Source organism: Panthera leo, chromosome C2 (genome assembly GCF_018350215.1).
Source record: "Panthera leo isolate Ple1 chromosome C2, P.leo_Ple1_pat1.1, whole genome shotgun sequence".
In the NCBI taxonomy this organism is placed as follows: Eukaryota; Metazoa; Chordata; class Mammalia; order Carnivora; family Felidae; genus Panthera; species Panthera leo.
Window position 1 is genome coordinate 14,320,812 of NC_056687.1, and position 72,089 is coordinate 14,392,900.

The 72,089-nt window shown below is 37.7% G+C and overlaps 5 protein-coding genes and 1 long non-coding RNA gene across 6 annotated transcripts; 2 read left to right on the top strand and 4 right to left on the bottom strand.

The window, feature by feature from the left end:
- Positions 1-308: 308 nt before the first annotated feature.
- Positions 309-7,410, top strand: LOC122229216 (keratin-associated protein 21-1-like). The gene is made up of 2 exons (XM_042954325.1): positions 309-403; positions 7,071-7,410. The coding sequence occupies exons 1-2, from the start codon at positions 309-311 to the stop codon at positions 7,408-7,410; spliced, it is 435 nt and encodes a 144-aa protein (XP_042810259.1).
- A 6,836-nt stretch (positions 7,411-14,246) lies between these two features.
- LOC122229696 (keratin-associated protein 20-2-like) lies at positions 14,247-14,393 on the bottom strand. Its single transcript, XM_042955093.1, has one exon. It carries the CDS (start codon positions 14,391-14,393, stop codon positions 14,247-14,249), a length of 147 nt encoding a protein of 48 aa, XP_042811027.1.
- Positions 14,394-19,876: 5,483 nt separating this feature from the next.
- Positions 19,877-20,125, top strand: LOC122229217 (keratin-associated protein 6-1-like). Its single transcript, XM_042954326.1, has one exon. It carries the CDS (start codon positions 19,877-19,879, stop codon positions 20,123-20,125), a length of 249 nt encoding a protein of 82 aa, XP_042810260.1.
- A 5,396-nt stretch (positions 20,126-25,521) lies between these two features.
- LOC122229381 lies at positions 25,522-30,058 on the bottom strand. The gene is made up of 3 exons (XR_006206971.1): positions 29,915-30,058; positions 26,533-26,653; positions 25,522-25,650 (listed from the first exon to the last, which is right to left on the bottom strand). It is a non-coding gene; the product is annotated as an uncharacterized LOC122229381 (long non-coding RNA).
- A 6,482-nt stretch (positions 30,059-36,540) lies between these two features.
- Positions 36,541-39,349, bottom strand: LOC122229219 (keratin-associated protein 21-1-like). Its single transcript, XM_042954327.1, has 2 exons — positions 39,306-39,349; positions 36,541-36,805 (listed from the first exon to the last, which is right to left on the bottom strand). The coding sequence occupies exons 1-2, from the start codon at positions 39,347-39,349 to the stop codon at positions 36,541-36,543; spliced, it is 309 nt and encodes a 102-aa protein (XP_042810261.1).
- Positions 39,350-48,305: 8,956 nt separating this feature from the next.
- Positions 48,306-57,088, bottom strand: LOC122229220 (keratin-associated protein 6-3-like). Its single transcript, XM_042954328.1, has 2 exons — positions 56,993-57,088; positions 48,306-48,867 (listed from the first exon to the last, which is right to left on the bottom strand). The coding sequence occupies exons 1-2, from the start codon at positions 57,086-57,088 to the stop codon at positions 48,568-48,570; spliced, it is 396 nt and encodes a 131-aa protein (XP_042810262.1). The 3' UTR covers positions 48,306-48,567.
- Between the last annotated feature and the right edge of the window lie 15,001 nt (positions 57,089-72,089).

Sequence of the window (72,089 nt, forward strand, 5' to 3'; positions counted from 1 at the left end):
CCGAAGCAGGATCTAGGCTCTGAGCTGTCCACACAGAGCCCGACGTGGAGTTCAAACCCACCAACTGTGAGATCATGACCTGAGCCAAAGTTGGACACTTAACTAACTAAGCCACCCAGGCACCCCAGAGCTCTTTGTTTTTATGGCTTGCCTCCTGCTCTGTGCAAAATATCTGAGCAACTACTCCAGAACTGGAGATAGAAACAGTTGTTTGCTTATTCTCTCATAGAGACACATCTGCATTACTAGTAGTCACTGGGCTTGGGCAGTAGCCTCTAGGTTTTTAGGTTTGATGTACACGTCCTGTCATGAAACCTCCTTCCTATGAATGGTGTGATGGAAAGCAAGATAGGGACTTACGGCTGTTAGCTTTTTGGGTGATGGGTAAAGCTTGGCACTACAGGTAGGAATGGGTAGATGAAGGGAACCACCTACCGCTTGGCCAAGTTCACTTGCAACTTAGTCATTGCAACACAGAACAAGAGATCATGAGATATACTAATGGCCTGCCTACACAGGAGAGATACTGTAGCCTTTGAAAACAAAGAGGGGGTACTATTTTTATGGCCTCCTTTTCCCAGTGTTGACCTTCTGCCATATTAACCTGGAGGAGAAGAAACAGAAGGAGCAGATTATAGCTTAAGTAGATCAAGACTCTCACTAAACCTAGATTATGTTGATTTTTTTGAATGAATGTTTCTTCATCTGTTTTGTGTCCTTGGGACCATTTCAGAAAGACTTGAATTTTTTTAAGCGTGTAATATATCTGAAGAGGGCCTGATATCTGATGGCCACTTTTTAAGTGTGTGGGATTGAGTCAAAAGCCATAGCTTCCACATGGCTTCCACTCTGACCTTTTCGACTGCTTTAAGACAGGGACCTCTGTTGACCTGCCTTTTAAGACTTCTGCCCACTATGGCAGGACCAAAGCCAAACTTATTAGAAAGGGACTTACCTTAGTGTTTCTCCCTCTAGTTTCACTGCCTGTCAATGTTTGTAGATGTCAGAGTGGTACAATTATGTGTTGTCTGTTTTCAATTGATGGAGGATAAACAGACATCCTCTGGATGCCTTCAGGAAACATGCATTTTGTTGCTGGTTAAGAGTTTTTCCAGCTTCATACTTTAATAGCCATTCAGGAAGTAATTTTGTATGAATCTTAAATTAGTTGTAAAGGCCCCAAATTCTAACATAGTCATTAAATGTTTAGAAGATATTGTTGTGTTATACTTTACCATTATTGACATCATCATTAACATTAATAATAAATGGGGTAAATGAAGAAGTGTTATTATGAACATCTTTGCTGAACACGAACCAAACTAGAAGGCTCAAGGCTGCACTTTCCAGCCTATAGTTGGGTCAAAGTTGCATTTCGTGAATTTGGTCTACCCGAATTACTGCTTTGTTATGAATAATAAAAGGTCATTGGCTTGAAGGCAGGCAAATATCAACCTCTGTGAAAAATTTAGGGAAGCAGACTTAAATTCTGTGTTCACTCTATGCCCATGTTGGAATCGCAGGCAGAATAGCTACCTGTGTAACCACCATGCATAGATTGAGTTTGAGAATATATTTTGTCGGTGAGTGACAAGAAACAGGCATCCTATATAATTTAGAGGAAAACAGTTACAGTTGCCCAGAACCACAAATTCAACTGCTGAGTATCAAGAAACAATGAAATTGAATGAAGCATTAAGTCAGGGGGCACTGTTTTTACCAATGATTTTAGCCAAACACTGGAGATACTGAAGATGAGGCTTTGATAAGACCAAGGTATATTACAGTAGCCTTTGGATCTGCCCATGAAAACACATTTTGCCAAAGTGCTGGTTGAATACAGCGATCAGGGCTAACACATCCATATTATCAACTATACATTGCCAAAGGGTGAGCAAACTGTCTCTCTTTCTTTCACACATACAGCTATATATATATATATATATATATATATATATATATATATAAACACACATGTATAGTGTATACTGTGCATTTGTAAAATAAGATTACTTTCAGTGAAAAATGAATTTGGATATTTTTTCAAATGGAATTGTTAAGGTTGCTTATATTTAATCATGTATGAATAACACAACATTGAGGTTCTTTGTTTTTGTTTTAAATTGTTAGAAACTCTAGATAATAGATCAAAGAAGCCCTGATGTGGTTCTTATAGGCCAAGATTTGGTTGTCATTGTTTGAATAGCCCATAATACTGTTATTATAAATAATGGAGGGGATACACATAGTGCCTCACAGGGTAATGATCTATAACGATCAACAATCTAGATTTCTGAGAAGAATCCAGAAGACCAGAATCTTCCATAGCAGCATGGACGATAAGAGGCATATCCATAGCCACTGTAGTAGCCATATCCCAGGCCTCCATGGCCATAGCTCAGGCCATCATAGTAGTTGCTGTAGAAGCTCATGTGTGAGAAGAAGGCTCAGAAGAACAGAGTCAGTTTCTAGAGCTTTAAGTTTATAATATACCCAGAACCTTACAAACAAACTGAGTGGTATGTGGGGCAAACCACAGGCACTGTTGGATTCATGTTTCAAACTAGTTGGTATTAAAACCATCTCAAGAATTTCTCATGACCAATATATTTAAGACAACTTTACTGTGTGTCAGGATGCCTATAATGAAATCATGTGCCTTTGATGAGAGATTCTTCTACTTTGGTGACTTGTTTATTCCAGATTCCAAATTTAGACTATGTTATTGCTACCATGCCATCATATAACATATGCAGATTCTACCTGTGTAAAACCCTAGTTTTATTTAATAATATTCTCCTTACACCTGAATATTTTCTGTCTTGGGAACAAAAGGGTAGTTTCAAAGGGGGAGAGAAAGATGGAAAAATTGTGGGAGAGGAGACATAGTGCCAGGATTGTAAACATTGTAAACATTGGATGACTAAGTGTTTTATCTTTTTTGGGGGGAGTAATATTATTAGCTTTGGTTTTTACTTCACATGTACACGTAATCTATAATTTTATACATGACCCCAAACCAGACAGTGACCTTGAAGTTTGACCCAATTACCCCTAAATATATAGAAAAGAAGGGACTTATTTTATTAGAAATTTGAGTTTTAAAGGATGCCAGAAACTCTCAAGTGGTTTATTGATGTCATGCACTGTTGGGGATGTTGCCCCGAAAAGACACATCTCTTCTGGTTTCCTTGCTCAAAATGTATGCCCTCAATCTAGGTATGATAAAAATTCGGACAAACCCAAATTGGAAACTCTTCTACAAAACACCCAAATCTTTCAAGCTGTCAAGGCCAGGAAGGCCAAGGGAAGACAGAGAACTGTGACTAATTGGAAGAGACTAAAAAGATCCTGCAACTAAATGCAGTGTGAATTGGATTCTGAAACATAAAAAGGACACTAATGGAAAAAAATGGTGAAACAAAATCTATAGTTTATTGTACTTTATTTTATTTTTAATTTTTTTAACGTTTATTTCTTTTTGAGAGACAGAGAGAGGCAGAGCATGAGCAGGGGAGGGGCAGAGAGAGAGGGAGACACAGAATCGGAAGCAGGTCCCAGGCCCTGAGCTGTCAGCACAGAGCCCGACGCAGGGGTTCAACCCATGAACCGTGAGATCATGACCTGAGCTGAAATCAGATGCTTAACACAGGCACCCGTAAAATCTACAGTTTAAAGTATTGTTCAAAGTTAATTTCTTTGGTTTGATAAATATACCATGGTTATGAAAGATGTTAGCATTATAGAGCATTGAGTGTTGGGCATATAAGAGTTTTCTGTACTATTTTGGCAACTTTCTATAGGTCTAAAGTTATTCCAAAATATGAAGTTAAAAAGAAAAGTAAAAATAATCTTTCATTTTATTGACTTGGTCTTTTACTAATTCACTTGTCAAATTTTATTAAGAACGAACTATATACTAGGCACTATTATGAGCACTGGGATGGGGCAATGAACAGGACAGACAAGGATGCTATTGTTGCAGAACTTATGTTCTAGACTAAGTAGGGGCAGAAAATTCAAGACGGACAAAGATTAAGGGAGTGAATGAGATAACTTCTGATAGTGATGAGTCTATGTAAATAATAAATCAAGATGAGCTAAAGAAAACTTCAAGAGTTATTGGTGAAGGATTACTTCAGACTGACCGGTCATGGAAAGCTTCACTGAAAGAAGAAGAGAAAGATAAGCCATTCTCGATGTTACTTCAAGAGATCAAAGGCAGAGACTTTTAAGGTGGAAACAAGCTAGGGCCATTTGAAGAGCTGAGAAACCACTGTGATCTATATATTATAATGGAGAGGAATCATATGAGCTCATAGATGTAGTCAAGGCTCTGAGATGCAGGGTCATGTCGGCTGTATTTGCTAAGCTTCGGGGTTGCTAGGTGTAGCAAATAAATATTGAAATTCAAATTTAACTGCATGCCTGGTAGGTACTCAAGCCATCCTAATGTGGGTAAGTAGACACTGAGGGATTACCGTCAAGGAGGGCCATGATCTGATCTGTGCCACGCATGCTTTGAGACATAAAAGGAAAGAATGAAAAAGTCTGGGTAGTATAAATAATCATCAACTTAATTTTGTCATGTTAAATTTCTAATGATTAATCTATGAAGATATATACATTTATATATTAAGATTAGAAGTATATGAAATATTATATATAATACACCTGCAATGAGATTGGAAATATAAATAGAGACAGATTGGAGAAGAGAATGTATACAAAGTGATCCATCTAACAAGAGTTTGGGTAGAGACCAGAGACCATAAGTGGGGCAAATACCTAGCAAGACATTCTCACATTTGAGGGTAAAATCTGAGACCTAAAAAGACAGGACACTTAGAAGAAGCAGTTACTGAGGTTGGGATTAAACCAAGTGTGCCTGGTAGGTTGAAGGTGAAGATTGGAGAGCCTTTCAGGAATGAAGACAGAAGTTGGTGAATCTGAACGCTGCTCAGAGGCTGAGTAAAATAAAGACTTGACCTCTAGATTTGGCAGGACTGCGGTCTTGATGACCTCAGGAAGAGCAGTCTCAGAAGCATATTGGAGATGAAATATCGAAACACAGGACCAGAGCGATAAAGGTTCTCAGAACACTGCCATGGAAATACACTTGTGAAGTTTTGTTATGAGGCAGGATATAGAAATGGGGATTATTCGGAAGAGTACTAATTTATGATAATAGAATATATTGAGAATGGAGTATATTTAGGACAACACACCAGAAAAGATAGAAAAAAAGAAAAAGGCAAGTGCGAAGCTTTCATTGCTATTATCAGAGAGAATAACTTAATTTTTCAGGAGAACCACATTAATTTTAGGAAGTAAATTCTAGAGAGATAAATGTCTAGCAAATGTTATTACAGATATCATTTGCACAGAATATAATGTATTCGATATCCTTTTAAATCAAATACAAAAACCTTAATTATAGTTTTTTTTAAGTAACTGATGCAATTCATGTTTACCAAATTTAGGCAATGTTTTAAGAGCGTAAGTATCTTTGAAGAACAATAAAAATCATGCTATTTCCACTATTTTTTCTTAAAAACTAATTGTTTGCTAAGGCTCTGAACTCTGAGAATTGAGTTTATTGCTATTTACTCCGTGGGAAATTTGAATGTCATGTGGTGAAGATGTCCTACACCTATATGTTGGTCCAGCCGATAGTGACTAAACTGTCACAATAATGTGTCACTTTACAAAAAATGCACCTACCAAGAAATGCACCTGGAAAGTACATTCAAAAACATGATCACTGAATGTGATGAATGTGTTGCTGTGATCATTAGTATGAAACAACTTTTTGTTTAAGAGGCTATTTTTTTTTTTTTGACTCATTTGAAATAGTTACCACGTAAGACAAATTGAATAATTTGGGAAACTCTGTGTCGTTATTCTGATGATCTCCAGAGAGAGTTGATTAAAATGCAGAAGGTGTCTAACTTCTTGAACCATCTTCATGGTGATATAAAGCAGCCCCAATTCCATTCTACAAACCCTGCCTAACATTACTTGAGAGAATAGATAAAATGGTATTTTGCCTAAGAACTATAACCGAATATCAGAAATCAATGTGACTAGATAGATAATACTGCCTTCCCACATGCATTTTTCTCAAATACACAGCAGTACATTTTTTAACTCTAACATAAAACTCCCCCCCACTTTTCTTTGGCATCACTTTAAGATGAGCTATCACACTATTTGAATGAAGATAGTTATAATTCAAGGGTTATACAAGAGGGCTCAGCATGTCGGGTCACAAAGCATACTGTTTTGAGAAAGAAACAGTTCTCTGTCTAAATTTATTAACAAAAATGCATGATGCTAAGCTTATTGGACAGTTACTTAGAATAGTAACTAATGATAGCATATGTAATTAGGACAAAAAAAAAAGAAATGTAAAAATTGGATTCCGCCAGAATAACTTGCATTGTCTTGTCCTTCAATAGAAGTTGGACATAAACGAGAATAAAACTCATTGGTATAAGTGCAAAAGTAGAAGATATTTTGTTCAGACCTGTTTCCCTTGAAATTTTAATGAGTTAAATTATTATCAACATTATGAGCATGAAAGATGCATTATGTTTTCAATATAGAAAAAACCACTAAATCCCTGAAGAAATTAATTATTTGGATCAAAAGAGAAGAGAAACTCATGAATGAAAAGAAATGCTATTCTCTGTGAAATGTTTTACAATAATATAATTATTTGGGGGCCAAGACCTTAGCAAATGTGTTCTTTCTTGAAATAAAGGATGATTATAGGAGGTTAAAGTGAAGGTCTAATTTGGGGTAGGACTGTGTAGATGTGACTGAGTGCCTCCCCTCATTCAAGTTCTAGACTGGATACATGAAGTCCAGACAAAGCAAATCACCGTAATACCTCTGAAGCTTTATCTTATGTTTGAAGAACAACAAACTAACCCAATTAGTCATAAAATTAGCCAATGACATGACACGTGTAGTGGGTGACACCCACATCGAGAGCATATAAAAGGTCTCTGCAGGAAGAAATGTTCACAGTGAAGTGACACTTCTCCTCACCTTCTCTACCCAAGCACAACCTCAACAGCCAACACCATGTGTGGAAGCTACTACGGAAACTCTTATGGAGGCTGCGGCTATGGAGGCTGCGGCTATGGAGGCTGCGGCTATGGAGGCTGCGGCTACGGAGGCTGCGGCTACGGAGGCTGTGGCTACGGAGGCTGCGGCTACGGAGGCTGTGGCTATGGAGGCTGCGGCTACGGAGGCTGCGGCTATGGAGGCTGTGGCTATGGAAGCTCTGGCTACAAAGGCTGCGGCTACAGAGGCTGTGGCTATGGAGGCTGTGGCTACAGAGGCCTGGGCTGTGGCTATGGCTCCTGCTATGGCTGTGGCTCTGGCTGTGGCTACTGGTAACGAGGGCACCGTGGGGGACTCTCACCCTCTACACCTGGACGTGGGATTCACCAATTCTGAGCCTCACACTGTTGGGTGCTGATTATCCTACATCACAGGTTTTAGACACCACTTTTCTGAAGAGTTGAACTCTGGTGCTCTCTACGTCTGAACGACAAGTCCTTGCTTTCTTGAATATAACCCGTGAAAAGTAGAAGAATGTGAAAATTATCCTCTGAGCTCCTGTGTGGTGTTTCATCCGGATGAGGCTGTCATAGTTCCTGTCTTTTGATTTCCATACTGAATATTTTTCTCCATTTCTCTAATAAACTTCTTCAATTTGGCATAACAATCCTGGTTTTCTTATTTAATATTAATAGTTATCTTTTTGGCTTGTGAAAAATTATTTGTATTAAAGGAACCAATAGCCTTCTTTAGGGGATATTTTCTTTTTATATTTCTAATTCCGTTGCCATACCAAGTCCTTGATTTGTGATACGAAGAAAGTAACAGTCTTTGTAATGGTCAGTTTTCTTCTCTGGTTAAGCAGTAATAATGTGTGACACTGGGCTATTGTTAAGATAAACAAGACAGTATTTGCCAATTTAGTTAAGCAGTACTATATATTCCATGTACTTTTACATCAAAATTTTCATCTATGTGAAATTCCTTACAAGATATGAGTTCTGATGCATGATTCCAATATCTAGTCTTTGGTTGGGGCATATTTAAGCAACAAGTGTTTCTTATGCTTGTTCCACTCAAGAGTAAAGTGGTTCAAATCCACCCCAGCCTGTTTCCAGCTAACAAGTCTTGTTATGGTTTAAAAAATAATTCTTAAAAGATTATGCCATTTCTAAAACCCATTATGTATTTATGTTTAAAGCTGTTTCATGGCATCCCCCATGAAAACAGGGTACTTGTTTATCCTGAGTTGTTCCTTTCCCATCATTTGTGTGGTTTCACAGTTGTAGTTGTAGTTATTTGCCTTTCCCACGTGTGTGTGTGTGTGTGTGTGTGTGTGTGTGTGTGTGTGACTCATATGTCTGTAAACTTGTCAATTATTTTTTCTTGAAATGTAATTTCTAAATCTTGGACATGAATGAGTTTAAGTGTTGTGCTTAGTTTAAGGTCATGGATATGCCCCAGTTCACAGGTTGATAGCTTCACACTTTGAAATTATTGACCTCGCAAAAAGGAATTAAGATAACTGGAAATATCAAATCCCCAAAGAGACCATATTTTCCCCAAAGTATACCTATGTGAGGACTTGTCTTTCCTATTTATTCTTAAAGCTTAGAATTTTTGTTTAGTATTGAGTAAAAATTAGCCAATCTATGCTTACACATCGAAAGAAATAGTAGATTTTACAACTATTTTAACTTGCTTGGTAAGTCAAAACAGTTGGAGACAAGCAATGCCTTTGATGTAGCTCACGAGCAAAGATTGTTGGTTATGATTTTCCAAGATCTCTGCCCAACATATGTTTTAATGTCACCTAGAATTAATTAACATTCTTAGTAGCTCTAACATATTGAATCTGATGTTAAATGTTACCATTATCATCCCCAAAGAAACATCCATTTTTGTGCTCATATTGGTTGGTTTGTGTCTTCAAAGTCTTCAAATTATGAATATCTCTAATTGAAACTGAATTATATAGGCATCTTTTACACATTACCCTATTCCTTATCCGTGTCTCTCTTTCTCTAGAGTGACAAACCTCCACCCCAACAATGCTGTGTTTACCCTATCCAACGATATACACAAAATATTTCCTAAATTACCACCCTAAAATGTAAAACATAGGTCTCATGACATTTGAAAAATTATGGAACCCCTTGGAAATTGGTGTTCTTACCTAAATGTGAGGTATAACGGTAGAACCAGTCTTCTCAGATTGCTATGAAATGTTAGTATCTAGTAAATGTAACTTTTTGCTATCTCATGCATGGTTTATTTTCTGAATCCTTTGCATATAAAAGAGTAATTTTCTGTCAAGCTTATTCTGCGCTGCTTCTGTAATTCATATGCCAAAGCTCTGTATATATTTATATTTATAATATATATTTATAATCTAAATAATAATAATAATAATGTAGCATTTTTTAGCTGTTTACCATAGGACAATCACTTGCCAAGTCCTTTATGCATATCATCCCACAGAAGCGCCAGAACAACTCTACAATGTGTTAAAATTACCCTGCTTTACAGCTGAATAAAAGAGCAATGAGTTAACTCACTTTCTCACAGGCAGTTTTAATGTGGCAAAGGAATGTTTTATAACTACTTGTTTGTTTTCTCTGTGCGTGTGAATATAAATTTCTATTGGTTTGTCCTGCTTACATAATTGCCAGGATTTTTTTTCCCCCCACTAAATGCAAAAGAAAGATAAGTTGAGTTACTAGTAGCATTTATTATTAACTAATATTAAATTAGTGTATAATGTGATGACCAAGTTTGTTTTCTAACGCTTCTTCCCCATTAAAAAGTCTTCCATTACATTCTTCCTTCCTCCTTTATTCTCTTCCTGCCACTTTGGTTATGAAATTCCAAGTCTCCTTTGCTAGTCATCTAGAATCTTTGACGTATATGTCTTACTCTACTTGACACAATTGTTGTCTTTTTCTGCTTTTGCTCCAAATTTTAGGAGAGTCTTTCAGTCCTTCCCCCCATCTCAGCTTATGTTGAATTTTCTACCTCCAGTAAATTTAGTACATTTTTCATGACAAATATATGTTTCTTCCCTTTATATTTTGCTGTTTGCTTGTATACTTGTAATAGCATCATCTATGCCATGTGTCCTAAACATTATGAATTTTAGAATTAAAAAAAATATGTTAAAGGGTTCTCCCTTATTTTGCAATAGCACTTTGATAGATGGGCTTATTCCAAGCCCTTAGATAGATTCTATGATTTTTGCAACTTTTTTTTTTTTTTTTTAGAGAGAGAGAGAGAGAAAGAGAGAGAGAGAGAGAAAGAGAGAGAATGTGAGCAGGGGAGAGGGGCAGAGGGTGAGAGGCAAAGAACCTCAATCAGGCTCCACACTGAGCATGGAGCCTGATGCAGGGCTCACTCTCACCACCCTGAGATCACAACTTGAACTGAAATCAAGACTTGGATATTTAACCAACTAAGCCACCCAAGCATCCCCCAACTAATTTCTTTCTCAATGGATATATATCCAATATCTCTTTTTTAAAAATGTTTTTTATTTATTTTTGAGAGAGAGAGAGAGAGAGAGAGAGAGAGAAGGGCAGGGCAGGAGCAAAGAGAGAGGGAGACACAGAATCTGAAGCAGGCTCCAGGCTCTGAACTGTCAACATAGAGCCCGACATGGGTCTCAAACTCACGAACAGTGAGATCATGACCTGAGCCAAAGTCGGACACTCAACTGACTGAGCCACCCCAGATGCCCTGATATCCAATCTCTTTTTTAGGGAACTTTGGAATTTACCAGGGCAACTGAAGTCCAGGAAAAGAGAATATCTAAATTTTTAGAATGCTATTGTCATAGGGTCTGAGCTCACGTTTATATAGGGACACTAAATACAAGAATTGTCTCTATTAAGCTGGAGGCACACAAAGACCAGATGTCAGTCAGAGTTCTGATCCAAATCTGTCTCACCATGGGATTAATGGTTCCGTAAACCCATTTCACAGTAATTTCGGCAGTCTTGTGGGCATAAATAGCATGGATATACATAGAAGCTATGTTCCCTCACCAGTATAGTGGGAATGTTCGAATGGAAGACCCTGAAAAAATATATATAAAGAGAGAAAGGAGGATTTATGATAGGCATTGTCTCACAGAATTATGGAGGCTGAAAAGTCTCACAATTTGCTATCTACAAGCTGGGGAACCGGGAAAGCCAGTGGAATGTGAGTCCAAAGGCCTTGAGAACCAGAAGCACCAATGTCTGAAGGCAGACGATGGGCATCCTGGGTCAGGCAGAGAGCAAATTCACCCTTTCTCTCCCTTTTTGTTCTATTTATGCCCTCAGCAGATTGGATGATGCCCACTCACCTTGGTGAGGGTGACTGACCTTCCCTATTTAGTTTATGAACTCAAATGCTAATCTCATCTAGGAACATCCTCACAGACACATCCAGAAATAATGTTGTATCAACTATCTGGGCATCCATTAGCCCAGTCAAGTTAACACATAAAATTAACCATCACAGCATAGAATGACAGGGATTATTGCCACCATTAAAGACTTATAGGATGTAGGAATAGTGATACCCATCACATACACACTTGATTCATTATTGTTCTTCCTGCAAAATTCAGTTTTTGGCAAACCCCCATGTGCGAGTTGTAGCACAGATGGCTAGGTTTCTGGAGCAAGGCCATATTGTGGCAGAATATATTCACAGCGCAAAAAGAAGCTCCTGGCATACTAATGGACCCAAGCAGAGACTGAACATCTGTCACTATGCAACATCAAATGACGATGTGTGCTGACCTTCATGACTGGGTACTCTCAGACCCACCAAGTCATAAATTTTGGCAGACTTAGCGGCAGGAGTCTGATGTTAAGTGGTAATATAGATTCAGAGTCAGTTAGAGCAGGTGCAAAGGGCATGAATGAGTTGCACGTGTTCCCTGCCTAAAGACTTAGGGGGCCTAAAGCCTACCTGTAGCACTGAAGTCTTTCTATCAGTTCACTGCTATAGCCCTACGGGGGTGTTCAGATGACTAAATGGCAGAGCGAGAATACATTCAGGCCTGGTTCATGGATGGGTCTTCTCAATACGTTGGAATTAGCCTGAAAATGGACTGCTGTTGCATTCGGAATTGCTCTGAGAAAGAATAGTAAGGGAAAATATTCCCAGGAGACAGAGCTTTCTAGAACTATACCCAATCATGAAATTTACGTGGAGAGAGATGTGGTCTGAGGTAAGAACATACAAGGACATTTGGACAGTTTTTAATAGTTTGGTTAGTTGTTCAGGGGTCAGAAAGAGTATGATTAAACAAAGAGATCTGGGGAGGAATTGTACAGATGGACATATTGGAGTGGATACGAATTAAGTAGATATTTGAGCTTGGTGTCAGTTTTCACCATAGTGCATCCACAGCAGAGAACGTACGAAACAATCAGGTGGACAGTGACTCAGCCAGGAAATGTCTAACAGCTTCTGTCATCTGTAATAACAGCATATGTGCAATGGGCCCAAGAATAGAATAGCCATAGTGGTGGAACTATTTCTTCTTTTACAAAGCTGATCTAGCTGATATTGGAATTGAATATCCAATCCGAAAGCATCAAAGGGTTTTTCTGAGCCCTTAATGTGGTACCATACTTAGAGGATTCCAACCAGCTCTTTCTGGCAAGTTGATTTTATCAGGCGCCTTCCATATAGATGGAAGTTGCTATTTAATAAGAATGATAGATATTCTGGGTATGGGTTTGTCTCGGCTGCCCACAGTGACATGATCATCACCAGTATCTGAGACATGTGGTGGCTTATTTATCATCACAGAATTCTGCACAACATTGCTTTGGACTGAGACAGTCTCTGAGAAGAAAGTGAAATAATGCACCCATTGCTAGGAGATCTATTCATCTTAGCACATACCACATCAGCCCGCTGAAATGGCTTCTTAAAATGCTGCGAATGAATGTGCTAAGGATTATAGTTTGTGAGATTTGGTATTGTCTTTACAATGGAGAAATATATTTTTAACCGATGCTACCCTGTCCCCAATATCTAGAATATATTGGTCTGAAAAAAACACCTGTTAGGTAAAATTGCTCTCTTTCACCATGACTCCCTGGGACCCACTAGTTAATGAATTAATATAGAGTTTTTGCCTACCTGGTAATCGTGGGCTCCACCTACCAGTAGACAGAGAAATTAATTACAGTGTTGATTATTATGAAGAGATATAGTTCTGCTCTATAGTGGGAGTTTGAATGTCCATGGCAGAAACTCACAGGATCTACTGGGGTTGCTTCTATTCCCAAAGGACTGCTGTACACGGGCACAAGACCTGAGGGGTCAGGCTTCTCAGGATAAAGTTTTAGCTACCAAGACCAGCAGAGGTACCAGAAAACTCTGAAGGCAGTGGAGAATAGGTAATAAAGAACAGAGACAATGAATGTCGATTACTGCTTAGAAAGCAGTTTGGAGCTGAAAGGAGACTTTGGCTGGTCCGACCAATCTTTTTGCTGTTCTTTAATAGTGTTTTGTTTTTCAGAATTCATGACCGGCTATTGTCTTTAAGGAGTGGTGACAGAAAAACTTGAACATAACATGAGATACGCCTGCACCTGAGTGATGTAAAGAATAAACTCTAGATGATGCTTGAGGGTGCTTCGTCAGTGTCTCATTCATCATTTCACTCATGCCGATGGCTTCCTAGTGCAAGCCATTGCAGTTCTCAGAATGAAGTCTTTGTCCTTTCAAGTGCCAATGAAGTCACGTCTTTGGAGCAGACTTTAGCTGGTAGAAAAATAGCAGCTATACAGCCACACACACACACACACACACACACACACACGCACGCGCGCACACACATTCTTACGCTCAGAAATGATGAAGATAAATAAATGTATGTAAACAAATATATGGCATACTTGCAAATGAGCTTTTATTTAATGAAAAATAAAACCAGAATTTTCCCAAATAAATATTAAGATTGGATTTGTGCACACGTATAGAAACAAACGGATATTTTTTCCGACAAAATCATTGGACGGTCTAGATAATGAATTGATTAGTGACTCTTTTATCACAGGTGGCCTAGGATTTAGATATTAGTGTTAGAAGAGAAAATAACACTAATATAATAAACAATCCTTATATAATAACAAGAACTATCCAAGGTATCAGAAGTCTAGAATACTTCAATAGAAGCCAGAACACCAGTATCTTCCAAAGCAGCATGGACGGTGGCAGGCATAACCATAGCCACCATAGCCACAGCCGTAGCCACAACCCAGGCCACCATAGCCATAGCCCAGGCCGCCATAATAGTTGCCGTAATAGCACATGGTGTCAGGAGCAGAGGGTTCAGTTGAGGAGCAGAATCAGTTCCTCGAGTTTGAATTTCATAATCTGCACAGGGCCTTTTATACAACCTGAGTGGTATGTGGGTAAACCACAGGCAGAATTGACTCATTTCCAAACAAATGACATTAAAAAAAATCTGAAGAATTCCTTATAACCAATATATTGGGGACTCTATTGCTGTAGTGTCATGTGCCTTTAAAACAAAACTTGTTTCCTAATTACACAGTGTTTGTTTACTTGAGAACCCAGCTTCTAAGAGATCTTATGAGCAAGGCTATAATGTTGTTTGATTTGAAAAAAATATTTGAAGGTTTTTTTTTCTTTTTTAATGTTTATTTTTGAGAGAGAGAGAGAGAGAGAGAGAGAGAGAGCACAAGCAGGGGAGGGGCAGAGAGAGAGGGAGACACAGAATCTGAAGCAGGCTCCAGGCTCTGAGCTGTCCAGACAGAGCCCGATGTGGGGCTCAAACTCACAACCCTTGAGATCATGACCTGAGCCCAAGTTGGATGCTTAACCGACTGAGCCACCCAGGCACCTTCGATTTGACATTTTTTAAGTTTTTATTTAAATTCCAGTTAGTTAACAGACCGCGTAATATTAGTTCCAGGTGTACAAGATAGTAATTCAACACTTCTATACAGCATCCCGTGCTCATCACAATTGTGCTCCTTAATCCCAATCACCTATTGCATCCACCTCCCCTCTGGTAACCATAGATTTGATTTTTAAAAGGTAAGACAGGTAGGTCCTTTTTTTAAAGTTATTTAGGGAAAATTGACAAATATAATTGTATACATTTAAAGTGTACAACGTGATGCTTCGATACACATATTCATTGTGGAATAATTACCACGATCGGGGTAACTAGCATGTTTACGTGTCTATCATCTTACATCGTTAACTCTTTGTGTGTGTGTGTGTGTGTGGTGATGAAACTGCTGTAGAAATGTAAAGATAGATGGAAATTAAGATGGACACCCTAGTGTTTCAGCAAGACTTGACTTTAAAGTAAACAAATTTTTCTCTTTATTCTTGAAACCTCCCCTTCTCTCTCACTTGTTTTTCTGTAGAATCCTCTCTTCCAGGACCTCGGTATCCATATTGGCAACCGGCTGACCTCAGTGAACACTTAGGAACAACACTCAGATAGCCCGCACCAGCACTGGTCATGAGACCACCTTGAGGGGATAAGGAAAGTGACTGGTAGGACTACCAGATTCCTATCAAAACCACTCAGGTCCTGTATTTTCCTATAAAACCCCTCAGCCTTTTACCCCTGGTGGATCTGCGATTTTGAAGGCATTAGCCTGCCGCAACATCATTTGGCTGGTAAGGTAACACAACTATCATTCCTCTTAATCCCCAAACCCTGTCTTCATGTTATATGTTGGCTCTGGAACACATAGGTCGGTTTTCATAAACAGTAAGAGTGCGTGAGATCTCTCAACAACGTTCAAGCATACAACTGTTGTGAACGACAGTCACCATGCTGTACGTCAGCTCCTCAGAACTTACTCTTATAACTGAGAATTTATGCTCTTTGACCTACATCACCCCATTTTCTCCTTTGCCCCAGCCCCTAGCAAACAATGTTCTATTGTCTGTTTCTATGAAATCGCCTTTTGTTTTTGTTTTTTGTTTTAGCTTCCACACACGAGTAATACCATACAGTATTTATTTTTCTCTGTCTGGCTTATCTCCCTTAGTATAATGCCCTCCCCGTTGATCAATGTTCTCCCGAATGGCAGAAGTGCCTTCTTTTTTTATGGCTGGGTTTGTGCCATTTATCTTTATGGGACTTAGACATGGAGAGGAAATATTTATTCTACTAGAAATCTCAGTTTAAAAAGCTATTCTACTTTGTTGCTTTTTTTTTTTCAGTTGTTTTTTTCTTATGAACTTACTCCATGCCAGGGTTTCATTTCAAGCATAGGGGATGAGGAAATGAAAATGATAGATATGGTCCATATTCTCAAGGAACTTAAATTTCTCATTGTAAGGAAGACAGTGACAGACACACAATAGGCAATTAAACTCTGAAAGAAATATATTAAATTCTGATAAGAATGACTACTTGAAAAACACAAAAACCCCAATGAGTTGAATAAGCTTATTTATTACTTGGGGGAGTTAATTTTAAACTGAGTGGTCAGAGAAGACATATCTGAAGAGATAGCACTTTAATTAATACCTGCTCAAGGTAGGATTCAAGCATTCCTGCTGCAATTTCCAGACAGGGAGGCCAACAGTACAATGGCAAGGAGGGAGAAAACTTGGTCTGAGATACTGAAGAGCCACTGTGTTTGGCATATGGAAGATGAGAAAGAAAATGGTAGAGGACAGTGTTGGAAAGAGTTTATTGTAGGATATTCTATTTTTTTTTAATTATTTTTTTTAATGTTTATTTATTTTTGAGACAGAGAGAGACAGAGCATGAACGGGGGAGGGTCAGAGAGAGAGGGAGACACAGAATCTGAAACAGGCTCCAGGCTCTGAGCTGTCAGCACAGAGCCCGACGCGGGGCTCGAACTCACGGGCTGTGAGATCATGACCTGAGCCGATGTCGGCCGCTTAACCGACTGAGCCACCCAGGCGCCCCTATTGTAGGATATTCTAAATGCAATGGGAAGTCTATGTAGGTATGCCCCAGGGGGAGGCTATGATTTAATTTTTTCTTGAGCCATGAGATTGAAATATTGGAAGAGAATACATTCGGTGTCATAATGGGCTCTGTGTGGGGAATGTTAAATTTCTGATGGCTATTTAAGATAAAAATTGAATTATCAAGTGGACAGTTGAGTGGACATCTATAAAAGGGTGAAGTTAAAGGACATAGAAAGGCCGAAAACAATGGTCTGAGATTTGGGTCAAAGTAGGGATCATTTAATACAAAAATTTCTGAAAAAGTGAAGTTGGAGGCAAAATAAGTGAGTAGAGTGTATCAGAATCCGAGAGAGAGAATATGTCAAGAACAAAGAGTTCAACCGACCTGAATTTTCAGAGCTTTGGTAAGATTAATACAGAGAAACAAACCATATTTAGATTTGGTAAGACATGACAGGCACGCTTTCAGTGGAGTGGTGGGTCAATAGTCTAAATGTTTGAGAGAAAAGGATACAGGACAGTAGATGCAGTATCTTAGAAATACATTCCTGAAATTTCTATGAAGAAGAATAGTGAATTAAGAAATTACCTTGGAAAACTCAAGGAGTTTTGTTGGGGAAAGATTTGTCTGTTGTTTGCTTTGTTTTTCATGAGAGTCAATTAGCAGTAATTATATTTCAAAGCATTGGACAGCAACACTTAAAAAAAAAAAACCTGGAATGTCATGGTGCATACATAGGCAGAACACAAAGGATTTTTAGGGCAGCGAGACTATTCTATGTGACACTACAATGGTGGCTACCTGTCATTATACATTTGTCAAAACCCATAGAATGTATAAAATCAAGAGTGAATCCCAATTTAAACTATAGACTTTGACTGTTAATAATATGTCAGTGTAGGTCCATTGGTTGTAAAAAATATTCCATTCTGCTTCCAGTTGTTGATAGTTATGGGACAGATGGAAACTTCCACAATCATTTTAACCAGTTACAAAACTACTCGCTACATAATTATTTTGTTAACTAATATAATTTAGTCATACACACTTCTGGCAATGAATTTATTCAATATATAGGATTTAAGTCTAAAAAAATGACAATCACATTCTTTCAACCAGCGTTCATTAAAAAATAAATTTCCATTGAAAGATAACTGATTGATGGAATCTAAAGTATGATAATTTGAAACAAGTATCTGATGTAGTGAGATTTTCTAACAGTTATTATCATGGTGAAGGAGGGACTGAAATGATACACGACTGTAATGATGTGTCTAGTTTGTGGAAATACACTTATCAATAAAATAAATAGAAAATACATGAAAAATGCATGGTAAATGGATAAGTGAGTGTGTTTAACCTGATTATTAGTAGAAAAACATTGCTGTGTTCTATTTAGAGGCTATTTACCCTTGGATAATTTGAATTACTTATCAAAACGGATGAACTGAATGAATTACAAAGATCTTGGGCACTGAATTCCACAGCAGGGTTAACTGTGGTTTTCAGTCTTGAACCCTCTTTGCTACTGCATAACCCAATCTTATACTCCTTGGTTATGTTTAAAGGTTATATGAAGAGATATGTAATAACAATCTTTAGACACAGAAAATCATTGTATTGTGACCACCCTGGTCACTGACTATGGATTTGTGTGTGTAATTGCACCTCCTTCCTGAATCATCCTGACGACATAAAATCTAGTTGTTTTCACATGATGACAAGATTCTCCTGGGTTTTCTGTACCTCCTAATAGCCTGGATTATCATAGTGAAAACAATGAAATAAAAAAAAATTCAATGATTATTTAAGAGAGTTCCATGTGCCTGATTAAAAATAGGTTGCCTTTTTAACATTGTATATCTTTACAAATGAACTTTCCTTTGTATAATGAGCAAAATCAAGTATCTGAAGATAAAAAGAAATATTAGTTAGTCAGAATATTAGCTGATTATTATATATTCCCAAATGTGAACAGATATCCTTATTGACTGGTGAGGAATTACCAAAAAAAAAAAGTTTTGGGAAGCACTGACATTTCAGATAAATTTCTCAAAGTTAAAAAAATGGCCAATTGAAAATGGCAATTGATAGAAGTCTTAATAAAACAGGATTAATTATTATCACTCTTTCTGGTGGTAGGCTCTGAACAGAAATTGCAGTTCATAGGATAAACTATTTTTAGTGTCTTGAAGAAGAATTAGGCATAAAAAATAAAAGACTAATTTGTATAACCCGGAAATGCAGTTGGCTCAGGCTGGCTCTCAAGACATGGGAATAAGCTGGCTGTTTGTTAAGTGTATTACAGAGATGGACGGGCATTGCGATTTTCTGTGTTGCGTCATTTCAGGGGAGGACCGACAGCTGAAACACTGAAGAGGAAGAATGTTTTGAAACAAGGTAGAGGCAAAACTCATTGGTTAAAAATGAGTGCTATTGGTTTTTGCAACGATAGGGAGAAGAATAGAGATTTTATTTTGTGCCAAGAGCAAGTCAAAATTGGCCTGCTGCAAATGCTACTTCTTGAAATGATGCCTGTTTCTTGAGGTTTAATTGAGTATTTGGTGTCATGCAGAGATTTGTATGTCTATCTGCTCTCATCGCTGACATTGAATTATTTCGAGGGAGTCCCGAGTCTCTGGATAAAAAAAACAAGCTTCTTTAATGCCTCTGTGGTTTTATTTCATGGTTGAGAAACAACAAACTAATTATAGTCACAAGATTAGCCAGTGGCCTGACTTGTGTGGTGGGTCCCACTCACACTGAGGGCATATAAAAGGCCCTCTGCAGGGGAATTGTCCACAGTGAAGTGACACTTCTCGCCTTCTCTACCCAAGCACAACCTCAACAGCCAACATCATGTGTGGCAGCTGCTATGGAAACTACTACGGAGGCTGTGGCTATGGAGGCTGTGGCTACAGAGGCTGTGGCTATGGAGGCTGTGGCTACGGAGGCCTGGGCTGTGGCTATGGCTCCTGCTATGGCTGTGGCTTCCGCAGACTAGGCTGTGGCTATGGCTGTGGCTACGGGTATGGCTCCCGCTCTCTCTGTGGCTGCGGCTATGGATGCGGCTCTGGCTACGGCTGTGGCTTTGGCTACCACTATTGAGGACACCATGGGAGACTTTTATCACCTGCACATGTAACTTCATGATTCACCAGCCTTGATTCCCATGCCCTTGTGTTCCCACACTAGATTGGGATAATTCTGATGTGATTTGCAGATTACCTACAGTCTGGCGGCTCCTGTCTGGATCTGAAACCCTTAGTTGTTTATTCCCAACCTTTGCTTCCTAAAAAGGGAGAATGTGGTTTTCATCCTGTGAACCCACTTTATCTTCTTACCGGTCACTGATCCTACCTTGATAATTCTCATGCATGTTTCCCAGTGATCTTAATAAATTTGGCTAATCTGAAATAGAAACCTTGGTTTTCTTTCTATTTATTATAAGGAATAGAACTTATTGTATTTAACAATTTTTTTTTGTATTTGCTTGATTCCAAGAAAGGTTGAAATTGCTTGTTTTTGCCATATATATTTTTTGCTCTCTACGAGTTGCTTTACCAGTTCTATTGTGTCTCTGTTGCTGGGAGGTTTTAGACTAAATGACATAACATTTTTCAATTAGTTTATTTTACTTAGCTCATGGTAAATATTCTGTGTATCTTTTTCCTGCATAAACCATCATCTGCAAAGCCTCCCTAAATCATTTTTTTATGTTTTATTTTTAAATTATAGACAGAAAAGTTCACTCCCTTGGTGTAGAGTTCTGTGATTTTGAAAAATGCATGATGTCGTGGTACAACCATCACAATCAAGATGTAAAATAGTGCCATCACATTCCCCCCAAAAATTTCTCATGCTTTGTTTTCTTTGTGGTTTCAAGTTTTTATTTAAATTCCAGTTAGTTAACCTACAGTGTAATATTGGTTTCAGGAGTAGAACTTAGCAATTCATCACTTACATATAAAACCCAGTGCTCATCACAAGTGTCGTGCTTAATGCTCAACACCCATTTAGCTCATGCCCCTGCCCACCTCCCCTCCAGCAACCCTCAATGTATTCTCTGAAGTTAAGAGTCTGTTTTACAGTTTGCCTCTCTCTCTTCCTCCCCCACCTCTGGCCATGTTCATCTGTTTCGTTTCTTAAATTCCACATATGAGTGAAATCGTGTGGTATTTGTCTTTCTCTGACTGACATTCCCCTTGGCATAATACACTCTAGCTCCACCTACAGCGTTGCAAATGGCAAGAAAAGATGCTTAATTCATCATCAGGGAAATACAAATCAAAACTACAATGAGATATCACCTCACACCTAGAATTAACAGAACAGGAAACAACAGATGTTGGTGAGGATGTGGAGAAAGGGGAACCCTCTCATACTCTTGGTGGGAATGCAAACTGGTGCAGCCACTCTGGAAAATAGTAGGGAGGTCCCTCGTGCTTTTTCAAAACCTTTTTGCAGTCAAGCCCTCCTCACACTCCTAAACCCTATAAATAACGGATTGTTCAATCTATCTACACCTTTGCCTTTTCCAGGTCATATTGTGTTGGGGGGTCCTCAAGATCATGACCAGTCTTGGAGATTTGCTAGAAAGACTCATGGGCTCAGCATAGAATTGTGCTCTTGGTGAAGATTTATTATAGCAAAGTATGTCATGATACATAGCTAGATAATAAGGGGAAGAGACCCAAGCAGATTCTGGAGGTATCCTTGTGAAGACCTTCTTATTCCTTCTCGCTCTAGGAGGGGCCACACAGAACTTACTCTTCCCCCAGCAACAGAAATGAAGCAATCCATGGGTGTAATTTCTTCTCAAGGAAGCCCAAAATTTTAACTGAGAACAGATCAAAAAGTCTCCAGACTCCCACAAGGAAAACACTAGTTCAGCAAAAACTGCATTGTTTATACAAAAAATCTAGGCACAGTGAGTCTTGCTTATCAGTTAGGGAATGGTGGGAACACTTCTGACATCCAATTTCCTGGATTTGGTATCAGGGTAATGCTGATTTCATAAAATAACTGGAGAAATATTCCCTCCTCTCCTACTTTTTTAATTTTTTCTTCTTTCTTTTCTGGAGAGATTCCATATGGCTTGCATTGTTTCTTCCTTTCATGTTTGGTGGAATTTACCAGGAAAATTATATGAACTGTGAGTTTTCTTTTTTGGAAAGATTTTAATCACAAAATGTAGTTTCCCACGAGTCATTTGACCCTTCAAATATATATTTCCCTTTGAGCAAGTTTTTGGCAATGTCCTGCCTTTTAAGGAACAGATCCATTTCACCTAAGTTGTTGAATTTATGAACATGATATTGTTCTCTGTGTCTTCTTATTGTTTTTGATATGATTATAGGGTCTGTAGTGATGTCCCTATTTTATTGCTACTCCTGGTATATGTATCTTCTTTTTTTCTTTTTTTTCTTTGTGAGTCTTGCTACAGGTTTATCATTTTTTTTTTTTTTTTTTTTTTTTAGAGAGAGAATGAATGCATGCCTGCATGAGTTGGGGAAGGGCAGAGGGAGAGGAAGGGAGAGACTCCCAAGCAGGCTCCATGCTCAGCATAGAGCCAGATGTAGGGCTTGATCTCATGACTGTGAGATCATGACCTGAGATGAATTCAAGAATCAGACACTCAACTAACTGAGCCACCCAGGCACCCCAGGTTTATCAATTTGATTGAAATTTTCAGAGTTGGTGTTTGGTTTCATTTATTTTCTCTATTTTCTGTCTTAAATTATATTACTTCCAGCTGTTAGTTCTATTATTCCCCCTTCCTTTTTTTGTACTTTCTACTAATTGTTTTGTAGGAATCTTAGAATACTGATTTGAGAACTTTCTTAACTTTCGATATAAAAATTGACTGCTATAAATTTCCCTTTAAGCACTGCTTTATTTACATCTCACAAATTTTGATACCTTCTATTTTCATTTTCATTTAATTCAAATATTTTTAACATCCCTGTAAATTTTCTCTTAGACACACACACACTTTGTATTTGAAGTGATTTTCTTATAAATGATACATTGATTATATACTTTAGCCAATTGACAGTCTAATTTTAGCCAATTTGACAATCTCTGTCTTTTCATTGATTACCTGAATATTCACATATTATGTAATTATGGTTACCATGGGAATTATTTCTACCATTTTACCATTTATTTCTGTTTCCATTTCTCAGTTTCACTTCACTGCCTATTTTGTATTATTTATGTATTTTTAATATTAGGTTTTGTCTTGTGACTTTTTGGCTGTATCTCTATATTTTTTAGTGGTTAATCTTGGGAATGCAATATCGATAACTAATATTTCAGAGTATTCTCAGAGCTCATATTTTTCTACTTTAACTAAAAGGTATACACCTTACAAACTTAAATGTCTCTTTCCATTTCTTCTTCTTATTGCATTTGTTATATATATCAATATACCTTGAAACACCCTCATTCATTATTATAACATTTTCTTTTTAGTAGTTCTACATATTTGAAAGAATTTAAGAGGGAAAGAGTTATCTATTTTACTTACCCAATGCACAAAATTTTCTATTGCTTTCCCTTTATTTCTGAAGTTCTGAGTATCCCTTTAGTATTATTTTCTTTTAGCTGGAAAATTTCCTTTAACATATCTTTTAGAAAAAAATCTCCTGGACACAAATTTTCTTATTTTTCCTTCATCTGAGAAAGTGTTTATTTCACTTTTGTTTCTAAAGCATATTGTTAAGTATAGAATGTTGGATTCTTTTCTATTAGCATGTTAGGTATATTTTCCACTATCTTTTGGACACTGTTTCTGACAAAAAAAAAATCCACAGTAATTTGAATCATTTCGTATATGTCATATATTGTTTATCTCTAGCTGTTTTCAAGAATTTTTCTTTTTTTTTTTTGTATATCAGAAGCTTGGTTATGATGTATATGTGTCACCAGCTAGACCCCAAGTCCTGTACTTTACTGCCCACCCGCTTGTACTCACTAACCTTTTTCTTACATATTCCTCTAAGCTCTTCTTTCTGGCTTTCCTTTAACTCAGACAAATGGAACCCAAAACCACCCCCAGGTGATGGCAACTGCCTTAACAAAATCTCCTGCCTGCTCAACACTGGTTGAGTTAACCTGACTTGTGCCTTTGCAGATGGATCAGGGAGTGACCTCTGGAACGACCTACAATGGTCTTTACCTCCTTATAATACTAAAATCTCTGTCCAGGGACGAGCCTCAGCCTAATTTATGTGACATGCAATGTATGTATAGGACTGTCTCCTCAAGGTGCATGCACGACCTATGCCCTCCTCTACAAATAGGAGGAGGCTTCCCTCTCTGAATATTCATCCTAACTCTAGAGAAAAGGAACCTATTTACCCACTCCAGGGGAGTCATGGCTTTGGAAGCCATTCTCCATGATTTTCTTATTTGCTACGAATAAGTTTCTTTGTGTGACCCGTCAGCCTGATGCAGTTTCTAACCCACCAAGGAGTGAAACTCACTTTGGTTCAGTAACATAGAATCGTGATTTTTTTTTTTTTAGTTTATCCTAATTGGGATTTATTACTTCTTGACTCTGTAAATTTGAGAATTGTACCAAATTTGAGAAATTTTAAGCCATTATTTCTTTAAATATGATTTCTGTGCCAATCTATATTCTTCCTCCATTTGAGATTCCAATGCCGTGAATGTTAGAAATTTTGGTAGGTCCCACAAACTCCTGAGGATTTTTATTCATATTTTTAAACTGTATTGTTTTTTGCATTCAATAATTTCTCTTGATTTATCATCATATTCTCTGACTCTTTCCTCTGATATCTCAGTTCTGCTAGTGAACCCATCCAAAGAAACTTTTTTTTTAAAATTTCTGATATTAACTTTTAAGTTCTGATATTTTTAGTTATAAACTTTTCATTTGGTACATTTAACAATTCCATTTCTCTTTTGAAGATACATTTTTTTTTTTCTTTTCATTCAATGCTTATCTTTACCCGGTGGATCACGGTTATAAAGTTGCTTAAAACTCTGATAATTTGGGGGTTGGCATCTATAATAGTTTATCTGTTGTTGTTACCACAAACTTAACATCTTAAAAATCACACACTTACTTATTATTTTCGCATTTTTTGTCAGTCTCTGCTCCAGGCATGGTTTAGAATGGTCTTCTGCTTAAGGATTTTTCACAAGGCTGCAGTCAAGGTATCATCTGGGTCTTAAAACACAGAATTGCAGGGGCGCCTGGGTGGCTCAGTCGGTTAAGCCTCCGACTTCAGCTCAGGTCACGATCTCGCGGTCCGCGAGTTCGAGTCCTGCCTCGGGCTCTGGGCTGATGGCTCAGAGCCTGGAGCCTGCTTCCCATTCTGTGTCTCCCTCTCTTTCTGCCCCTCCCCCGTTCATGCTGTGTCTCTCTCTGTCTCAAAAATAAATAAACGTTAAAAAAAAAAAAACCACACAGAATTGCCTCAACTGGGGAAGGATCCATTTCTAAGCCCACATGTTTGTTGGCACGGTTCAGTGACACACAGGTTATGGGACTGAGGGCCTCAGTTTCTTGCTGGCTATTGGCTAGATGCCACTTTCAGTTCCTTCCCAAATGGACCTCTCCGTTGGGCAGTATACTACATATCTGTGCGCTTAATCATAGCCTGTGAAGAAGAAAATATGGAAGAAAGATGCACATTATGATCTTACATAACACAATCATAAAAGCAACATCTTATTACCCTTCTACGCTTATTGATTAGAAGATGCCACAGATCCTGTCACACGGAAGTGTGAAGGATGCGAATATCAGTAGGTGGGGGAAATGTGGACCATCTTAGTATATACACCAGAGCACCTCTCTCAATTGTCTCCTCCCTTGAGAATGCATCATAATTAGTAGGTTTTTGTATGCCATATGATTTCATATTGTACCTTGGACATTTTGAATATTATGTTGTGATTATCTGGATCTTGTTAAAAATCTTGTGACATTGTTATTTGTTATTGTTGTTTTCGTTAGCAGGAGATCAGCCTGGTAAGCTTCATTCTACTATAACTTGTCTCAAATTCATGATTGAGTATGATATATATATATATATATATATATATATATATATATATATATATCAAAGCTAAAGAAGAAACCTGAAGCCAGAAGGTAAGATTTTATACATTCAGCTATGTTCATATAATATGTTCTCGGGCTGCAATATCTCCTGTCTATTATGAACCCATAAAAATTAGTGTCAAATAACTTGCTGAAATATTGATACTAACCCGTATCTATGGCAGATTCTAAATCTTTTGAATAGAGCACTTGGGCAAACTGAGCTATATTATTTTCCCCTCCACTCCTAAATACGATTTTCTTTTGCTGATCTGAATGGTTGATAGGGCCTGTGAGCAACTAGGTATAAGTGAAGATTAGGGTTCTGTGTGGATTCCAGTGGCGAGAATTCATACAGGGCTTTCTGCACTGTAGGTTTGGCATGTACTTGACAAAGTTCCATATATCTTATGTAAGTACTATAAGTGAAACTTACTGACAGCATCAGTACTCTTAAATCTCTGGCCACGCAGGGGAATGTCAACTTCAGCCCCACATGCCAGGTCTCTGTTGAGACTGGAGGCAGCCTGAAGGAACCATTAAGCAACTACAGAAATCTATAGAGCAAGGAACATAAAAAGCTAAAATCATTATAAGGAAAAAAATATATTTCCCTCTCTTTAGAAGATAAGAAATAATATTTACAAAGGTCACAGATTTTTCTGTAGTCACAACTCTTGGAAGCACTACAGTAAAACACAAGGTGATATTGAGGACAGTTATTTCTTGAAGAAAAGTAATTGTTACCCCACTAACAACCAAAAAAAACAGAGTCAAACTCTGCATAATACGTAAGTAGAAAAAAAAAGTTTTCTCTTTCAGATTTATGAGGAAATTCAAAATTTATTAGGAAAACAGAGAAGCAAATTGAGCATAAAATTACAAAAACAAGCGCTATAGCAACGTCATCTTGTTGGAATATGAATTCACAGGTTGAGTTTTATATTCTTCCAGACATTAAGTGACATCAGTTCCAGATATCAGACTTTTAGCAAATCATGTCAGAAGTTTACAGGGTAGTGTAGAAAAAACATCACTTAGGGGTGAGGCAGAAAATTTGTGTGGTTCAGAACTGCTGAATTATTAAGTGATGGTTCAGAGGGTGAATTTCTCATGGTGCTGTCAGTAGTAATAGCCACAGCCAGAACCAAAGCCGTAGCCACAGCCTAGTCTGCGAAAGCCACAGCCATAGCAGGAGCCATAGCCACAGCCCAGGCCTCCATAGCCGCAGCCTCCATAGCCACAGCCTCCGTAGCCGCAGCCTCCATAAGAGTTTCCGTAGTAGCTTCCACACATGGTGTTGGCTGTTGAGGTTGTGCTTGGGTAGAGAAGGCGAGGAGAAGTGTCACTTCACTGTGGACAATTCCCCTGCGGAAGGCCTTTTATATGTCTTCACCCACCACACATGTCTTGTCATTGGCTAATTTGTAGGACCAATGTGAGTAATTTGTTGACTTCTGGTTTTAGACATGGCTTCAGAGGCGATGACAAGATCTGTTTTGTTTCACCACATCTGAATCAGTTTGTGGGCCTTTAATGAGAATCAGTTGTCTCAGCCTCAAAGCTGTACTCACAAGATCTTTAGTTGCCCTTTGTAACCAATCTCCATGGCAAGAAATAGCTTTTTTATTGACAAACTCTGACCTGCTCCCAACAAATAATTTTACCTTCACGGTATTGACATTCAGCAGATCATACTATTCTACCTTAACCTCAAATCTCTCCACCTGTTATTACCTCCCACTCCAAACCTATTATTTTCCATGAGGGATTCTTCCCATTTTCATGTGAGCAATGCTTTACCACTAAAAGCCAAAATTTGTTACTTGGCTTCATGAAACTTTTGATAAAAAACAAATAGTTTGGTATTCGGAAATACTTAGACTTTCTCATTCGCATTAATGTTTCTTAAGCTTTTAGCACTCTATTTTTAAAGCATGAAATATTTTCCTCATGGTTTCAAATTTATATCCTGAATTCACAGTGAGGAAAAAGGGAAATGATGAGATTTCAATTGATCTATGCAATGACATTTTCATGAAATATTTTTTAAAGAATTAGATGTTTATACTCTTTGTGATCTGATGGGAGTATGGCATTTTTAATTTAAAACGATAATACTGGCAGAGATAATGTCTCATGGAACCTACTAGATTTTCCCTAATAAATAAACTCTTGGTAAAATATCCCATACCATGGGAAATATGAGAAACACATTGCTACTATTATAATTATTATGTTATTGCTTTTACTACAATGAAGTTCATTGTTGAATTCAATGATAAAGTCAAATAACCACTTTGAACTTCTATGTTCCTAGAAAAATCAAATCATAGGAGTCAATAGAGCATGTTTGATATGTATAAACTGAGTGTTACTTTATGTTTTCACATATTTACTAAATTTTTCTTCAGGAAAAATTATAGTTTAATTTTTACTAAATATAAGCTCCTTTGGAAGCATATTTTTAAAATGTATATTCATTAATCTCCACCATTTCTCTGTGTGAAGGTATGTGTATTGTATCTGTGTGTGGGCATGCATGTGTGTGTGTGTGTGTGTGTGTGTGTGTGTGTGTGTGCAGCTGCCACTTTTCTTTTAAAGGGGGTTGGGGCACTTCAAATCTTTTCCACTTGCAGGGACAAAGCCCTCAGTCTGAATGCAAGGGGTTTCAGTAGGAGACTTCCAGCATGACTAAAATGATTAATGCAAAGGAATATGGTTGACTTATACAGGTATCTGTTTCCTATAAGAATCTGGAGATTCAATCTGCTTGTTGACCTACCTACAAAAAGTTAGGATGAAAGATAATTGCAATAACTTAGGGGGTCTTTGTATAAGAAAGCAAATCTCACCTAGGGAGAAGATAGAAGGAATCTGAAGTAGAACATCAATGAACATGTGTATAAAGCCTTTTACCCGGTATTAGAAATAACTAACTCTGCCTGCCCTGAGAGTAATGGATATTCCTAATGAGGCAAACTAAAAGGAGGTAATCTGAATACTTTTCTTTAAGTTGTCTGTGTTTGAGGGGTTTACATATGAACACACATACGTTCTGATAGAATAAATCCCTAGTTTCAGTAGTGGGTGTGCATAGATCAATCTCTTTATGAAAGGAACTAGCAGCTCCAAATCAGAAGATCAATCCGGGGATGCATAATGACTCCAGCTTTCACAAAAAGACAAGGGAAACACTATCGGCCATTTTTTTTTAAGTTTAGAATGTTTAAGAGCCACATAATTTAGAAAAGCATAGCAAGCATCCATGCAAATGGCAAAATCCGAGAAGAGAAAATACATTTGTCATGAAAGAGTCGATATCCAAATGTAAACATTCATTAAAGGCAGAAAAATATGAATATGGGGTGAGATGGAGGGCAAATTCAGAAATTCTAAAATCTCGACTAAAAGGCTAATGAGAAAAATGATACAAAAATATCCTGCGCCGGGTTCTGCGCTGACAGCTCCGAGCCCGGAGCCTGCTTCCAATTCTGTCTCCGTCCCTCTCTGCCCCTCCCTCACTCTCCCTGTCTCTCTCTCTCAAAAATAAAATGAAAACATTAAACAACTTTTTAAAAGAATCGTACACACGCAAGGTGACAAACAGAGAAGAGGAGCAGGGAAACATTTAAGGGCATTTTCAGGAGGGGAGTTCCTATTTAGCTTCATCATCAGACATTAATAATTAAAAGATACTAATATTTAAATGTCCCGGGAGTTGCTTTGCCTTTCCTGGGGAAAATAGCACCCAGGAAATATTACCTAAGATATTTTCTAAAACAGTATTACCTACACAATATTTTATATTTACATACAGGAGACAAAAATCAGGTAGTGCTGAGAACTGCCGCTTGAGTCTGTTACTCCTCTTTACTTTTTCGCGGGTGTAAAATGTCAAAGGTTTTTACCACATCTCAGAGTCTTTCTGAGGATTATGTGAGGTAATGCACCCAAGGGGTTTCACGCAGTAACTGCTCTGTGGTAAACAGCTAGGAATGGTCATTATTATTAAAATAACAATTATACATTGTTACACAGAGTTCTGACGTAAGAATTCCATGAACAGCCCCAGGCAAGATAAACAGACAATATTCCCATGTATACAAAGAAGCAGAAGATACACCATGCATATGATAGTGCATGATACCCCATCGACAACAGTTATTAAATTCCAGGCATGGTTTAAATGCTTTACATGTCTTAACACATTTCATTCCCATAAAAGCACTAAAATGTAGGTGGTGATTTTTATATTAGAATGGCAAGGCCCAAGAATTTGCATAATTTGCCCAATGTCATAGGCAGCCGTGTGATGGAATCGAAGTCTCACACAGTGCAATGTTGCTGGAAGCTGAGCTGTCCCAGCCTGAGTGGCAGGGCCCGGGCTGTGGACGGATTGGTGACTGCAGGCGGCCCTCTGACAGTGAAGCTTCTTGTCCTCCCGCTTTTAGGTAATTTGGCCTTAATAAAGTACCTGGGGTATTGTCTGTTGGGGAATGGCCCTCGGCAGGCCCCCTGGGAAAAGAACCATCAGGGAAGAAAATAAGGTTCCGCAAGAAATTGTGCGGCCTTACGTTTAGCCCTTGCCATCCCCTAAGGAGACTCCTCTACTTACAGGAAGGATAGCCTCATACCTTTGCCAGCAAAGAGGGCCCGTAAAGGAGAGACATATGGATTTGAAAGCCCCACTCCGGCAACTAAAGAGTATATCTCTGGGCACAGGTGACTTCAACCCCTAGGCCCTCCTGGCCCCCCAGAGGCATTCCAGATGATGACTGAACGTAGTCGGTTAAGGTACAGAATGGTTCATTGGTTCCTAGGTGCACTGTCTCTCTGAGAATGTATGGGGCATGGGTTTCTAAGGCTTTTTCGGCCCCTTTCTGGCACCTCGGACCGAGGCAAACACACTGTTCTTCTGGCCTCATGTGGTTAGGAGGTCAGGTCCCTGTAACTGTTCCACTTGAGGTGTTGAGAAATGGAGGGCCTTCCACGAGAACAGCAGAGCAAATGCTTTGTAGGTTCTAGATAAACACAGATGCATAATGGAATAATGTAAGAAATTAATCAAGAATCAAAGGGTATGCAAGAACTTTACGAGAAAATCGCCCTGTTATTTCTTAAAGGTTGATCACACATAGGAACATTTTTAAAATGAGGCAATGTTAGAAAAACATAGATGATGTATGTTACAAGGAAATCACTAGCATATATAATGCCACGTTTGCTACAATAAATCAGCCAGTTCAACACACTGCTGTTGTCTGTGTCTCTTTTTATTTTTGTTTCAGTTTTATTTGCACCTTTTTGCGACGCTGTTCATCCTTTGGGAACCCCTGGACCTGCTGGAGCTGGACTCTGGCACGATGTATTTATACCTACTTTTTGTCTCGTGAGACAGCCTGGGAGTTGCGATTCCTGCTATAATAATGGATTATTTATAACGGAAATCCATGAATTTACACTGATGTAAATAAAGGAATAATGAAGCAGAAGGAAAAAGTTCCTTGCAGTAGAATGCCAGCCAATGTAATGAAAAAAGATGAAAATCAGAAAAATCAACATTTGCAATCCATCATCATCATAAATAATTCAGGCAAGGAAGAAAAATAAGTGCCAAGACTAATGATCAATTTGGGGATTTGAATGGAATATTTATAAAGTCACAAAATATCTCTACCAAAATACTTCTTAATGGCTAACAGAATAATAAAAATACCTTTCAAGTAGAGAAACCTGGTCCTCACCATAAGGATCAAGTGTAAAATTATCACCATCAGTATTGGAACAAATCAACTTCAAGTGTGAACCGATAGAGTATAATGAAAAGAAAACATTTGCACTCCCTTTATTTGCTTGACAAAATGCATAATCTTTTTCTAAAGTAGTTAAATTTTTTTTGGTTTATTTATTTTTGAGAGAGAGAGAGAGAGACAGAGAGAGACACACACAGAGTGAGAGCAGGGGGAGGGGCAGAGAGAGAGGGAGACACAGAATCCAAAGCAAGATCCAGGCTCTGAGTTGTCAGCACAGAGCCTGACACGGGGCTCGAACTCATGAACTGTGAGATCCTGACTGGAGGCAAAGTCAACCACCTAACCAACTGAGCCACCCAGGCACCCTACATAACCTTGTTCTAATCATGAGGAAACATTAGGCAAATCAGAACTGAGGAATATTCTAAAAGAAAAAACAATCTCTGGTAATCTGTAAAAATATTAGGGTCATAGAAGAGACTAGACAGCGTGACAACTGGGTGCACTGTGTGACCCCAGATTAGATTATTTTTCTACGAGACCATTGTTAGAGCAATTAATTCCTGGAATGAATATTGTAGAAATGAAGAGGCAGAGGCAGACTGGATGGGGCGGGGGGAAGCTGAGTTGGCTGTAGGCTCAGTGGAGGGCTCAGGAAACAATATGGGAGATTCTGAAGTTGGGATTTCCCAGAAGAGTAGTTGGAGGTTGGGGCGAGAAGGCATGTCATTATACCCTACATTGATCCATCACGGGAGGCTGGCTGCAGGAAACAGGTATTGTCTTGTGCCAGGGGTACTCTTCAGCTGAAGGCACTTTGCTTGTAACACCCCAGTAAATGGAGAGTCATGTCTTCATTGCTGAAAAAGATACAGTACTATTGCCCCCCAAAATTCGAAGAAATGGGGATCCAAGGTGAATGCACAACATTCAAACTTACATGTGTTAGGGGTATAAGCATCATAAATGTAAAAAAAAAAATAGTGTAAAGTTCTTAAGTAATTCACCTATTACCCAGGATTCTCAGAGATACAATTTTGATACTTCATAGGTGGAATTTTGGTCTCAGGATTTATTATAAGGCACAAAGTTGCCTTATGTGCACTCAGTGCTTGCTTGACCTTTCGGTTTCCTAACTTTTGGCATATCTAATGATCTTAATCTTTGTTTCAGAAAATATTGGTTTATGAGGGGCACCTGAGTGGCTCAGTCGGTGAAGCGTCCAACTTTGGCTTAGGTCATGATCTCATGGTTCGTGAGTTCAAGCCCCACCTCAGTCTCTGTGCTGACAGCTCAGAGCCTGGAGCCTGCTTTGGATTCTGTGTGCCTCTCTCTCTCTGCTCCTCACCTGCTCTTGCTCTCTCTCAAAAATGAAAATAAAAATATTAAAAAATTTAAAATATGTATTGGATTATGAAATATATGAATATTATAATTGATGCAATCAGAAAAAATAGATTTTGACATGTTTTAGTAAATAATTATCTTGCAATGTTAAGAATATATTAATGTATTGGGGCACCTGGGTGGCCCAGTCGGTTGGGATTCTGACTTCTGCGAAGGTCATGATCTCGCGGTTTGTGAGTTCTAGTCCTGGGTCAGGCTCTGTGCTGACAGGTCGGAGCCTGGATCCTGCTTCAGATTTTGTGTCTCCCTCTCTCTCTGCCCTTCTTCTGCTTGCACTCTGTCTCTCTCTCTCTCTCTGAAAAATAAATATTAAAATTAAAAATATATATATTTATTAACATTGTGAAATAATAGAAGTTTGGGAAGTGCTCTAGATTTCATGAAATGTTAGATTATAATAAGCAATAAGTTGCAAAATATGATAGTTTTTATGAATTGAATTCTGTATCAGAAATAAAAGCTATATAGGGGGTGCCTGGGTGGTTCAGTCAGTTGAGCATCCGACTTTGGCTCAGGTCATGATCTCAGGTTTGAGCCCCATGTCAGGCTTTGTGCTGACAGTGTGGAGCCTGCTTTCGATTCTGTCTCCTTCTGTCTCTGCCTCTCCCCAGCTCATGCTTGCTCTCTCTCTCTCAAAAATAAATAAACATTTAAAAAAGAAATATTAAAAAACTGAATCTGACTATGAATTATGTAATAGTATTGTTCAGGAATGATTGCATGTGCTTGTGCATTCGTGTGTGTGTGTGTGTGTGTGTGTGTGGTGAGAGTCAGACACAGAGCCACAGAGAGAGACAGAGAACAGACAGGCAGAAAGGGGGAAACCAACGTGGCAAAATGCTAACAATTGTCAAATCTAGGTAGAGAGTACTTAGCTGTTCATTATACTGCCTTCTCCACTTAATTGAGGGTTTGAAATTTTTCAAAAGTAAATGCTGGGAGAAATGAGTTTATATAGAGAAAAATACTATTTTTTGGAGTACCAAAATCTGCAGTGAGTCACTTCTTTAATGCCTAAATGTAAGTGACTCCTGTTTGAAAGTCTGAATATAAGCATAAAGGACAAAAAAAGGAAAAAGGACAAATAAAACCCATAAAATAGAATGATGAAAGAGTGCAAAAAGTATTCAACCTTTGGGTAACACAAAAGGAAACTAAGAATACATAAATACAATATTTATGCTTGCTTCTGCACTAAGAAAGCAGAAGAAAATGAAAATACAAATGGGGTGAGTGCAAATGGATGGGAGGGATAAATACAGGAGGGAGACTTCTCTGAATATATCTTTTTATATAGTTTTGATTTCTGAACCATGGAAATACTTAATATATTAAAAAAAAAACAGAATAAATACACCTGAAATTGAATATAAATGGAAACAAAAGAATGTCCCCCATAAAATGAATAGCATAACTACTCAGGAAGAAAATTAATTCATATAAATGTTGAACACAATAATCTGTCCATTCTTGGTGGGATCTCTTCTGATGCTAAAAATGCTGCTAAGAAACTTTAGAGGTTGCTCACGGGCATTGCATTCAGTGTGGCAATTCAGGCTGTATATTGTGCGCAGGTTTGAATAGAGTTAACACAGCAATGTGTTGGGGCCCAGAGTGTTCACTGTAAGAAAAAAAAAAGAAGCAATGTGGAACAGGGAAATGTAAAGGAATCTTATGTTTTCCAGTTTCAGTTGGAGTCATTCATAATTTGAAGCCATTAAAGAAGTGAACAAACCAATGTGAATACAAAGTAGATGTTTGCTTGGGGCTGTTAGCAGTGGCATTTAACCTGAAGTGAAATATGTTAGAGAAGATAACAACGTCAACCAAATATGGTCATGTTAAGACAGTGTAAGGGGCAGGGGTGCCTGGTTGGCACAGTCGGTTGAGCATTGACTTTTGATCTCAGATCAGGCCTTGAGTTTAAGTCTCACGTTGGGCTCTGTGCTAGGTGTGGAGCCTACGTTTAAAAAAAAAAAAAGCTTAAGGGCAGATCTTGGAAAATTATAATCAGCAACAATTTTGTCTTGTGAGTCTATAATGAGGGGCCTATTCTCTAATTTGCATCAATATCTAATTTATTTGTGTTCAATTATTATGACCTATGAGGCAGGCCAAAATAGTTTTAAAATCTCCCATTTCTTGGGATGGACAGCATAGACCATCCAAGCTTTGCATACTATGAAATAGAAAATTCTAAGCTTCAAGAGTAAAGGAAATTAAGAAAGACAAGTTTTCATAAAATAATGGCTTTCTAAAGAAAAAAAGAAGGTGCTTTCCTTCTGGGTTATGATTTTTCCAGGGATCTTAATTCCTTCTTACGGTTTCAACTTTTTTACTACCTTGGGCCAGTCAAAATGAATTGGGACATATCCATTATCTTGCGCTAAAACACTACTTAAACTCATTCATGTCTAACACAAAAGCTTGAAATGCTCTATCAAGAGAAGATAATTGGCCAACTTTACGGGCACATTAGTCACAGAAAATTAGTGGAAAAACAAGTGATTACAGCTACCACTGTGAAATCACATAAATCACAGGAGAAAGAAATCTCAAGAAAACAAGAGTATAGAATGCCATCAAATGGCTCTGAAGTTAAATATGTAATGGATTTTAGGAAAGTTGTCGCTTAAAAAAAAAAAAAACAAAACAACTGTTTATTTCCAGATACATAGGAGTTATGTAGAAGAGTAGGTTTAAACCTCTCTACCTCTTGTGTCAAACAAGCATAGGAAATGCTTCTTATTTATGCCCCAAAACAGATTAGAACTGGAGAGTCGTATGCCAACTTTCGTATCTTCTAAAGTATTTCGCCGGTTACGGTTTTGGTGTAAAAGCACTTGGAACAAATAGCGTTTCCAGGCAATGTTTAACTAAATCGACAGACATTATCTTTTCTCGTCCTCACAATAAACCAGCATAACACGTGCTATCAGTGCCTTACCCAAGTAGAAAAGCGAGGACATTAAATGAACAGAAAGCTAGGTTTATTATTTCAGACCGAATAAGTTTATTAAGAAAACAGAGAAATAGTTCTTGCATGAAAATCGAAACGGAGAATCTGTGACTGCATCAAGGCAATGAGGAACCACGCAGTGCTCAGGGTGAATTTCAAATGCTCCCACTTTTCATGAGTTAAATACAGGAATGATAATTCTGTATTTGACCAAAAGGGCACCAGAAGGCAAGCCTTCAACAAAGGTCAGACCGCGTGGGGCTCAGATTTGGTGAATCCCACGTCCAGGCATAGAGGGTGAGAGTCCCCCACGGTGCCCTCGTTACCAGTAGCCACAGCCAGAGCCACAGCCATAGCAGGAGCCACAGCCACAGCCCAGGCCTCTGTAGCCACAGCCTCCATAGCCACAGCCTCTGTAGCCCCAGCCTTTGTAGCCAGAGCTTCCATAGCCGCAGCCTCCGTAGCCGCAGCCTCCGTAGCCACAGCCTCCATAGCCGCAGCCTCCATAGCCACAGCCTCCATAGCCGCAGCCTCCATAAGAGTTTCCGTAGTAGCTGCCACACATGATGTTGGCTGTTGAGGTTGTGCTTGGGTAGAGAAGGCGAGGAGAAGTGTCACTTCACTGTGGACAACTCCCCCTCCCGAGGGCCTTTTTATATGCTCTCAATGTGGGTGTCACCCGCCATATATATCATGCCACTGGCTAATTTTATGACTAATCTAATTAGTCTGTTGTTCCTCTACCATAAAATAATTCTTGGAGGTGTTTGGGAGGCTTGTTGTGTTTGGCTCTCAGTTTGGACTCTCCTCATCCAATTGAGGGCTTCAAAGAGAGGAGATACACCCTCACACCAACGCAGTGTTGTCCCAAATTAGACTTTCATTTCAGCTTCATATAACCATCCTTTATGTCAAGAAAGAATACATTTATTAGTCTCAATCTTATTTGCTCTTGGCATCGGTTGGTTGCACTAACATTTTTAACATTTCATAAAAACCAAATTACTTTTGACTCATCAGTTTTTCTTTTTCTGAAGAAATAAGGTTTATTTATTCATTTTGAGAAAGAGAGAGCAGTGCGGTCAGGGAAGGAGCAGAGAGAGAGAGAGAGAGAGGGAGAGAGAGAACCCCAAGCAGGCCCTGTGCTGTCAGCGCAGTGCCCAATGCAGGGCTTGAACCCACGAAATGTGAGATTGTGACCTGAGCCAAAACCAAGTTGGATGCTTAACCGATGGTGCCCCATCTTCTTTTGATCCAATTTAATTGTTTTCTTCAGGGTTTCAGTTCTTTTTCTATACTAAAACCATAATGTAACTTTCATCCTCATGATATTGATAATAATCTAGTTAAATTTTTCAAAATGTATTACACTTTTCTATGTATACCAATAGGTCTGATTCTCACTTATGTTCAATCTCTACCTAAGAACTACAAGACAGACGTTATCCCTTGGAATCCAATTGCTTTGCTTTTTTCCCCTCTAAATCAGGCACACAATTATACAAATTAGGATTCTCATTAATATTAGAATTATATTCTAAGTAACCATCCAACAGGTTTAACATCACGTATTTATGTTTATCAGTATATCACACAGAGGTCTGTTCCTTCAGCAAAACACCCAATCGTTATTCTCTTTGTAACCAATCATATTGTGTTCCCTTGCATAACCTTGGCATTATTATTAGTCTTTATTCAAATTAATGTGATAATGCCTCCCATTGGGAGGCACAGGAAAAGTGAGAATAGCTTCACATGACAGACTTTACAAGAATGAATTTGGGGAGGTGTCATTACCCACACATCATGTGTAATCTGTCAGTATATTTCTGTTATTGTATTGATATTTCTGAGTCAAACTATTATTTTTATGTATCCCCTCATAACCGTAGGCAGGGACAGAGAGAATAAGCAGTTGGACACTCTCCGTATTTTAGTTAACTCTTCTCCAGAGATCATAAGAATGAAGACACAAGATTTAAAACTTTTCCAATCCATCTGTCCTTTTAAGTATATCTAATGAGACAATGCCTCTTAATAAAATAGAACATTTTCAGGGGCACCTGGGTGGCTCAGTTGGTTAAGTGTCCGACTTCGGCTCAGGTCATGATCTCATGGTTCCTGAGTTCCCACATCGGGTTCTTTAGCACAGGGCCGGCTTCAGATTCTCTCTTCCCTTCCCTCCACTCATGTGTTCTCTCTCTCTCTCTCTCAAAAATAATTAAACATTAAAAAAAATGGACTCTTTTCATACTAAGGATCCTATGAAACACATTCAACCTGTAATTTAATGTGTGTGTTTGAATGTTCTTTCCATGCATGTCTTTTGGTAGCTTCATTTTTATAAAATAGACATATTATTGGGTCATTTTATTCACCATGTACTGGGTTGAGATATTACAAGGAGAGGACATCTTCACTATATCATTTTCAAATTTTTCATAAAGAAAATAAAAGTAATTTCAACTGTCACAGTGCAATCAAGTAATAACTTAGAACAAGTTTTCAAATAAAAACTAATTTAAATAATGTGATGATCAGTCTTCCTCGAGGCTAAGTTCTTAGAACATCACCTGAAATTTGTATTGCTAAATGGCAACAGTCAATTTAAAAAAAAAAAAACCCTATAATTAACTTTAAAAAAAAATTTTGGTAGTTGATTAATGTAGCTGCAAAAGACATTACTGTACTGTGCAATACGATGTCTCTAATAACAACATTCACTAGGTTATTTCTCTATAGAATTTACTTCCTGGAGCTAATTTGTTTCTTCTGGAGAACTGAGTTCTTTCTCTGATGATAGCAGTAAGAGCTTGCCAGCCCAGTGAGATTCCATTGACAATTTGTTTTCTGCTGTGATTTTCTGAACTATGTTTGGTTCTTAAGTACATCCCATAATCAAAAGCAGAGTAAAAGAACGCTCCTTGCGTCCTCCTTTGCAGCTAATATCCCATTTTCTTCTGTTTCATTGCAAACCTTCACACGTGTTTCCATCGTAGCTTTCTGTTCTCTCTTTACATCTTTGATCACACCTTTTGGTCTTTGGTACTTACCACTCCCCACTAAAACCGCCCCTGAACGTCTCACCAACACCCCAATCTTGTCACATCTAGAGATTCAGCCTTCTTCATTTTACTAAGTCTCTGAGAAGTGTTCAGATTCACCCGTTTCTCTTTTCCTTCCTGAAAGGCTCCCCGACACTTACCTACATCCTACCACACACATTTGATTTAATTTCAGTATCTCCAGTTGCTCCCTCTTAGTATTTTTTTTTCTTTTCTCTTTTTCAGATTTTGTTTTCAAATATGAAGGTGCCCAGCTAGGCGCTTGACCCTCTTATAGTTTCTATAGAAATTCTCTTTTTAAAAAAAAAAAAAAAAAAACGTTTATTTAGTTTTGAGTTGAGAGAGAGAGACAGAGCATGAGCTGGGGAGGGGCAGAGAGAGAGGGAGGCACGGAATCCGAAGCAGGCTCCAGGCTCTGAGCTGTCAGCCCAGAGCCCCACATAGGGCTCGAACTCACAGACCACGAGATCGTGACCTGAGTCGAAGTCGGACGCTCAACCGCCTGAGCCACCCAGGTGCCCCAGAAATTCTCTTTTTTTAAATTAAGTTTTTAATTTTAATTCTGGTGTAGATAACATACAGTGTTATTTTGGTTTTAGGTGTATAATATAGTATTTAAGCTCTCTTCAAGGATTACTTTACATACATTATTTTAGCCAATTGATCTCGCTTCACATTTCCAATTCTGACACATATCCAAATGATAACTTGATATCCCTCAAAAATTTAATAAAATGAAACTAAGTTCTTGATTCTTCATACCCTCCCCCCAAATCTTTTTCTGCCACATCTTCTCCACAAGTTTTCCATCCTTCTCTACCTCTGTGAAACCATTCTTTTGTTTCCAAAGGTGCATATTTGCAGATGGGAAGGAGGATCTTATTAAAGAAAAAAAAAGAATTTTGAAGAAGTGAAATCTGTATGGGTTATGTGATCTCGTGGTAGTTAGTAATATACTTTAGATTTCACATCTGGAGCAAACAAGTCACCACAATAGGTGAAAAAACTTTTGTTAAAACGCATGATTTCATTACAGGCATCCTGACACATGGCAAAATTGTGTTATAGATATATTGGTTACGCGGAATTCTTGAGATGATTATAATGCCACTTAGTTTGAAACATGAATCCAATAGGTTGTGGTTTGCCCCATATATCACTCAATTGGCATATAAGGCCCCTGTAGATTATAAACTTAACACCCTAGAAAACGATTCTTCTCTTCATCTGAGACTTCTCCTCACACTATGAATTTCTACAATAATTACTATGGTGGCCTAGGCTATGGCTATAATCGCCTGAGATGTGGCTATGGATATGGCTATCGTGGCTATGGATATGCCTGTTATCATCCATGCTGCTATGGTGGATATTGGTATTCTGGATTCTTCTGATAAATTCTAGATTGCTAATCTATTTAGGAAATCTTCCCATGAGGTACTGTATGTACCTCCTTTATTATGTATAATAGACGTGTTATTGTCTATTCAAATAGTGACAATCGAATCTTAGACTACGATGTAACATCAGAACTTTTTTGATTGAAATCACCAGAGTTTTCAACAATTTAGAAATGTATTCATTTGATCTTATATTATTTTATGATCGAACACAAATAATCTTCACCGTTCCCATTTGGGAAAATGTCTAAATTCATTTTTCATTAAAAGCAATCTGTTTTGCATACCTACAACATTTTTGTGTATATTTATTTACCTAGGTTTCGTGTGTGTGTGTGTGTGTGTGTGTGTGTGTGTGTGTGATTGTTGACCCTTTGGATACCTTTAGTTTGTAAATTAGAGGTGTGGTTGAATAACTACATTCAACCACTGCTTTTATTTTTATTTTTAATTTTTTAAAATTCTGATACAGTTAACATACAGTATTATATTAGTTTCAGGTGAACAATATAGTGAGTCAACAATTCCTTACCACCCACTGTTCATCAGGACAAGTATACTCCTTAATCCTGACCACCTATTTCAAGCATCCCCCCAAACGTCCCCTCTGATAACCATCAGTTTGTTTTTCACAGTTAAGAGTCTTTCTTGGCTTCTCTCTCTCTTTTCCCTTTGCTCATTTGTTTTGTTTCTTAAATTCCACATGTGAATGATATTTTATAGTATTTGTCTTTCTCTGACGGACTTATTTTAATTAGCACTATACTCTCTAGGTCCATCCATGTCGTTGCAAATGGCAAGATTTCATTCTTTTTATGGCTTAATAATATTCCCTGGTATATACATGCCACATCTTCTTCATCCATTCTTCTATTGATGAACATTTGGGATGCTTCCATAATTTGGCTATTGTAAATAATGCTGCAATAAAAATAAGGGTTAATTATCTTTTTGAATGCATGTTTTCATATTCTTTGGGTGAATTCCTAGTAGCAGAATTACTGGATCATATGGTAGTTCTATTTGTAATTTTTTGAGGAACCTCCATAATGTTTTCCACAGTGGCTGCATTCCCAACAAGACTGCATTAAGTTTCCTTTTTCTCCACATCTTTCCCAACACTTGCTGTTTCTTGTATTTTTTATTTTAGCCATTTTGACAGGTGTGAAGTAATATCTTACTGTGGTTGTGATTTGCATTTTCCTGATGGTTAGTGAGGATAAGCATCCTTTCATGTGTCTGTTGTCCATTTGAATGTCTTCTTGGGAGAAATGTCTGTTCATGTCTTCTGCCTGGATTATTTGTTAGTTTGTTGTTGAGTTGTGTCAGTTCTTTATATATTTTGGATACTAACCCTTTATTGGATATGTCATTTGCAAATATCTTCTCTCATTCAGTAGGTTGTCTTTTAGTTTTTGTTTTGATTGCTTCCTTTGCTGTGCAGAAGCTTTTCATTTTGATATTGTCCTAATGGTTTATTTTCGCTTTTGTTTCCCTTGCCTCAGGAGACACATCTAGAAAAATCTTGGTACAGCTAATGTCAGAGAGATTACTGCCTGTGATATCTTCTAGGATTTTTGATTTCAGATGTTCACATTTAGATCCTTAATTCACTTTGAGTTTATTTTTGTGTATGGTGTAAGAAAGTGGTCCAGTTTCATTATTTTGTATGTAGCTGATCAGTTTTCTCAACACCATGTGTTGAAGAGACTGTCTTTTTACAAATGTATATTCTTTCCTCTTTTGTCAAATATTAACTGACCATATAATCATGAGTTTATTTCTGGGACTTCTATTCTGGTCTATTGATTTATGTGTCTGTTTTTGTGCCAGTATCATACTGTTTTAATCATTACAGGTTGGTAATATAACTTGAAATCTGGAAATGTGATACCTCCAGTTTTGTTTTTCTTTTTCAAGATTGCTTTGGCTATTCAGGGTCTTTTGTGGTTCCATACTAATTTTAGGATTATTTGTTCTAGTTCTATGACAAATACTGAGGAAGATACAGAATCAGTGAAACTTTCAAGGGGTCAATCTCTGCTTGCCTCTTGGAAAGAGACCTATTTCATGACAAGGCAGTGGCTTGTGTGGACTACATATTATGTAAACATAAGTCTGATCCAAGATACAGGATGCAAAGTGTATCCTTGATCCTGGTAGTCTGTTCAGTAAATGTGTTTATAGTAACTTCTTTTAATTCACTAGATTTATTATTATTAATAATAACAATGTCAACAATAATAAAATATGAATCAACAGTATCTATTAATATTTCAAGAAGTAACACTGGAATTTTGTAAAATGAAGACTGACCATGGGTCCACACAAGATTACTTTCTGAATAGAGATGAAAATATGAGGCTGACCAAAATCTTATCCTGCCCCAAACACATGCTTTCTAAAAGCATCTAAAGAAGAGAATTAGGTAGATATGTCTTCCTCCATCAGCTGAATATAGCACGTGGGACTATGTATGATTTCAATTATCTTAAATTCATTGGCTCTTGTTTATGACCTAGCATATGCTCTGTCTTGGAGAACATTCTATACGTGTACTTGAAAGAAATTTGTGTTTTCTTGGAGTTGGGTGAATGCTCTCTAGAAGGGTGTTAGGTCTAGTTGGTTTATAGTGTTTTTTTCTTTTTCAAGTTTATACACATTATAATCTTTTATGTAGTTGCTATATCCTTTATGCAAAGTGAGATATTGACATCTTCAGTTATTATTATTACAGTCTCCCTTTTCCTTTCAATTCTGTCAATTTTTTATTTACTTCAGTGCTCCATTTTTAGCACCAGGTAGATTTAACACCAGTACATATGCTGTATCTTCCTGATAGGTTACTCTACTTATCTTTGCAAAATGTCTCTCTTTATCGCTATTAAATTTTTTTAGCTTTAAAGTATATTTAATCTGATATTGTTATAACCATTCCAGCTTTCTTACTAGTTGTTATTTGCATAATATGTACGTATATTCCTATTTTACTTTCAAGTCATTCGTTTCAAAAGGATTTGATTGTTGAAACATTTTATGAGGGTTACTTTAAAATTTGTTCATATAATTGGAAAACTGATAGTGTTAGGGTCAGTTAATTATCTTTTCTCATCTGAGTTATAATTTTCTTGTTTCTTGGTATGATGGTATGGTGGTAATTTTGTGTATTAAAAGCATCCTGATCCTATTAAAAATGTTTTTTCAAAAGCAGGTAGTCACCCTGTTTAGGTTAAGCACATGGGTCTTGTGGGCTATGATTCATTATTTTCAGAGTTGCTGCAGTGTTATTTTGGTCTGTTTGGTTTATCTTGCACTGCCGGTTGTCCCACTGGCCCCTGCCATTGCTACCTGAAAGTGTGGAAGGAGTTTTGCCAGCTTATCTGCTGTGTGTCTCTTGGTGGAGCAGTGACATGGTGAGAATCCCCACTTACCTCCCTCACTGCCTAGAGGTCTTTTGAAAGGAGCATGACAGCCTCAGGTATATGAGGACAGAGTCTTCCTGGATCAGGAAATAACTCCCATTAAATAATATATAGATGAAAAGAAACTCACATGAGAAGTTCGAAGATATTTTGAGTTGATTAATAAAGAAGTACAACATACCAAATGTGTGGCTTACCATGGAAAAAGTTATTAGAAGAAAATTTATAGCTTTATATATTTATGTCAGAAAAAAGAACACTTTAAAACTCAATGCTCTAACATTCTTTAAAAAGCTAGAAATGGAGGAAAGATTAAATATAAAGTCAGAAGAATGAAGGAAAAATAAAGACAGGAGTGGAATCAATCTAACAGAAAATGAACAAACTATAAAGAAAATTAATAATATGGTATTTACCTTTCTCTGAGTTATTTCACTTAGCATAATACTCTCCAGCTCCATCCATCTCTTTGCAAATGGCAAGGTTTCATTCTTTTTATGGCTGAGTAATTTTGCATCTTACATATCTGTACCACATCGTCTTCATCCATTCATCAGTTGATGGACATTTGAGCTGTTTTGATAATTTGGCTATTGTAGATAATGCTGTGATAAACACTGGAGTGCATGTATCCCTCTGAATTAATATTTTTGCATTCTTTGGTCAACTGCCTAGTAGTGCAGTTGCTGGATCATAACACAGTTCCATATGATTTCACTCATATGTGGAATTTAAAAAAACAAACAAGGGGAAAAAGAGAGAGAGAGATGCAAACCAAGAAACAGACCCTTAATTATAGAGAACAAACTGATGGTTACCAGAGGGGAGGTGAGTGGGGGATGGGTTACATAGGTGATGGGGATTAAGGAGTGTACCGTGATGAGTACCAGGTGATGTACAGAAGTGTTGAATCACTGTATTGTGCACCTGAAACTAATGTATGTTAACTGTATGTCAACTAACTGGAAAGAAAAGAAAAGAAAATCAATAATACCCAAAGTTGGCACTTTGAATAAATCAGCCAAATTGATAAATTATAGACAGATTGATCAAGAATATAAGACAGAGGGGCACCTGGGTGGCTGAGTCGGTTAAGCATCTGACTCTTGGGTTTTAGCTCAGGTAATGATCTCACGGTTCATGGGATCGAGCCCCACGTTGGGCTATGTGCGCACAGCATGGAGCCTACTTGGGATTCTCCCTCTCTCCCTTTCTCTCTGCCCCTCCCTTGCTCTCTCTCTCTCTCTCTCTTTCAAAATAAATAAATAAACTTAAAAAAATAACTTTTGAAAAAAAAATCTGTAGGCCCAGGTGTCTTCACTGGAAAATTCTTTTAAATATTTATACCACATTCTTATGTGTAACTTAAGAAAATTGCAGAAGCCTTGGTACTCGAACCCCAATATTTTTCTCCCAAAGTGATACCGGACAAGAGCTATTACACTTGTGAGTATTTTACTTTTGTGCCCAAAACACAGAACACAGAAACTGTTCTTTTCTTTAAATGATTATTTATTTATTTTGAGAAAGAGAGAGAGTGTGAGTGGGGGAGGAGCAGGGAGAGAAAGAGAGAGAGAGAATCCCAGGCAGTTTCTGCACTGTCAGCGCAGAGCCCAATGTCGGGCTCAAACTCATGAATAGTGAGATCATGACCTGAGTTGAAATCAAGAGTCGGATGCTAAACTGATTGAGCTACCCAGGTGCCCTGGAACCCAGAAACTATTTCTTTGAAGAATACATGTCTATGACTCTATCCCTTCTCTATTTTTCAAGGAGATGTAGGTAGAAACACACTAATAATGAAGTCTTTAATATACCATTCTCACAAAAAGTTAATAAAAGGTAGCACTTAAGGATATCTATCTATCTCTACATTGATAGTAGAAAATAAACCTTCCCAAGCTTCCACATAAAATACACAAAAATTAATCATATATGAAGCCACAAAGGGGGCGCCTGGGTGGCTCAGTCAGTTAAGCATCTGACTTCGGCTCAGGTCATGATTTCACAGTTCATGGGTTCCAGCCCCATGTCAGGCTCTGTGCTGACAGCTCAGAGCCTGGAGCCTGCTTTGGATTCTGTGTCTCCCTCTCTCTCTGCCCCTCCCCTGCTTGGTCTCTGTCTCTGTTTCTGTCTCTCTCAAAAATAAATAAACATTGAAAAAAAAATTTAAGTCACAAATAAAAAATTAGTAAATTTTTAAAGTAAAAATACTGCAAAAACACTCCTTGATTTTTATGCAATAAAGCTAAAAATTGTTAACAAAAACAAAGATTAGAAAATCCCCTTCACCTGGAAAGTAATTCTTTGGTTAAACAATTCTCAAGTGAAAATAAAATATAATATGAATATTATATCATATTAATATACATAAGAGTATATATTAATATGATATAAATTCCATAGCATTTTAAAATAAATAACAGTAATAAAAAGAGTAGTTAACAGAATTAAAGAAAATTCAAGCAGTAATTAGAGAAAAAAATCGTAGCACAGAACGCTAAACACTTTCTGTCAGTGAAAATGAAAGAAATAACATGAATGAGTTAACAACCCAGTTAAGAGAAGCTTCATAACTAACAACTAAGTAAACCAAATAAAGTGCAAGGAAACATTTTAAATAAATGATAACAAATAGATAAACAGAACTTAGTAGAGAAAAGACAAAAAAAGAAATTTTAAAAATGACTCAGAATGCTATTATTTGAAACAACTAACATTTATAAATCACATGCAAACTTGGTCAAGGAAAAAGAGGGAAATGGTATGTACAAAATAAATAACAAGAAAGAAAGAAATATGGAAATAAGTTTTAAAATTATACAAATCTACTTTGCTCATTTTTATGGGTATAAATTTGAAAACCCAGATTCCTAGGGGAATACGGATTATCAAAATTGATACTGTTACACTGAGGAATTACAAAGAGATTAATTTTCTTAGAACAAACAGAAAATTATTAAGGAAGTGACCCACAAAATATTCCAGATTCAGATATTTTCTCAGAGAAATTCTACCAAATCTTTAGAGACAAGGTATTCTGAATGTGTTATAGATGGTTCCAGAGCATTGCAGGGGAAGGGAAGCTTCCTACTCCCTATTAGGAAGGACACACAGCATTGATATCAGTGATGGACAGACAATTAAGGTGCCTCTGTGATTTCTGCCTCTTGGTGTCATTGCCTTGTATCATCCCCTTCTCTTGAGTTTGAGCAAATCTTGTGACTTACCTATAATAAATAAAATGTGGCAAAGATAGTAAGACATATGTAATTGTGTGTATGTGGTTATGTTGCATAGAATTGTGTCGTATTGTGGCACCCTTCTTGTTGGAGTCTCTCTGCCTTCCTTCCTGGCTTTGAGAAGGCAAGCAACAGTATATGGGGGTCCACATGACAGGCACTTATAGGCAGCCTAGTGGAGCTAAGGGTAGCCTCCAGGAGACAGCCTGCAAAGGCCTGTAGCCAACAGTCAATGTTGAGCTCCAGTTATACATAAGGGACTGGATTCTTCCGAGCATGTGAGCTTGGAGGCAGATCCTTTCTCAGTTGAGACTCAGATGAGACCAAGCACCTGGCAAACATCTTGGTTACTGCATTGTGAGACCCTGAAACTTTGCCTATACCTTCAGTGCTGTTTTTATCCAATTATTATGGCCCACCATGCATGCCACATAGTTTTACAATCTACTCCTACCTTAGGAAGTAATAGATTATAAAAATTTTCCTTAGGTTGTTTCTTTTATTAAAATATTTTTTTAAAAAAGAAGTAGAGAAGAATATAACCACATCCATTTATTTTAAGAGATACATGAATATAACATTGGGGAAATTATTATTTTTCTTAATTATTTACGATACACCGCACAAAACTTAACTTATAATTTATAAAATAATATCTCATTTGGTGTTAAGAGATACCCAGCATGAAAAGATTATTCCCTTAGTAGCAAGGGAGGAAACTGAAGCTTCCAAAAAATAAGTTACTTTCCTAAGACAATTGACAATGGAATTGGTCAAGAAGCTGACCTAGGAATATCAGGAAACTATCTCCCTAAGGAGACAATTGTTACCTTTCTTGTAAACTGAAACCAAAATATGTTAGGAAGACACCTGGGACAGCAAATGAATGACATAAAAACCAGGGCTGCTGTTCAGACTGGACAATTTTATTAGGTCAACACAGAAACCAACTCCAGCATGGACATCATCGAGGCAGTCGCTGTGACACCATCATCCTGATGAAGGCGGAACTGTGGGGTCACAGGTGAATTTCACCATCTTCCACTCCACCAGGTAAATCCAGGGAATCCGTAGGTTAGGCTGTAGGCAGCAACAGACCTACTAGACTTTCATCCTGCAGGATATCGTCACCCAAGGGAAAGGCTCAGAACGTGTGGGGCTCAGAATTGGTGAATCCCACGTCCAGGTGTAGAGGGTGAGAGTCTCCCACGGTGCCCTCGTTACCAGTAGCCACAGCCAGAGCCACAGCCATAGCAGGAGCCATAGCCACAGCCCAGGCCTCTGTAGCCACAGCCTCCATAGCCACAGCCTCTGTAGCCCCAGCCTTTGTAGCCAGAGCTTCCATAGCCGCAGCCTCCATAGCCACAGCCTCCGTAGCCGCAGCCTCCATAGCCACAGCCTCCATAGCCGCAGCCTCCATAGCCACAGCCTCCACAGCCACAGCCTCCATAGCCGCAGCCTCCATAAGAGTTTCCGTAGTAGCTTCCACACATGGTGTTGGCTGTTGAGGTTGTGCTTGGCTAGAGAAGGAGAGAAGTGTCACTTCGGTGTGGATTTCTCCCTGCAGGGGGCCTTTTATATGCCTCAGGGTTGGGGGGTGGCTCCCACACGTGCTCCTGTCATTGGCTAATTTTTTGACTCATCTAATTAGTGTGTTGTTTCAAGACCAGAGCCCAATGCCTGAAGGCATTAAGGAGGCTTGCTTTAACCCCCCTGAAGACCTTTAATAAGAGGGTAGAGTCACACTTACAAAACCGTCTTTCATAACAAATCTTCACTTTAACATTCTATAACCAGATATCATATAACGCAGGGAACATTTTCAGTAGTTTCAATTGACTTGCTCTTGACCGCAATTCTTTTTTCTCTTTGACCTCCCCAAATTCTATTGCCCTCCATAATATAGTTTTGCCTCTTGTTCTAGCCTGAGTCAAATTATGTTTTGTGGATTACGTAACAGTAATGAGATTAAAGTAGGGAACAAAGATTAAATATAGTATGAAACTAATTTGGGAGATCCTCTGTATCTCAATCAGCTCTCCCCTAATTATCAGAGGTGCGAGGACACAAAATCTTTATGTTACTGATTTCATCTGCCTTGATAAGAAATTCAAAGAAGGAAAGAGGATTTTAACCCAGTCAAACCTATAAATGAAACAACTTTTTTCTTTATTCAAAATGTTTGCTTTCAATGTATGTCTTTGTAAATATATTTTTGTAAATAAAATACATAAACACATGATTGTTGAGAAATGTTAGTGTCCTTTTTTTTTTTTTAATTTTTTTTAATGTTTATTTATTTTTGAGACAGAGAGAGACAGAGTATGAACAGGGGAGGGGCAGAGAGAGAGGGAGACACAGAATCTGAAACAGGCTCCAGGCTCTGAGCTGTCAGCACAGAGCCCGACGCGGGGCTTGAACTCATGGACCGTGAGATCATGACCTGAGCCAAAGTCGGACACTCAACCGACCAAGCCACCCAGGCGCCCCAGTGTCCTTCTTGATAGGAACATTATTAGCAGACAGATCTTGACCATGTCAGTGTGAATTTTCCAGTAAACAAAATGGAATTTTCACTCTGGAAACATTATACAATATTGTTATCGTCTGTCTAAATTTGACCAAATCTAATCTTTGACTCCTGTGGGTCATAAGTGCACTGATTGGTGGACTTTTCTATCGATTAGGGGGAAAAATGCTTTGATATTTTATTACTCTCATATGTTTATGTATAGTGTTAACAAATTTTCATGTGGGAAAATTTCTAGTTTTACTTTCCAAGAAAACTAGTAACTTTTACAGTATATAGTACTTATCATAAATATTCATGTCTCTCCATCATTTGCACCCTCGTGTGTGTGTGTGTGTGTGTGTGTGTGTGTGTGTGTGGTGTAGGGGGAGGAGGAGGAGACAGATACTGCTGTCCTTGTAGCTATTTAACTACTGGTGTGGCAAAACAGGTAAGTCATGACTAATGGTTTTTCTAATGGGCATCTACGTAAAAGTATTTTCACGTGCAGCTCCAAGACCTACTATGCTCTACATTAATCTAATGTAAGTCTCATTTTAGGAAAATTTAGTGTCTTACCCAGGTCATTGGGTAAAAATGGTAGCACTATTGCCTATGAGATATTATATTTTCCATCCCAATTTTCTCTATACTGATAGTATACATTTCAACATGCGCTTCTAGACAGGTATAATTTCACCCCTACCTTATGTATTCTTATATCTCCTTTTCACTCACAGATAAGAATCTCTATGCAGCTGGTTGATATGCCTGATAACCCGGTATTCCCCCAGCAAAGATGGTCTCATTTTAAGGTCAGTCTCAATGAGTCTTTTGAGTGTGTCAGACTCTGGTCATCTCCTGGCAGAGTCCCTATTTCCAGGAAGTGGTGGCTCAGGTAGAATCACATCATACAAAGCACATGTTTGGCCCAAATGGAGGCTTAATAGTATGGTCTCAATCCTGGTAGCTTAACTGACTTTCAGTGAGGCTCCTGGTGATGAATCCCTACCTTTATTTTCCTTATTTATTGATAGTCTTAATTAGGCACTCATAATATAAAGAAATGGCAGTAAAATATAAAGAAACAATGGTGACTATTTTTTATTTGCCATTCTTGTAGATAGCAGGCCTGTCAATGAAAAAGGATCCATGTAAGGATTATACTTAGTAGATCAACATGAGAGGCTGGCATTATCCTCTCTGGTCCCTAACTGCAGGCTTTCTAAAAGGAAACAGAGGCAAGAACCCTGTGTTGGCATCTACTCCTTCCTCCACAAAGTGAAAAAGTCAATCCATTATGAAGTGCTAACTTGACTTTCCCAACTAGTGACTGGGTAGAGAAGTTGGTGATCATTCCTTTGAGAAAATATTAAGAGAAGAGGGAAATGATTTCTCCTTACTAAAATATATGTTGGGCCAATGCTGAGTATTTGCATACACTATCCCATTTAGTGGATCAACAAATTTATAGGTGAAGCATTTTAATTTCTATTTTAGCTATGCCAAATTAAACCAATTCTCAGAAATGGAAATTTGAAGGATTTTTGGTGACATTGTGCAGAACTGAACATCAAATATATTTATTCTTGAACACACATCTGATTCCTGATACAAATTGGTGATCTAGAATGTGATGGAAGCCATTGTAGTCTTGAATAATATTTCTTAATTATTAACATGTTGTGAAAGTGGGTTTCAGGGTATTTATTCCGGCAGCTTGGAACACAGGACCATAAGACAGCGAACAAAATATTTTGTATCTAATATACAAATCATGTATACCGGTGCCAAATATACAGCCAATATACTTTTATTTATATAACGTTATAGGAAGCTAAAGGACAGGAAAAACATTAATTATCAGTGATAGCAATACAAATAGTGGTTACCTCTGGCTAACATGAGTGTGAATTCATTTCTTTAAGTGTTTTTTTCTGCATCTGTTGGGACGATCGTTGATATCTTTTGCCTTATTTATTCTGTCCATATGGTGAAATCTATTGATTGTCATATGGTAAAAAAACCTTTGCATTCCTAGTTTAATTTTATTTGACAAAGATTTATTATGCAAATATTTCTTAAAACATTTTTGTTTGGTAACATTGGTCTTATGTATTGTCATGGAAAAATGTTCCCCCTCCCTTAATATGACATAGATATTTTAAAATTCAATATTTGATGTAATTTATCATTTAAGAACTTTGACCTGAATGTTGTATGTGTGTATGTGAACATTTAAAAAAATATGTGTATTTTTCAAAGATATAAGCTTATTTAGATTTCATATTTATTTTGTACTAGTTTTGATTATGTTAGTCTTTCAAGAAATTTTTCTATTTAATTTAAGTTGTCGAATTTACTGTTACAAAATTATTCACCCATGCCTGTATCTATTAATCATGTCTATAAGATCTGTGGTGATGTCATTTCTTTAATCTACATACTGATCATGTAAATTTGTAATCCTTTTAAATTATCAATTTAGGTTAAGATTTTTCAAAAAATCTTAATGTTAGTTTCATGATCTTATTCTTTGTTTTCTATTTCATTGATTTCTGATTTTATCTGTTTTATTCCCTTCTTCTACATAGTTGATAGAGTTTGTTCTTTTTTCTAAGGCAAAAGCTTAATTGTTGATTTTAAAACTTTCTTCTCTTCTAAGATATGCATTTGAAGCCATAAATTATTCTGCAGTCACTGCTGACATATAATCCCACAACTTGTAGTATCTTTTTTTATTGTCTTTGTAATTCTTTCAAAAATTTTTTTAACTTTCTTTGTGATTCATATTTGATCCATGAGATTTAGATTGTGTTGTTTTGGAGATATCCCAGATATTTCTGTGTTCTTAATGTTTTATTTAATACAGTGGAATTTATGCCTTTTAATTTATTGAATTTAATTTATTAGAACTTATTTTATAGTCCAGCTTATGATCGATCTTGGAGGATTCCATATGCATGTGAAAACAATGTACATTCAACCACCGTTGGTATAATGCCCTGTTGGTGCCAATTTGGTCAATTTGGTTGATATCTTCCTGCTCCCATAAATATGATTTTCTGTCTACTGAGTTCTATCAATAGCCAAGATAATTGTTTTGAAATCTCTAGTTAAAATTATGGATTTTTCCATTTTTCCTTTCAGCACTTTTTAGTTTATGCTTCACCTCATTTTGAAGTTCTGTCATTAGGTGCAGGCACATTTAAAATTATTATTAAGGAATTGATTTTTCTATCATTATGAAATATTACTCTTCAGCTTTAGTAATATGCCTTTTTCTGAGATGTATTTGATTGGTAATGATATATATCTGCTCCACCTTTATTATTATTTAGTCTTTCTGTGTCTTTACATTTAATGTGGATTAATTCTGGATAAGCCACGTTTGATTCTTATTTATAGTTAACATATTTTTACTTTCAAATTCAATGTATCTTGACACAGTTTTATTTAACTCTATACTATCTCATTATTTGTTTTCTATTTCCTAACCTGTCCTTCCCCCCATCTGTTAATTTTTTATTGGCTTATTTTATTGTTTTATTAATTCTACTTTATCTCCTCTACTGGCTTATGAGATATAATGTTATTTATTAGTCGCTACAAATAGTACAGTATGCATCTTAATTTATCACTTTTTTTTCAAATAATGTGATACTATTTCACATAAGATAAACTTACAGCAATGCACATCCTTTCTTCTATCCCATTCTTTTTTTTTTTTTTTTTTCAACGTTTTTTATTTATTTTTGGGACAGAGAGAGACAGAGCATGAACGGGGGAGGGGCAGAGAGAGAGGGAGACACAGAATCGGAAACAGGCTCCAGGCTCCGAGCCATCAGCCCAGAGCCTGACGCGGGGCTCGAACTCACGGACTGCGAGATCGTGACCTGGCTGAAGTCGGATGCTTAACCGACTGCGCCACCCAGGCGCCCCTCTTTTATCCCATTCTTAATGCTATTGTCAGGATTCTTAGGGATTTTGTGTTTCACTGAAGAATTTAGTTTTTGAATTATTTTTTGGTTTGAGGCTTACTTTATCTGATATTAATATAGCCTCTCCAACTTTCTTAAACTGGTGTTTACTATATATTAATAATTTATATGCGTAGTATATATTTATTCATCCTTTTATTTTTAATTTATCTGCATTTATATATGTATTGTGGGTTTCCTTTAGAGCATAGATATGGGTCTTATTTTTAATTGTCATGTTTAGACCATTTTAATTAATGTAATTTTTGTCATGGTTGTGTTAGGGTCTATATCTTGCAATTTGGTTTTATTTTTTTTTCTTTAAAATTATTTAATGTTTATTTTTGAGAGAGACAGAGATAGAGGCAGAGCACGAGTGCGGGAGGGGAGGGAGGGAGGAAGACACAGAATCCGAAGTAGGCTCTGGGTTCTGAGCTCTCAGCACAGAGCCCGACCCGGGGCTCAAACTCAGGAACCATGAGATCATGACCTGAGCTGAAGTTGGCCTCTCAACCGACTGAGCCACCCAGGAGCCCCTTGTTGTTTGTTTTCTACTTACTACATTTGTTATTTCCTTTTCTTACCTTATTTTCTTGTCTCCTTCAGATTTTTTTTTAGTGTTCCATTTTATTCCTCCATTGATTTATTAGATATATTTATGTTTGTGATTTTAATGGCTTCTCTAAGGATTACAGTCCATATTTTAATTTGCCACTCCATGCTGAAAGTAATATTATACCACTTTACACATATATACTAACCTTATATATAGTATAACATATATACTAACCTTATACCAGTGTACTTCCTTCCTCCCACACTTTGCTATTATAATAATATTTACTATTTTTAGTGTAAAGTTAATTAGCATTTAAAGAAATTAAAAAATGAAAAAAAATGTTTCAGTTTACCCAAATATTGATTATGATAATACCTGTCCTGGTTTTCTTTGTGTTCTTATTACTTGGTGCTTGTTGAGTTCTTTAGTCTCTGAGTTTATGGTATTTTTTTTTTATCAAAATTTTTTTTTTAATGTTTCATTTATTTTTGAGAGACGGAGCATGAGCAGGGGAGGGTCAGAGAAAGAGGGAGAAACAGAATCTGAAGCAGGCTGTCAGCACAGAGCCTGATGTGGGGCTCGAACCCACAAACCATGAAATCACGACCTGAGCCAAAGTCAGATGGCTAGCCAACTAAGCCAGGCGCCCCTATAGTATCTTTTAAAAAAATTAACTTTAGGAATATTTCAGCCATTTGTTATTCAAATATTCAAAACTTGTGATGTTTTTGAATGGGCGTGTTCCTATGTGATACAAGTCACAGCCGCTCATATTCCTTACATTCCAGACATGTCACATGGCAAACCCAGCATCAGTGGTATTGGGAACATATAGTTGTTTTACAAAGAAGAGAGAGATTTTGGGGAAACAATAAAACATTTCACCACACTGTACCTGTACGTGCTGTTACAGGTACTGCTCTGGTGAAAGTTTTGTCCATATACACTTGCACTGTGGTGAGCTATTTACATAGAAGCTTCATTAGTGTCCACTTAAACAGAAACCTTCCGGTCAAGTGAGCCCGAAGCACTTGTCAGTCTGTTCTCGACTTCCTTCCTTCTAGTCTATTCTCCTCTTGCTGCCTTTTCTTCTAGCCCTTTCTACATTGGCTTTTAGTTTTCACAGCACATCCAAATACAGTCCCCTACGTGTATAGCATGCAACATTTAGATTAAAAGTCAGAGGGAAAGGCTTTTATTTTTTTATTTTTTTAAAGTTTATTTATTCAGAGATAGAAGGGGGGAGGGCAGAGAGAGAGAGAGAGAGGGAAAGAGAATCCCAAGCAGGCTCAGCACTGTCCTTGCAGAGCCTGACGGGGGGCTGGAACTCATGAAATGTGAGATCATGATCTGAGCCGAAAACACGAGTCAGACGCTTAACTGACTGAGCCCCAGGCGCCCCAAGAGGGAAAGGCTTTTAGATTCCACATTCAGCTTCTAATGGCATGATGATGATGTTGATGATGATGATGGTGGTGGTGATGCTGATAAATGTTAACACCTGCATAATACTGTGCAAATACTGTGCAAATCTAAGTGTTTGACATACGTAAACTCATTTCATACTTTAGATGATGCTATGAAGCAATTGAAAATGTCATTTTAACTTTATAGATAGGAATGATCCAAGATGCAAGTGTCAGAAACAATGGTTCCCTCGAAACAGACTTGTGGTAGGAAAAGGAAGTGGAAGGTGATCGTTTGGTTCTCTACCGTATTTTTGAAGCTGACCTCTTTAGCCACTTATTAGCTGCTTTTTCCCCCCTGTACTGAATCAAAGGGTGGAGAAGGAGAGTAAGAGGATAGAACAATCTTATTTGGCCGGTGGCCTTTGTGTTCTCCGTGCTTAGCAGATGGTTGAAGCTGGCATCTCTGGCATTATGTCCTGGGAGACACTGAGGGTGACATTTCTCTCACTGGGTACTAGGAGACTGCTCTCGTAGGTTCCCGAATCCTTACTTCCCTTGGTCCGGCATCTTGCCACGCTTTCTGGCATGTGTCGTTTACCACCATCACAGGCTCTAACTCCGAAGCTTTGAAGACCGTGGCACCTCGCGCTGAATTCTATTCTTACGCTGAATCCATCAAATCACATGTTAATGCAGACGCTGATTTTAAGCACTCTTACCTCAAAATCCCTTGGTACCCTCGTCACGTTTGCTCTACTAGCAAATCACTCCCAGATCCACACTTGTCCATCTTAGAGGCTGCTCCTTTTCTAAAAATGAAACCAATATTCCGTACCCTCTTATTTTTTTCCCAATTCTTCACGCCTCACTGAAGGCCATGTCATTTCATCTAGACAATCAATATAATTTTTGTTCTGGATCACCTCATTTTAATGTTATGCTTTTCACATAATTTCTGATCCGTGCTCTGGTTCATAGCTATTGTCCTGGGAGTATTCTTAATAGTGCCACCTTCGATATTCAAGTGTATTTAGTGTGGTCGGCAAATTATATGGCCTTCTGTCTACGGTTTGTCTCACTCATTACCTTTCTTTCAGCAACCTCATTTCTCCTTCTAGCCCCCTTACCCGGTCAACTGTCATCTGTGCATCAATGCAAGTCTTCTCTACTCCAAACCCAGGCTCCCACCTGCTGCCGGAGGAAACCCCAGTGCCACACGGGGTGGTGCCACTTACGTTGACAGCATTCTCGGTGTAGGCTGAGTCCCCAGTGCCGCTTGATCATCCTTCCCCTTGTTCTCAGAACTCTTTCTTTCTTTCTTTCTTTCTTTCCCCCACAGCTATTCATTCTACCCTTCACCATCAGCCCTAAAGCCTCTTCAGTGCTCACTTCTGCCTCCGCCCTCCTCTGTCTGTAACTCTTGCTTCATATTTCACGGAGAAAAGAGAATCTATCAGGGGAAAACTCTATCAACTCTCTTCCCACACACTTATCTACATTTGCACCTGTCTCTTAGCCTTTTATCTTAGTCTCAGAGGAAACCATATCCTCCCTCCTGTCCAAAAATTCATTCTTGCATTTTGCGTTAAATCCCATCTCTGTTAGCACCTTGTTTGATAAATTATCCTCTCTGTTGCTATATTTCCAGCTCCTTTTTTTTCCACTGACACCTTCCCTTCAGTCTTAAACATGCTCAAGTCTTTTGATAGTAAAAAGCCGGTCTCAACACCAGATCGCCCCTAGCTGGCTTTCCCTCAACTTCTTTCATGTCGAAGGTTTTAAATAGTTTCCTCTGATGCCTTTCAGTCTTCACTCTGCTCTAACCTGTCTCCAGCCCTCTATAAGCCAAGGATTGTTCTCCCTCAGGTCACCGACAGCCTGTTGACTATGCAGTCTCCTTGACGTGTCTCGTGTTGGTCCTCTTTGTTTTATGACATTTGGTGCCGATGACCACCTCTTTGCTTGGCTTCCATTATATGCTTTTCCTCATTACATTCTCTTGCTTTGATAATGTTTCTTACCAGTCTACCTATAGGTCTGTTCTTCCTCTGTCAGCTGGAGGTCTGCTCCTGGTCCTTGTCTCCTCCACTAAACACACAAAATGGAATCTCGTAAGCAGGACATAAATTCCATTCTGATGCACCTCCTGGGTTAGTATCTAACACCATTCCCAGCTAGTCCCTAATATGCCAATAACTGTTTTATCCTGTTTTCCCTTAGAGTTTTCTGATTGTGACGTTCATTCATAGACCTTCCGGTCCGGCCAATCTCTGAATCAACTGGTAAGTCTCAACTTGAGCATCACACCATCTGAGGAGAGTTTCCTTGTCTGCCTCATACACAACCTACTTAGGCACATCAGCAGATCCAGGTAATTTCATCAGTCATCATCCACAGAACCCTGACCTTTCGTTACTATAGGACTTAGCATTTGTATTACGGTGGTTTATTTTAGGCCTACTTCAATAAGATTTATTAATTCATTAATATGTTCATTCATTAACACATACATATTATATAAACTGAACACTTATCATAAAAAGAGAAATAAAGCATAACCCCTGCCCTGAATGAGCTTGTATCCTAGTGAGTTGGACAGACAGGTGAGTATACACTTCAGGTAGGTGCTCCGAGAGAGGTGGCTATGAGGGGTATCGTGGGATCATAAAAAGGGAGACATCAGACTGATAGTAAGGTAAATGATCCAGAAGAAAGAACGCACAGATTGAGTTTTCTATGACAGTGATGGAAGTCAATAAAAACAAGATGGGAGGTTTTTCTGGGTAGAGGGCATGACGTATAAAAAGGCATAGATTTACCAAACAACCTTGTTTTTCAAGAGATATACATAGTGATTATAAATTCCTTAAATGTCTTGTCTTGTTTATTTCTGTATTCTCAGCATTAAGCAGACTTTCTATGACAGAAGTTTGGCTCCTAAATGAGTAAACGAGTTACCAGATCAAGAAATAAAATACTAATTATTGGAAAGGCCAAATTGGGGCTGTGTCTATTTCTTGAGTAACAAAACACTGCCCAACAATTATTAGTCCCTCAATAGTTCTGGACATTGATAAAGGTTTTTCATAGTTCAAAGTCAGCAGAAGAATGAGATTCACTGTACCCGACATGTGAACTCTACCGTCGTCACTTCTGTGCCAACTGATAGATGAGTTTGGGTTTGATACATTGCCACTGAGAAAATGTGATAGAACTACAATTCCGTGGGATGCAGAAAAAGCTATGCTACAGACTTCATATTATATTTGTAAACAATATAGTGCGCATATGTGTCTGATGTCTCACACATCCTACTTCTTAAATTAAAACATTTTTCTTTTTTTGCCAGAAGGCGCTGCCTTGTCAGTGAGGTTGTCAAAGATGATGACAGACTGAAAGGGCTCTATGAATAAATTCTAGCAAAACCTGATAGTGTGAATGCCTCTGGAGGGGAAGTTGTTTGTAAGGAAGAGCTATGCTTAGCCAAATTTGGTGATGTAAATGTAGGAACTAGGTTGGAAAGGAATCTGTGCTCTAATCGGAATGTCAGAATCTGAAGGAATATTTCTTTAATAAATTAATAGAAAGTAGACTGAGGTAAACTTATTGAGTAAAATTTGACAATAGTGATATGTATCTTGATTCTGGGCATTTTTTTTTTTTTTGCTGTCAATTTTAGTCACATTAAGATTCTAAGCAATATGGTTTTTATTCTTAAAGGAATTTGTCTTATTTGTTTAAAAACTTTGAGCTTTTAAACAATCTCTCTAATTACTTTTATGTAAATATACTTAAAGCTTACTGAGGTGCCTAAGTTGTTTAGTTAAAGCTGCCCAAATATCTTCCTCTTACTTTCCTCTTGGTACTAAGGTCCAGGAGCATGCGGTAATACTGTTACTTAAATGTGTTATTATCCAGATAAAAAAAATTATTGTAACACACCCACAACAATAGCAATGATGCCTTTGAGTGACACGGTATTCTTAGCATTACTTGATTCTTAAGTATAAAATGTATGTATATTACTAATTCATAAAGGATGTTGGCCATCTAGATCCTTAATCTCTCTTCAAATGTTTGGAAACATTGAGGTCCCATAGGTGGAGTTCATGCCAGCTAATCAATCAATCAATTAAAATATAAGAGGAGAGAATGACCTTTTGGTTGTAGAACAATTTTGGTCCTAAGGCAACAAAATTGTTTGTCAGATTATGCATTACATTATTTCCCTTGTACCTCTAATCAAATAGGTGTTCTAAACTGTAAACTGATTCTGCGATCTCAGATATTATTAAGAAACCACTCAAAGTGGGGTGAGCTGAATACATGTGATCCTTTGAAAACTGGTGGTGGATTGCCACAATCCATTGTGGGCAAATAATTTAATTGGCAGAATTTTACCATAGAAGGTAGTTAATATGAGTTATCTAGTATAAAGAAGTTTCTTTATTTAGAGTATTCAGATCAGTCAATGCACTTCTTGTGAAACTTCATCCATCTGTCCATCCATCCATCCATCCATCCATTAATTCATTCAGCAAATACTGAAGTACTTACTTACCATGTACCTGACACTTGGTGAGACAATGGGGTATGGAGATGGGTAACCTAGGGTCTGTGCCCTGAAGTAGCTCATAGTTTCTTATGTGAGACAAGAATATAAGCAAATAATCAAAATAGAGTTGTCACGTTAGGGTGTCAGAGAGGTACAGTGTGGACCTGCTGAACTGTCTGAAGGAAGGAAACAGAGAAGAATTTAGAAATGATGGGTTATTCAGGCCATACCATTAGGACGCCAGGTGTGCCTCTGGTTTGCTGCAGTCACTACTGAGCATATAAAAGGTCATGTGCAGATAAGGACATTCAAACTCAGGAGCTTGACTCTGTTCTTTGAATTGACCTTGCACTCCTTATACCATGTGTTATTAAGGCTACGATTATCGTGGTTTGGCCTATAGGGCCATTTTTATAAATGCTGCCATCCTTCTGGTGGTGGCAGATGTTGGTGATACAGATTCTACTGAAGAGCCTCCAAAACCCATCAGCCTACTGGATTCATCTTCCTGTGAAGTGCTGTTAGCTCTTTTCCCAGGGTTCATCATCTCATCAATGTTATCAAAAGGTCAACAACCCATCTAGACCTACAGTTGAATTGCTTTAGAATAAAAATCTGCAGAATATGGATTAAACAAGAAGTACCTCAAAATTTTTATTTCTTTTGAAATTGTACTGTTTTAATAATCCCGCACATTGCCAGTTAATATTATTTGTGCGAGTTCTGTTTTTTTTAATTAAATATTATGTAATCTTGTAACGATCATTTTATTTTTATGTATATTTGTTGATTGCAATAATTTTGCATCAGTGTTTTTATACTTGTGTTTTCATGACCAATAATGCTGTTGGTACTTTGAAGTCAATTTGGTTTAATTACACAGGTATTTGTGGGATGGTTGCTTGCTAGGTACACGTTACCATCCATGCCCCATAGATACAGAGACGGACAAGACAGATACGGTGTCTCTCCTCTTGGATGTACAATCTACCTGGGGAGGTACTCTTTATCTATTAGGCAATTATTTTACAATTTGATATTTGAAATTCTTAGAATAGCATCAGATATCCTGGGACCATAGATTGTGGAGAGGTGAAAGCTTCCTGGAAGAAAGGTAAGTAAGTGAGTGGGAAGAGTGCTGGATGAAGAAGGTGGGTCTTGTGTGTGTGTGTGTGTGTGTGTGTAAAAGAAATGATGGCAAGAGGGTTGTGGGTTCTGGAATGAAGAAACAGGAGAGAAATAGAAAACATCATGAGTTAAAATGACTGGTAGACATTCAATGTGAATGGACTCCTAAAGATTCCATGAGAATGAGAGAAAGAAAGAGAAAGACTTAATATTGACACGGCCATATTTTAAATCTTTGAATCACTGTGGAGCTGAAGTGTCTGTGTTTTCAGCATTTTTTTTCAAGACTGTGAATATAAACATCAATCCTTTTGCAAACAGGGCTGCGACTGTTAATCACAGCTGAATAGATTAAATCATCAACTTCCTAGACTCACCTTGAGGTGAATGGTATTGCTGCAAAATAGGACGTCTTTTCTTATTGTCACATTTAATTAATTCTGCTATTAATTTGCCAAACATTTACTGAATATGAGCTCTCTGTCAGCAACTATCCTGAACCTGGGGAAAACTGAACAATGGACTGTCTCGTCTAACAGGATTCTCCTGGTCTTGTACGTCTTTTTCACTTTTGGTCTTTTCCAAAGAGGCTATGTTCTTAAACTTACCAGAACCTTATCTCTCCACTTTTCTGTATGCTATCACTTCCTGCCTTATTAGGAGCTCTGCTTCTCTTGTGCCTTGAATATTAAATCTCCAGGGTCTTCACATTCTCTATCTTCTGTATCCTCCTGAAATTCAAATATTATGGGACAATGTAAAATGTGGAGTATGTAACATACAAACACACCAATAATAAATAAACATAAAATGATAACTTAACAAAACTTCTGCAAAAAGAACAAATAATACACACTAAAGATGCCAGTTCCCTAGAGACTCATTTCTTTATTTTCTATCAGGGGCAAGTTTCTCAAAACAATCATGTGCACTTATTGTAACCAGTTCTGTCTATCCAGATCAATTCATTTTAATCTGTTTTTTGTTTGTTTTTGTCCTGACCACCACTGAAACGTCCCTTGTTGATGGGAAATTTGATCCACCATAGACTACACTTCCTTTTACTCATCTACATTACTTACTGGATCCCTGTGGACATTTTCATGGGAAGTCTCTCCTTTGTACTTTCTTTATAGTTGTCTTAGAGCAGGTTTCACCCAAGTGGAGCTGGAGAATGGGCCTTGTAGACAAATGTTTTATTGGGGTACTCTCCAAGGAGAATTCTCTAAGACAGCAAGGGAAGCAGAATAGGTCATGGAAGAAGGCTAAGCAACTAGGTTCTTGAAGCTGAAGTCTAGCCTCTGCCTGATCTCACAGGAATCAAAAAAGTCTGAAGGGTACCCCAGAATTGTCTCCCTTAGAGGCAGGAGGGCTGGGCCTTGTACTCCCATATCAATTAACCATTGGCTGTGGGCTACTCTTCATCGAAGAAGGGATGGATCTCGAGGAGAGGTGGCTCTTATCAGCGGAGGGCAATTCTCTGAGGAAGAGGACAGCTGTGGGCCATTAGTATCCAACACAGTGCTTGGCAATGGGTACCCCAACAGATAAGGGGGAACTGGATGATGTAGCTGCAGCATCTTCCCCATTAAGTAATCTTTGCCCCCCTCTCTGCTTTACATACTGACTACATGCAACACACTCCACATGGTCATTGTTAGCCCAGACCTCTCAGCGTGACTTGCATATCTAATTACCATCTTATCAAAGACGCATTTAGACATTTCAAACATAATGTTTTCCTCAGATCCTTAATTTTCCACCAATACTTTAGATCTCAGAAAATTCAATAACTTCCTCCAAATTCATCATGCCCAAACCCTGGAATTTGTTGAAGATAATCTCTTTCTCATCCCTGAATTGAATCCATTACCCATTTCCATTGATTGTATTTTGGAAACATCCTAAAATTATCTGCCTTCATTTTCATGTCCCTCGTCTAAAATGCATCATTTTCCACTTGGACTATTGCTATAGACCCTTGTCTGTCTCTTCACTTTATTCCTGCTCCCTCTCTAGAGAATATTTTCTAAAGCCTATCTCGTACCTCACTCATAGCTTTTCAAACTTTTCCACAATGGAGCTTCTAAGGAAAGAGTATGTAAGACCTATAAAAACAGGTATTCATTTTGCTTCTGCTGTATCATCAATTCCAAAGTAAGACTGTCTTACACATAATGGGGGCCCAATAAGTAATTTTAAGTGAAGTAGTTAAAGTTTGAAATCACAACCATGCAATGCCTGGGATCATCTCCTGAGCGACTCATTCCAAGCATGGTATTTATAGTTACTTTTGCGATTTTTCTATTTTTCTTTTTCTTTTTCAGATTTTGCATTATATTTATATGTAATCATATAAAATCTAAAAAATACATAAGTATCAGGGGCATCTGGGTAGCTCAGTAGGGTGAGCGTCCGGCTTCGGCTCAGGTCATGATCTCACAGTTCGTGAGTTTGAGTCCTACCTTGGGCTCTGTGTTGACAGTTCAGAACCTGGAGCCTGCTTCGGATTTTGTGTCTCCCTCTCGCTCTCTGCCCCTCCCCCACTCATACTCTGTCCCTCTCTGTCTCTCAAACATATATAAACAATAAAAAAATTTAAAAAACACATAAGTATCATGAACTACTTAGGATTTTAATAACTTAAAAGTTGTGTTCTAGGCAGATGCTCCTTTTTTGTTCAGTGTCTTGGGTAGCCAAGGCACAATGAATGAACACTTCAGTGTGGACAAGAAAGACTGACTAGTAGGGCATTGCTTCAATGCCCCAGCACGACATATAAACTCACCCATACTTTCATTTTTGCTTGACTTGTCCAGCCTCACCTCCTCCTTCTGTTTCTGTTATAGAGCTTACTGATATAATCACATGCACCTGACTTTTAGAATGAAACTTAAGCACAGAAGTTCGCAAAATTAAAACTACAAACAACATAGCTTAGCAGAGTGAAGGTTTAAAGGTTGCAGTAATGGTACGCCATTACTGTCAGAGTCAGTGCCTCTTTATTGGATTAATTTCTCTTTGTTCTTGTAGGTGATGGAATGGAGCGACGGATAGTGGAAATCTGGAAACAGGCTGTTAAGGTTCATGTGTTCTAATACTTACTACCTGTAATGTTTGGGGAAACTTCCTAGCAATCTTATCTTTCATAAAATGAAAGCGATACACATCCTGCTTCAGAGTGTTGAGAATTAAATGAGATGATGTCTATAAAAGATATAGCGTAGTGCCTGGAATATAGGAAGTGCTCAAGATATATTAGCATTTTTATTAATACTAGCTTGTTACTCCAGGCTAATGACCACATATTGTTTCCAGACACTTGTTTTCTGCAAACTATAAATAGAATATGTATTTTCTTTTATAACACTTCAATTTCATAAAGATCCTGACCTCTTTTTAGATATGTAGAACATCATGACATTGGAGCTGTGCCCCTTCTATGACATCTCACTATAAAATTAGTTAAAGTGAACACAGCCACAGAATGTACTAAGCTCTTGGTAGCTCAGACAAACAAAGTTGAAGTCACTTCAAGATTTCCTGGTGCTATGGTATTTTATTAGACAGGAGCTTGTAAGAAAGCAATTGGTTTCACTGTGTTTCCTGTATAATGGATGTTAGTTGTCACCTACATATTGTTTATCTATTTGCATAATCTCAGCTCCTGGAACACAGGAAAAATGGAGGAGTGGATGCAGGCAGCAGTAACACTAAAGATGACTTTGTTTCTTCAGTGAACCTTCCAGTAATGCTTCTAATGGTAAAACGAGGCCGTTTTTGTTTGTTGCCCTTGGATTATGAGCAGAAGTGAAAATGAAGCATATTAACCCCATAACCCAACCACTTCTCGAGTTACCCAAGCTCTTGTATCAAGTAAATTTGTCAGAAAGTAGTTTACTTTGATTACAATGAGTTTAGCTGTTTTGAAAAAGCAGTTGAAGTTCTAATATTAATTGCCTTAAATTTTGTTGTACATAGGGTCCAATGATAAACATTATATAATGTTTTGGGTCTTTTCTACAGCCACTGTGTCCTATGTTGTCCTTGAGAATTATACAGGCAAAGGAGGAAACAGAAGGTAATACATGGAAGTGAGAAAAAGAGTAAGAAATTCTGGGGTCACAAGGATTCACAGGTTCACTGAGTATTAAAACTGAAATAGTCTTACAGTTTTGTTCCAAAGAGAGTATACGAAAGTTTAGATACAAGGGAGTCTCATGGCAAACCCACAATACAACAATGTGACAAAAGGTTTAAGAGGAACCAAGTTCCTACATACATTTAAATACATCCGGACTATGTTACAAATAGTTATTTTGGGGGTCATGTGAGGATACTGATAAAATGTTCTTAAAGTAACATACATGTGGGTCAGCCAGGGGTCTGCCTCTATTTTTGTTCTTCTGGCTTTGAAACTGCCAGCGAGATGCAAACTATTATTTCCTATTATAAAACCAGGTATAGCTTGTATTAAATATGTGATATAACTGGATTTGAAGACAACTTGTCAGAAACTCTATCGTGTATCTCTCTTGCCCTAACCCTCAGCACAGCATCTGGCACATGGACGGGGTTCAAATGTTTGGGACTGATGAGTGAGGGATGTACTGTAGGAACTGGAGTAGGAAGGAAGCAAAAGACTTGTAACCCACATAATCATTCTTCAGTAAAAGTATATGGTATGAAAGCAGAGTAACCTTTAGTTTTAATGAGCATGCAAACCTTATCTTATCTGAAGAAATATATTAATGCCATCTCCTCCACACCATACAATTAGTCTGGAGACAGTGATGGGTGCTTGCTTCATATCCCTTCTACTGAGCGAGTATGAGGACTTGTGTGGGGGGGGGGGGGGTTCTCAGAAGATACTCCTGAAACCTCATGCTATTATGGCAACTACCAATATGGCCCGAACTGTGGCTCTGGATGGAGATGTGACTTGGGCTGTGGTGGATGTAGACACAGCTGTTGACAACCACGCTACTTTGGAGCATGTTGGTCCTGTGGATGCTACTTAAGGTCTTAGGGTGTAGTGTATGCATGCGTCTGGATTCGTTTCTCTTTGAACCTATGACTTTACCTCTAAGTTGCTTTGTATCTTCTGCTTTATGTTCACTTGGGCAATAAATCCTCACCTCCAGCATGCAAAAGTGTAGGATTTCAACCTCAGCCACCAGAATGAGCAAACTGTGTTTTTGAAAATTGAAAAAATAGATAGGTTCCATTTTATTTTTTACTTTAGCTTTTCCCTCCTATGTGACCTTCACACATTCAAATAGTTTTAGCTTAATATCTAATGTGGAAAAATTTTAGTCTTCTTTTTCATTGTCACCTGATTTCGACATCATGACAACACGTTACTTTTGGTTATTTCTCTCAATGATATTTATTTGCATCTGTGGCTTTGTGATTATCAGAGTGAAAAATTCCCCTCAATAGTAAAAGGTATAGGTGAAGAAGATAGTTTTAAACATGCTAATGTGTTTTTGTTTTCTTTTGCAGGTAATACTTAGGTACCTGGTATTTACTATAAATAGTTCAATTGTTCTTTATTGGGTACCTGAGAGCATATAACCACTCACCGCAAAAAATTGAACGTAAGATTACTTATTGTTGATAAATAGACACATGGAAACTAACATAATAAGTTGCAAACTTATTAATGAGAAAGGTGGTTTTAAATAACAACCTAGCTGGAAATCCCTCCCTCTCTTTCTTCACCAAATACTGAAGACTTATAAAATCCTTATTTCTTTACTAAGTTAGAGATATAGAATTGGGAAGGGAAGAACATAGACTGCCGTGCCAGAGAAGATATTAGGTAAATGTCCCCAAGAGACTGAGCGAAAGCAGGTCCAAGAGGAAAAGCAGGAGCTAGGGCTTTCTTTTAACTTTCCTAAACCAATCAGAACAACTTTTCCTTAATCTTATCAAGCAGAATTCACTTTCTTTCCTTTGAGGAATTTGTTAATCTGAGTCATTGCACTGATTTTTCAAAGCATCCTGTAGCTTAGGGATCTCGTTTACCCTAATAAGGCTAAACATCATCTGCATTCCCATGAAATCTTTCTTTCCAGCCCAGATCCCTCATTTAAAAACCAGACTCGTACATCTGACTTTTTATATAAATCATACATATCTCATAGTTATTTTAAGCAGAACATGTCTAAAAATAAACTTTTAATCTTTCTTTACCCCAAAGACAATTTGACCTACCTTTCCCATATATGTTAATGACATATTCATATTTTCAGGCCAAAAGCCGTTGAGTTCCTTGACGACTCTCTCTTGAGGTCTACATCCAATCTCTCCAAAAGTCATATTAACTCTACTTTAAAAATATATCCAGAATCCAACTGTTTCTTGCCACCTCCAACTCTATATCCAGAGTCCTGGTCCATGGTGCACACAGTGGCTTCTCTTCGTATTCCACGCATATCTCCTTGGATCTCTTTGCCAATGGCTGAGCACAGTGGTTCCTTAATTGCTTTTACCACGCAAGTCTCTTTGTTGGAGGCTGCTGAAACCTACTGCTGCCTGCCCTCAGGGAGAGCTGGTCCTGTTTGGGAATTAGCGCACTCTCCTTATTCCTGCAGGCAGGCTTGAGGAATGAAAGATGGAGAAAGGGATATAAATCATGTAAGACCATGGCACTCTTTTCTAAATTCTCCTCTCTCTACTCACCCCATTCCATTCAGGATAAAAGCCAGATTCCTCCAATGGCCTCTAAATGCACCTCCCCATCTGCCCCTCCCCAACTCCTTCCCCCACTGTGGTACTTCTCTAAAATGCCAATCACACTCTCCCTATCAATGCCTTGTCGCTTACAGTTCCTTTGAACTAGAGTGAACTAGTGTTCTTCCAAACGTCAGCACAATTTTCTCCCCCATTTTGTCCCACAATTGTCTCAAAATGTCCTTCTCTGTGAAGCTTTCTTGGCCACTGTGCTGAAAACGTCAACTCCCTGGTTGCACTCTCTAACTCCTTTCTGTACTCCGTTTCCTTCCATATAGTTTAATGTCACCTGGTATATTTGTTCTCACCTGGAAGAATGTGTGCTCCATAGGGACAGGGACATTTGTCTCTTGATTTTATTTTTCCCGTTAGAATATCCCCAAAGTTTCAAAGACGACTTTACCATTCATGTTCAATATACAGGTTTGGGGTGAATAAATATGAGAATGAGTGGATTTCAAGCTACAGTGACTTACTAATTTTATATAATTTCATGTTGGAGAGCTGACTTCAGGTCTCATCAAAAGAATTTTCACATCTTCATGCCTGCTACAACTCACTGGTCTGCTCAGTTATGTTTCCTGGGAACCCAGGATCTTGGCAGATTCTGTCTTCAGTTATGTGCCTTCAATCTATTTTTGAATTCTTTTAACTAAATGTTCCATTTCAAGTCCTTGTGCCAGCTGCTTAAGAGGCATCCTCTTGTTCTGTGCACATATCCAGCTGAGAGAATTATCCTGGAGAACATTACCCTTACTCTGGTAAATGAATGTTTTCTTCTTCTGTCGATTAAGGCTTTTAGGTAAATGTTCTTTATATGCACCTACCTTACGGATGATGTCTGTGTTCTATATGTCTTAAAAAGAGCATTCACCTACATTTTGCACAGTAATGAAAGCCAACACTTAATGAGTGTTTATGTCGTGGGAACTATCATACTAACTTCTCATATCCTTTTTGCTCTCACAACAATCCTGCAAAATATACAACATTATTAACCCCTGTCCCCATATTTTTCTTTGAGATTTTATGTAACTTAGATTATTAAAATCATACAGTGATTTTTGTGTACTGCCTTTGTTAATTAGCATTATATCACTAGGGATTTCCCATGGCATTAAAATCCCTTATAAAAATTGTTTTTAATCATAACAGAGTATTCCATGCTGTCTGTGTACTTTATTTTACTATTACTCTATTGTTGTACATGTAGATTATTTGCCACTTTTGTTCTTAATATTATATAAACTATTATAAAAAACTGAGATAAACATATTTGTGCATATACTTTTATCATTGTTCTGTGTCTTATCTTTGGGATGAATTATTATGATTATCACGTGCATTGTATACTTTGAAGTCTTGTTTGTTTTTTAAGAACGATCCATGACTTTGGTTTAATATTTTCTGGTGAATATCATAGGTATTAATTATATGAGTTAGTGTCTATAAGATAAAAGTAAATCTGCTTCCTGTATGATATTATGTCTGGTCCTGAGAGCTAGAAAACATACTTGCATGAATGTTCATCATAAACTGTAAGCTATATAATGTAGTAGATTATATCTATACTGTAAGTAGAATGTAATGTAAGGATCCATACTCTTTGAAGTCAAGTTTTATTTTTCTTGTCATTACAAGAATAAACTTCAGAAAACTTGCTCTTATCAGAGTGCTCAACAATAACAGATGGCATAACTACAAAGAGCAAATCAATAAATGTAATCCTATTGTGGCTGGAGAAAAATGTCATCATCCAGATGTTTAACTCTCCCAATTTGAATTTATCATAGGATATATTTTAGAAAACTGTACATAAAAAAATCATGAGCATCACATTCAAGAATCCTGTATAAATTTTTTTAGCTTCACTAAGTTCAGACAACTATCTTATTTCACTGAATTCTAGGTTAGATTTTTGGAAGAATACCAGGGATTCAGAGATTCTACATTGTGGTTAAGTGGGAAGCATGTGCTTGAACAGTTAGCTACCTTGACTAGAATTTTATGAAAGTCACTTTGCCTGCCATGGGTTTTGTTTGTTTGCTTTTTAAGAATATGAGCATTATATTTGTAATACTGCAGTACTGTGGAATTTGAATCAATCTGTTTTTTGGTCTCAGAGGAAAGAGCAAAAGAAAACTCAGATTTAACCATGACTCCCCACTAGTTAATGCAGTTTGTGATTTACTTTACATTACTGTTTCTATATGAACCATCTCAGTATTTTCTGAAACAGTTAGGGTTAGACAGTTAGGGTTAGGCTGCCAGGGTATGGACATGAGAGTAATTGTCTTGTTTACAGTGTAGAGGCCTCTGGGCAGTACAAGGGAGAAATTTCAAACACATAAAGCAAAAGGTCAGGTAGTCCTGATGGTTAGTTTATGGGGTTAAAAAATGGTAAACGAAGATATAACGAGCTTCATGAATTAAACAAAGACAGCTAACTGTAAAGGAGAAGATAATATTTAACCTACTAATACATTAAGGTAGAAACCTGCAATATTATAAGCAAAATCAATCTTTAGTTGCCATAGAAGTGCAGGTAGTGGACCACATCCCTGAGACATGCACAAGGGCAATGACAGTAACTGCTATGCAAGTTTTTGTGCTTGTCCATCAGTCTGTTCCAGAATATTGTTCAATAAATGTGTTAAAGAAATGGGCTGGGTAAATATATACCGTGGAATACAATGGGCATGGGGGTTAGCCCCAAGCACATGTTGACCAAAATAATTTCATTGTATGCTAAATACTTCTTAGCTCACAGAAGACAGAAGAAGAATCCAGAATCTCCTGAGAAGAGAAAAAAAAAAAAGTCTAATCCCCAGAAGACTCTAGGGAAAACATCAATTGCCCTGATAAGTTTATCCCTCTCCAAAATCTAGTTCTTCAGCTTGTAGGCTCAGTGAGATGGTTTGGTTCAGTTAGTACGTTGAGAACAAATCCATTTCTCAGGGGCTGACTAACATTAACAAGTTCAAGTGAATCATCTATAAAACATAATGCCAACTCATTAATATACAATAAGAAATAATTTTTGCAGGAACTGTAATAGTTGAGTTTGCTTGATTTGTGAATTCTCCTTATAGCTAACCTACATGGAAATCCAAATTATAATTAGATCACTTTATTAATTTACGAGACAAATTACTGCTACAGGGAAATGGAAATACTCAAAGCACATTTTATCACCATATCATCTCTATTTTATTTGGGGAACAAAATCATTATCAGAGGCCAATTTATTAACGTACCCTGAGAAATCACTGTCAGAATGGCCAAAAGGCTTAAACCCAATATAATAAGCTTACTTTCTTCCCGAAAGGAAAGGCAAGACTGATAATAATCAGAAAGTTGTGTTCTGGGCCAAGAATTAGAACATAGGGAGTTACATAAACTGAATGTTTAATGATATCAGACTAGGATAACTTAATAAAGTCACTACACAATGTATTTGATCATCTTAATGTGACTAAAAGTACTTGAAGTCTTATATTAAGGTCACTTTTGCCCTGAAGAAAACTTGTGTTCTTTACCGTAACCCCAAGATCCAAAAGAACCCCACTAAAGCCTTGATGGCCCCTTTCTCAGTCAATACTTGACCTGTACTAGATGAACTTTACACCGTATGCCTAGATCCAGTCAACATTTTCCTCACCGACTATAGTTATTACTAGTAAAAGACCCCAGTCCCAAGATATTCCAAAACATGAGACAAATTTCCTTCATAACAATCCATAACTTTCATTTTCAAGTGGTTAATCTACTCATCCCTTTCTGAAAGTAATAACAAAGTTCAAAAAGTTGACTGTTACAAATACGTAGGACAATGACTATTTTCCTTTGCCTATGAGTGAAGGG

What these genes read in the sequence shown, in the direction of transcription:
- LOC122229696 (XM_042955093.1), bottom strand. Translation starts at nt 14,393, where the DNA reads ATGTGCTATTACGGCAACTATTATGGCGGCCTGGGCTATGGCTATGGT.
- LOC122229220 (XM_042954328.1), bottom strand. Translation starts at nt 57,088, where the DNA reads ATGATCAAGCGGCACTGGGGACTCAGCCTACACCGAGAATGCTGTCAA. An exon ending in GGGGTTTCCTCCGGCAGCAG is followed by an intron (nt 48,868 to 56,992) that starts GTGGGAGCCTGG and finishes CTCCTTCTCTAG; the next exon opens with CCAAGCACAACCTCAACAGC.
- LOC122229216 (XM_042954325.1), top strand. Translation starts at nt 309, where the DNA reads ATGAAACCTCCTTCCTATGAATGGTGTGATGGAAAGCAAGATAGGGAC. An exon ending in GGTAAAGCTTGGCACTACAG is followed by an intron (nt 404 to 7,070) that starts GTAGGAATGGGT and finishes TCTCTACCCAAG; the next exon opens with CACAACCTCAACAGCCAACA.
- LOC122229219 (XM_042954327.1), bottom strand. Translation starts at nt 39,349, where the DNA reads ATGAAGAAGGCTGAATCTCTAGATGTGACAAGATTGGGGTGTTG. An exon ending in GTGACAAGATTGGGGTGTTG is followed by an intron (nt 36,806 to 39,305) that starts GTGAGACGTTCA and finishes TCTCTACCCAAG; the next exon opens with CACAACCTCAACAGCCAACA.
- LOC122229217 (XM_042954326.1), top strand. Translation starts at nt 19,877, where the DNA reads ATGTGTGGCAGCTGCTATGGAAACTACTACGGAGGCTGTGGCTATGGA.